Here is a 72,089-nt window from a genome sequence, read left to right on the forward strand (position 1 = left end):
TACTATTCATCCTCAAATCCTATTTACCAATCATGCTCCCCCATTGATATACCTCAATTTGATTTATACCAAACTATTATTACCAATTCATGCAAAACATCTCCCCTATTGACATCAATGTCAAAGGTAAACAACTCTTCTACATCAAACTCTATAACAATTTACTAGCTCAATTGTCAAAAGACACTATTCAAAGCAATATCAAAAAGATTCTTGGATGACTCTATCCATTACAGATAATCCCCCATTTAGGAAGAATTAGCATTCAGTCTAGACAAACAATGGTGCTCAGTTATCTTGGACTAATGCACTCTTGAATCTTCTACTCTAGTGTAGGAAGGGGCATAACCCCAAATATACCTCACAAATACTCAAAATTCTCTTTGGGAAGAGGCTTAGTGAATATATATGCAATCTTCTCTTTAGTCCTCTTATACTCCAATCTGATTTTGTTTTCTACAACTTTTTATCTCAACATATGATACTTAATAGAAATGTGCTTAGTCCTCAAATGCAACACTAGATTCTTAGACATGTTTTCTGTGCTTGTGTTGTCACAATGTATAACAATAGGTTCACTATTTTCTATTCTTATATCCTTTAGCAATAGCTTCTTCCAAATGACTTGATTGCAATTATCTATTGCTATAATATAGTGTACTTCTATTGTACTTTGAGATGTACAATCCTACTTCTTTCTTAACCAAGAAACTAATCTTCCTCCAAGAAAGAAAGCTCCTCCACTAGTGCTCTTTTTGTCATCCATATTGCCTACCCAATTTACATTAGTATAGGCACTCAGAGTAAAATCATTAGATCTATCATACCATAATCCAAACTCAGATGTTCCCTTTAGATATCTAAGTATCCTTTTCATTGCTACATAATGAGCTTCTCTTAGATCATCCTAGAATCTTGCAGCAATTCTAACTGCATTTTCTATATCCATCCTTGTGTGAGTTAGATATTGCAAACCTCTGATCATAGATCTATACTTCTTCTACTCAATAATAGGTGTTTAATCCTTTGTAGATAACTTGTGTTCAGTTACCAGAGGTATTCCAGTGGGTTTACATATTTCCAAACCAAACTTTCTAAATAAATCCTTCAAGTACTTAGTTTGAGAAATAAAGATTCCTTCTTTATTCTTTACAATCTGCAATCCTAGGAAATATTTCATCTCTCCTATTCATACTCATTTCAAATTCTTTCTTCATCTCTTTTGAAAACTTCTCACTTTCTTCATCATTTCCTTGAAATATAATGTCATCAATAAATATTACCAAAATCATCAAACCACCATTAGTTTCTTTCCAATACAGATTACTATCTGCCATACTTTTGCTATATCCAAGCTTTGTTAAATGCTTGTCCAACCTCACACACTAGGTTGTAGGGGCTTGCTTCAATCCATACAATGCTTTCCTTAATCTATATACCATGTCCTTATCATTTGTCAAAGAACATCCTTCAAGCTATTCGATATATACCTCTTCTTCAAGTTCTTGATTCATAAATGTTGACTTGAAATCCATTTGATATACTTTGAATTTCTTCTGTGTTGCATAGGCTAAGAATAATCTTACTACTTCTATTCTAGCTAGTAGAACATAAGTGTCCTAATAATCTATTCCTTCTTGTTGTGAGTAAGCTTTACATACCAATATTTCTTTGTTTCTTACAACTTCTCCTTTCTTATTCATCTTGTTCCTGAATACCCAGTTAGTTCCTATCACATTCTTGTCTATTGGTCTAGAGACCAATTCCCGTGTGTCATTCTCTTCTATCTAATCCAACTCCTCTTCCATAGATTATTTCCAATAGTCATCTTTACATGCTTCATCTGCATTCTTAGGCTCAACTTGAGATATCAAACATAGTTCTTCATTTACTTTTCTTCTTATCATCACACCTTTGTCTTTACTTCTGATGATCTATTTGGATGGGTGATTCTTTTTCATGTTCTTTCCTAAAGTAGGAGTTGCTATCTCAACTCTTGGCTCTACTAAAGGTTTCAAGCATTGTTCCTACCTTGTCTCTCCTTCATTCTACAAATCATTGTTAGCCTCAAGAAATGCCTCATCATTCCTTGGTTTAATAACAACATCATCTAAATTGTAATAAGCTATTCTCTCTTGTATTCTAAATTACTCATCAATTCTCACATTTTCACTTTCCATAATAGTCTTAGTTCTTTGATTACAACATCTATAAGACTTCCTTTGTAATGAATAACAAAGAAAGATACCTTCATCACTTCTAGTATCAAACTTACCAATTCCATTATCTCTCTTTATGTAACACTTCTAAATATTCTAAAATACTTAACTATAGGTGAGTGACCAAACCATAGTTCATAAGGTGTCTTGTTTGTGTCTTTCATTACTTGCACTCTATTCATAGTGTAGACTATTGTATTCATGTCTTCTCTGCAAAAATGTCTTGGATACATCATTTTTTTCTAACATAGCTCTTGCAACTTCTGTAATAGGATTATTCCTTCTCTTTGCAACAACATTCTATTTAGGGGTTCTCAAAGCTAATAATTGTCTTTTAATTCAATTTTCTTCACAACACATGTTAAACTCATTTGAAGTAAATTATCCTCCTTTATCTAATCTTAAACATTTAATATTTATACTAGATTAAATCTCAATTCTATTCTTCAATATCTTTAACTTGTCGAATGCCCCAAATTTCTCTTTAAGAAATGCAACTCACATCATTCTAGAAAAATCATCAACTAGAATTATAAAATACCTTTCACCATAGAATCATTTAGTCTTTGTAGTGACCGCTGAGATCTATGTGTATAATCTCCAACTTTATTGTAGAAGTAAACTTCTTGCTAGGAAAAGAAGTTTTGTTGTGCTTTGACAAAACACATTCCTTATAGATTGTATTAGCAGGTTTTACAATCTTTGGCAAATCTCTAAATGCAAACATTCTACTAGTCCTCACAATACTGTCAAAGTTTATATGACAAAAAATCTTATGTAATAACCAACTGTCATCTGCCTTTGCAACCAAACACATCATTTTGGTAGCATTCAACTAAAATACATTACCTCTAGATTTGGTTCCTATTCCAATTACCTTTCCATCTTTGTCTTTGATCAAATGTGTCCTTTATGTGAATTGCAACTAATAACCTTTATCTACTAGTTGTTTGACACTCAAAATATTTTGGTTTAACCCATCAACAAAGTATACATCCTTTGTATTAGTTTTACTATCAAAAGTTATAGATCCAATACCTTTAACTTGGCATCTTGCATTATTTCCAATTGTAACAATTTCTCCATCCTTGCTTTTGAGGTCAAAAAATTTGTTCATGTCACCAGTCATATGATGTGAACAACCACTTTCAATTATCCAATTAGATTTCTTCTCAACCTGTGATACCAAAGCTATTTTCTCTAGATATTCTTCTTTAGTTGCCACAAATCAGATTTCATCATCACTAGAAATTAATATTTGTTCATCAAAATCATTATCTTCATTTGCATACAAACACTATCTATCTTTTCTAGGCTTATGATTTCCCTTATACTTTTTCTCCCTTTTAGAAAACTTAGATGCGCAATGACCATATTCATCACAACTCCAACATTTAAAGATTTTCTTACCTACTTTTTCTCTTCTTACTAGAAGGGCTACTCCTTCAATCTTTCTATCTTCTTCAAATCTATTGTTTCTAGCAAAATCTCCTCTAGCACTTGAGCTCCTTGATAATTTAGGTTGAATATTTAAGGAATTGAAAGTTGTGTCTATTCTGGTTAATTTTTTGGACTATTTAAGTTCATTCTCAATTGCTTCAAGTCTTCCAAGCAGTGTCTCCTTTATGAAATCTTTGGTACAAGATATCAATAGCTGTATCATCTAAACTATTGACTTAAATGGTAGTGTTAGAGTCTTCAATACCTTCCATGTAGCCTAAGCATCTTCTTTGGTTCCTCCTTGAGCTTTAATACCTACAATAACTTTAGATATCTTTCCTATATATGTTCTTATTAATTCATCTTCCACAATTTTGGCATCTTGAAATGTACAAATCCAATTTTGTAGCCTCAACTTCTTAGAATGTGCATCACCTTCAAAACTATTTTCCAAATCTTTCCAAATTAAATTTGAAGTAGCAAGTGATTTTACCTGATTTTACTTAATTTCAAGAAGTGTAGTCAATAGTGCTTCTCTAGCTCTCATGTCACATGTGAAAATATCTCTTTTTGTCTTGGTGAAAATTTCCAAATCCTTTTCTTTAATGATTGTCTTCTCTGATTTTATCAGGATCCAATATCCAAGACCCATAGACAATAAATGTGTCCTCATCTTTTCCTTCCATCTTTCATAATTTGTTCCATCAAACTTTAGACTATCTTTCCTAAACATGTTTGCCATGGATATCCGAAAGCTATTAAACTTTTTCTTCAAGGACCTGATGCTCTGATACGAAAGTCCACCAAGATAACTAAGAGGGGGTAGGGGGTGAATCAATTATCCAAGAATTAAAACATTAATCTCCTTTAAACAAACTTAAAAATTCAACCAAAGTAAACATCAACCATAATAAGATACAAAAACACAATTACACAAGATATGTTGACTCAGGGAAATCCTTGATCAGAGGCAAAACCCTGATGGGAATGATGCCCACAAGATGATGTACTAATATAAATATTCCTTTATAGAGGATGAATCTTATTAGGAGTCTATTAAAACATTTAGTACAATGAGTCCCTATTAGGAGACTTTAAATCCATATTAGGAGACTCCAACCCTATTAAGAGTTGTGCCAACCTATTAGGAGTTGTGGTATAATGTATACAAGAAGAGCCCATTGCCCAAACATGGAATTTCAACTACAAGAAGAACTCACTGCTCAAATAAGTAATTTATTGTTATCTTTTTCTTTCCTTTTCTCTTTCCTCTATCCTATCAACCAGACCAATCACTGTTAGACCTTGTGGACTAGGTCATGAACCTTAGATTCAAATACCAAACCTTAGATCACTCAACAAAACCTTGGCAATGAAGTTTCCTTCACTTCCACACCACTCTGCTCAACTTTGCATTCTACACTCTCTACTACTTATCATCAATCATAAAGTCATATCATCATCTTCATTCTTCTCATCATGATAAAGGAAAATGTCCTTCCTTTATACCAAGTCCATAATTTTTTTTTTGAGTTGGTTGTCAGTTCTTCTCAATTAATTATTATGAAACCACATTAAGAACATGTTACACTTAGTGATAACCTTAATTTTTTACCTTGACTTGAATAAATTTTAGTACATGCAATATTATAATGAGAGAGCTTAGCCATGTCATCACCAACATGTCTTCTCCATGTTCTCAACCTTGATCCTCAAGATATCAACTCTATTAAGAGATATAACAAGTTTATAGGAACATGCCTCTATAAACTCTATCTTAGAATAGATATCACCAAAACTAACATAACTTCTTATAGGCTTATCCTTTCTTCTTATGATGTTAATTACATATACCAGATACTCAAAAGTATCTCCCATAAACTCTAGTGGATATAATGCTCAACATGCCATCCTTACCAATTTGATCTTTCCATTATTTTTCTATCAGATACCACAGAAAACATGCTATGTTGACATCAATGACAAAATCAGTCATGAATGTGACATATCATCATATTAGTACTCCCCCATAGAAATATCATCAACATTCATGCTTCCAACCAATCTTTCAACAAATTGATCCTAGTAGACTACCCAGATCACCCCAAGATTTTACACTCACCATATGATTTCCCTTTTTTGTATTTATGGTACTTCCATGAAAAAGGCATTATCTATTATGGGAAACCACTTGGTCTAAGGAAAAGGAGCATTAAGAATGGGCCAAGTTGTTGAGTAATGAACCATGACTCTAAGGTAGTTTGCTTGGCTACTATATTCAAATGTGTTGACAAGTGTTAATGTTCTTGCAAATCAAAAATCTCGATAAAATTGGTAGGAAGGTTGTTCTGATATCACAAATGTGTATTGGCAAGGTTGTTGTTACTCTTGTTAAATTGTTTGAGACATATTAAAAACCCCTATTATTTGTAAACCTTGTTTCTAGTCAACACAAACTAAAAGATGAAAATGTCTGGTCCTAAAACTATCTGACTATTAAACCAAAACACAACAAAATTGGAGTAAATAACTTGTCTTTTTGTGCAAAATTGGCACTTTATTACCCATTCTCTAGAGAAATATTGCACGACAATTTTTTTTACAAATTTTGTCACCCTACTATTATAAAGTCTATCACCCTTCTATATAGAAGTCTGTCATCCTACCTTGTGTGAACTATCACCAAGGAGAAAAGTGTTGTATAGTTACTGAAAACTATGTCATATGATATATTGTGATGTCTTACTATCACTTGTGATCTAGAAAAATATCTCCCAAGACTTTTTGCTACCAAAATAGGGTCTACGTTCTACTTTATTTGAGCTAGAGTCTTGTTGCTTAAGTCCTTCTTGGTCTTGGTCACACATTTGCATGTTACATGCCATCCAAAGTTGAAAAGATGGGTTTAGTCCCTCAGATGCAAGTCTTGATATGCCATTAATGATCACTTGTGAAAAATCCATTTACCATTCTAGCTATTTTCTTTTGAGGTTCTTCCTCATTTTCTCAGCTCAAGTTACTAAGTGTTGTAAATTCTTGAGGGCCTTTGACAAGCCATCTATTCTACCTTGACAAGTGATTATTCTTAATTGTAAGAGCTTCAAATATAAAACACTTCCCTTGTCCTATTAAGAAAAGACACATCCTTACATGTTGTTCACAACTAGGTTCCAAGTTTGTAAGGGTAGTCATTCCCCTTTCATTTTCACATAGTTAGAGACTCCACCTAGACATCCTTGTGGATAACCTCATGTGGAAGACTCTAATTCTAGTGAAACATAGTCAACCAATGTTTGGCACAATTTACTTTATAGTTTTGAGAACCCATTTGGAACACCCTTTGACACACCCATGGGTAAAAATAATTTGACCAAAATGCATCCTATTGAAATCTAATGCCATAGATAAGAGCAAGCACATGAGAATGAAAGACTTTTGGAAATTATCCATTCTAGGGAAAGAATGAATCAACAAGCTAAAGCAAACTATCATACAAACAATGAGGAAACTAGAAGAGTTTATTACCATAATCCTTTTGAATACATTCTTGTCAGTGGTAATCATGGTAGTTACTCAATTCCAAGGACTCCTAGAGTCAATATACAGGGATGCCCTTCACCATCTAGACAATCACATCATGAAAGTGATGAGAAGATCACTAGTGAGCATGTTGTAAAATTTCAACAAGATGAGTTCATTCAAAAATTGATGCTAAATGCTTTAGAGAAAAATGGTGATCAGTACTTCCAATATATGGTGACAAAATAATGGAGGCTCCCCAAAGATTTCTATGTGCAACAAATAATCCAAAAATGAGAGACTACTAAAGCTGAAATCTTGAGAGAAGAAATGTGTGAACTAAGGAAACAACTTGAACAATTGTGAACTACCAAAGAGCCACCTAAAATGCCATTTATTGAATCAATATACACTCTTCCATTTGATAGGAGTTTATAAATGACTCCATTTCCATTTTTTTCAACACACTTGTACTGGAGCTTTATTTTGACCTAAGAAAATAGTTGTTCACATCCTTTAATACAATGGTTGAAAGAGCATATCACATTGCGGATGCTGCTATCAAGAAGGGTGACATTGTTGTGAACAAAAACAAAATAACAATGGAAATGTGTTAGTTGTCCAATGAGTTGCCATGTTTAAAACTCTTTCCTTAAAATTTTGCTCATCTAGCTCTTAAAGTCTTTCCTTTTTTGGCCCACATATTTGCCATCTCTCGAAGTGTTGCACAAGTCCCAAACACTGCATGTCACTATTTTTTCTTTTGAACCACTTTGAACTCCGATTCAAAGTAGTTCAAAGTGGTTCAACCAAATGTTTTTGTACTAAATTTTTTTCTATAGGAAACACATGCCAAAGTAGTGAGGTGTTGTTTTGAATTACTTTGAATCACTTTGAACCTCAGCTCAAAGTAGTTCAAAGTAGTTTAATGATAGAGGTTTCTTGGTGAAGGTAGATTATGATATATGACATGCTATCATTTTGCAAGGCATTGATTGTTGTGTTAGAGAGTAATAATTAAAAAGATGTTTTTATTCCCAATGTGAAAGATCATCATTATAAGGAAAAGTGGAAAATATTTAGCCAAAAAGGAGATTGGATGTCATAATAAGATGAATCATTATTGATAGAGATGCAAAGGAGGTTATTAAATGAGAAGATTATGTCATAAGGTTTTCGAACATGTAAACCTTAACAAAGAGTGACTTTTCATAAATGCATCATAATGAGGTTGTACATTTGTAGGTAAGTACTTTTCCTTCTTAAAATAAACTTAGCTTTCCCTTTTTGTTTATCGTGTGAAGAATTGAAAGTTTGAAGAAGAAGTTGTTAAAGAGGGAAGAAAGGGAAAATCATTGTTTTTTTGGCAAATCACAGGTGAGAAACATAGAAATTTTTGTTTTTGTTCTACAATCTCTATGTTTTGCAAGAAAATCAGTTTCAAGCCTTACTATCTTGATTAAGGATGAATTTTTTTTTACATTTCTTTGGCAATGTTTCAAGTTTGGAATGTAAAAGGCCTGTCATAAATGATACAAATTTAGAGGGTGTTAAGTTGGAGAATTTGCAAGAAAATTTCATTGAGTATGCTGATGAATTGAATGGGTGCATAGAAGCTCTAAGCAGTGGACTAATTGAAGCCATGACTTTTCCCACATCCCTTCTAAGTCTTGAGTTGCTCCAAATGTGTATTGACCATTATGATGTTAGGAGAAAAAGTATTGTAAGAAAAGATGGCGAAATAGTGCTCTCAATTTCAAGAGAAACTATTGCCTTCATATTGCGTCTTCTAGAAAGCACTTTTGCCGCATTCTCCCCCTTTCAATCCCTAACTGAATATAGAGAAACTCCTAGCACATTCAATAATACTCTGGCTAGAAAATGGACTGAAACAAATTATGGTGGGGGCTCTAGGTTACCTAAAGTTGGCACCAAAGATCACCTTAAACCTCATATTCATGACCTTGTGGTGTTGCTGCATAGAGTCAAAGGTTAAACTAATGTTTTTCTCTTTGAAGAATGGATGTACAGATACATATAAATCATTTTGAAGGGAGAATAATGTATGGACTAGGTAGAGATTATTGCTAGTTCACTAAGGATGTAACTCAAGAATGCCGAAGAATCTAGGGAAAATTTCTATATGGCTTCCTACTTGATTTATTGCATTTCCTATGTTTGTGACCTTACCCCTCTTCCTCATAGAGTCTAAAATGGAGAAATAATGGTGTACCAATATTTCCCTCTACTACAAAAAGATAAAGTGTTGGATAATTTTAGGAAGGTTCATGATGTGTTAATTGAAAATGTGCATGCAACCTTGAAGAAAGAATCAATCCCTAGGTTGTCTTCCGAAGCTCAAAGGTTGATTCAACAATATGGAAGTTGTTTCATATAGTTTCCCAAGTTCACTTACTTGAGAATAGGTGGATTCGAAGAGGAAACTATAAAAATTCTATGATATTCTTTATATTGCTTTGTTTTGGCTAAGATTTGCAGGCAACTATTCTTTGTCATTAAGGATAATTTACCACTGACTTGGGTATCTTGCCTTAGTGGGTCTCATTATTATATTGCATTTATTGATGATGTAACTAGAAAAGTATGGTTTTATTTCCTTAGAAAAAAACCTAATGTATTTCAAACTTTTAAGAAATGGAAATGCTTGGTTGAAAATGAGATTGGTAAGAAATTAAAATGTCTTAGATTTGATAATGGTGATGAGTATTTCAGTCATGAATTTGAAGACTATTGTTCCATTAATGGTATTGATAGGAAAAAAATTATTCCAAGGACTCCATAGGAAAATAAAGTGGTTGAATGTATGAATAGGACTATAATAGAGTGTGCAAGGAGCATGAGGTTGCATGCTGGGTTGCACTTACACATATGGGTAGAGGCTACCAATACCTCTATATATTTTCTTAATAGAGGTCCCTCTACTCCTTTAGATTGTGGTATTCTAGAGGAAGCATGGACTAGTATAAAGATGAGTTATTCTTTTCTTAAGACCTTTTGTGAAGCATTTTCTCATATAGATTCTAAAAATAAAACCAAGCTAGAAGCTAAGTCAAAGAAATTTGTATTTGTTAGATATGGAATTAATGACTTTAGTTATAGGCTTTGGCATATTGAAAATCATAAAATTGTAAGAAGCATGGATGTCATATTCAATGAGAAAGTATTGTACAAAGATCTACTATAGCAATGTTCATGAGAAGAAAGAAGATGATTAAGTACTGCTGGATGACAATTCAAAAGATGGCATTCCAACAATTCCTCATGACATGCAACAACTACAACAAGAAATACCACACAATCCCATGAATGTTAGATGGTCAACAAGGCTATTTAGACCTCCAAAAAGATTCTCTCTCTCTCTCTCTCTCTCTCTCTCTCTCTCTCTCTCTCTCTTTGTATTTTATTTTACTAATAGATTTTGGTGAGCCTAAATACTATGATGAAGCTATGTAGGTGGAAACTAAGATTTAGTGGGAGTCTACAATGAAAGATGAAATTGACTCTTTGCTGAAAAATAAGACATGGGATTTATTAAAGTTGCCTATATTTTAAAGGGCTTTATAGAATAAATGGGTTTACAGGTTAAAAGAAGAGGATGGAGGTAAGAAAATATTTAAGTCCAGGTTAGTTGTAAAAGGATTTGGATAGAAAAAGGGCATTGATTTTGATGAGATATTCTCTCCTATTTTTCAAATGACTTCTATTTGTATTGTTTTAAGGATTGTGGCTACCAAAGATTTACATTTAGACCATCTAGATATTAAAACAAAATTTATTCATGGTGATTTGGATGAAAAGATATATATGGCTCAACCATAGGGTTTTGAGGTCAAAGGTAAGGAAAACTTAGTGTGCAGATTGAAGAAAAGTTTATATGGCTTGAAGCAAGCACCTCGACAATGGTATCTAAAATTTGATAATTTTATGCATTAGCATGGATATAGTAGGTGTCATTTAGATCATTGTGTTTATTTTAAGAGGTTGGATGATGGAAACTACATTATTTTATGTTTATATGTTGATAATATGCTTGTAGCTAGGTCTAACATGGATCACATTAAGGGGCTAAAATACCAATTAGCACATGCATTTCCTATGAAAGATTTAGGGGTAGTAAAAAAAAATCCTTGGTAGGAAGATTTGAAAAGATAGGAAAAAAAAGAAATTGATGCTATCTTAGGTTGATTATGTTGACAAATTGTTGCAACATTTCTCTATGGAGAATGCTAAACCTATCAGCACACCTTTACCTAGTCATTTGAAGTTTACTAAGGAGATGTGTCCCACAAAAAAAGAACAGGAGGATAAGGTTTCTAAGGTACCCTATACTTTTTTTATAAGAAGCTTGATGTATGCTATGGTATGTACAAGGCTAGATATTGCACATGCAGTAGGAGTCATCCAAGAATTAAGCATTAGAATATAGTCAAATGTATTCTCATATATTTGAGAGGAACATCCTATAAGAGTTTAAACTTTGGGGGCTTTAATTTTGACTTACATGACTATGTTGACTTAGATTTGGTAGGGTCCATTAATAACAAGCATAGTACTATAGGTTATGTATTTATTAATCATGGGGCAGTGAGTTGGGTTTCTAGGTTATAGCAGGTTAATGCTTTATAAACTACAAAGGAAGAGTATCTTGCTACTATAGAAAGGAAGAGTATCTTGCTACTATAGAGGAAACCAAGGAGATGTTATGACTTCACTTTTTCTTGGAAGAATTGGGATGCCCTTAGAGGGATGGTTATTTGTTTATAGATAACCAAAGTGTCATTCATCTTGCAAAGAATTCAACTCTACATTCAAAGATAAAACACATTTAGTTGTGGTACCATTTCATTCAGTCAATTTTGGATGATGGATAGTTAAAGCTGGATAAGGTACATACAAATGAAAATCCAATGGATATTTTTACAAAGGTAGTGACAAGGGAGAAGCTTACTTCCTCTTTAGGTTCTATTAGTCTTCTAGACTAAACATGAATAAAAGAACAATAGAGTCAAAGGTGGTTTGATCTAGTGGGAGCTCCATGTAGTAGTGGTATTACTATAGGATCGATCTCTAAGTGGGAGATTGTTTCTTAGTGTGGAGTTTGATCAGTCCCCAAGTAGGAGATTATTAGTTTGTTGTGACTGATAAGGGAAGTACTGTACATACTTCAAAACATTTTGGACTATGGCCAACATTGTGGCTGATATATGGCCAACCTATGGCCAAGATGTTGTAACCCTAAAGCAGCATAAAGTTACTTGTATAAAAGGGCTTAGGGTTAGGCATTTTCATAAGGTGTGATGTGAAAATTTGTTTTTGTGGTGATATTGAGCTACAAGGGATTACAAATTATAATCAGGTTGTAATCACTAGATCATAATAATATTGGACTTCTTATTTGGTGGACATAGCCTAGGGATTGTGTGAACCACATTAAATCTTGATGTCCTGTGTTCTTTTTGTGAGACCTATTATTTTCTAATATTGTTTATATTTTCATATAATTGTTATTTCTATTTGTGGTTTAATCCTAACACTACTTATGATAAGACTGGTCTTGGTTATCTAGTTAACATGTCTGAAAAGAAACCTAAGATTACATTAGATCCAAAAGAAAAAGACAAAATTGATGATAAGATTGAACCCAATCAATCTTCTAACAAACCTAAATAAGTTGAGCAAAACAAGGAAGTTGAAATCTTGGATGAACCAAAGCATGTGGAGACGTCTCAAGAAAATAGGTATGAATTTAGAGGTAAGTGTTTCTTATGTAATGAAATAGGTCATATGTAAAGAAATTATAGAAATAGTTCATTTAATCATATAAAGGACTTTTATTGTAATAATTGTCATGGTATGGGTCATAATGCAATTGATTGTAGGAAACCTAAGTATGATAATGATAGAATAAATAGTAGAATGTCTAAAAATACTAACCCTAGAGATAGAAGAAGATCTTATGAAGATAGAAGATAGATCATGTGTTATAAGTGTAACAACTTAGGACACATTGCTTCAAATTGCCATGCACTTGATGATCAAAGCAATCCTAGAAGTAGAGCAGCTATATGTCAGTTATGCAACAACCTTGGATACATAGAGAAGTACTACATAATGGACAAAAACTTCAAAGATAGAACAAATATTGGAAGGAACTTTAGGAAGAGAAGGAATGACAAAAAGAATGTTAGAAATGATAAAAGGAACGATGAAAGGAACTCAAAAACTAATAGAGACAATGAGGACAATGAAAATGAAGCATTTGTGAAAGAAATACATATCTCAAAAGAAAAGTTAGATGATGATGAAACAGGAAGATCAAGGTCACTTGTTGAATTTTATTCAATTAATTTGAATTAAGCTTGTTCACAACATGAAAATTTAAGAACTTTAGTTAGAAGCTAAATTAGAGGTAGAAAAGTTGGGACAAGGTATATCTAGTTATGTTTAGATTGTATTAAGCTTTCTTGTAACAAGGAGCTTATCTAAACAAGTTATGAAGGAATTCAGAGTTATTGGTATTATAGTAAAAGTTGTTTCTTTAAGAAAATATGAAAAGTATGTTTTTGTAGAGGATTTTGTGCTGCAAAGTTTTGAGGATTTTTGTCATGAAGAAAGTAGGCTATAGTAAACCTTGGGTGACATCCTAAGATCAAATAGATGATCTTAAGTAGTTAATTGATTATAGAATCTAAGTGACAACTTTTTCATATTTTCAAAGTACATAATTAATGCAAGTTCAAGTTGATGAGATAAATGGAGTATAGAATTAACTTTCACTTCATTGCGAACACATTTGAAGCAAAGAGTATTTAGAAGTTACTTTTCAAAGAAATTTTGAAGAAAACCCTATTTTTGGAAAGATGTATTTTATCTCTTTTTCTATAAATTTGTTCGATAAAAGATATTGTTTGATAAGATCATGGACATGTCAGTAGTGTACAGTGTTGAGAACAAGGATAGACCTATATTAAAGATAGTTTCTATAAAACCTACTAAAGGAAACCCTAACTCAACATTGTTTATCTCTAAAAAAATTGTCATTTATCTTGAAGATGTAGGAAGTTATTTGAGTAGCAAGTTTGAGTTGATAGGTAGTGAATTCATGAATAAAGATATGGAATTGGTTTTCAACCATGACATGATAGTGAAGCCCATATTTAAACATCCAAGGGAATTAGAGTTGTTTAAATATCACTTCTACCATGAACTAAATATAGATGAATGGAAATAGATTATAATGAGCATGATACGTGGTGGAAAATTGTGGATGCAAGACAATTTAGTTCATATTTTTGCTGACCTTATTCATGAGGTAACTAGTCTTAGTAAACAAGGCAGTGCACCTATAGGTGAGAAATTGGTCAAGAAGAAAGTTGAAAGATATACTAAAGAAGTGTATAATGGTAAGGCTATGGTGATTAAAACCATCAAGCAAGATGATGTGAGATTTCTAATTAGAATTATTTCCTATTCTATTTGTGCAAGTTCTAAGATTGATGAACTCTCAGTAGGATTCATTTATGTAGCATATAAGATATGCATAGTGAAAGAACAAGAAAATCTTAATGAAATACTAAGAATGCAACTACTAGAAAATCTTGGAAAGATCAAGAGGACAAAGAATGGTGTGTTTATATTCTAGTCTTTGATAAATTGCATATTCTTTCATGTACTTAAAATATTTCCTTACTTATCAGTCACAAACATAATGAACAATTATATATGCATAATGGTGAAGATTATAGAAGTATGCAGAAGGCATCCTATAGACAAGATATTAGACAGTGACAACCTAATAATAAGGACATTTTAGAATGAAATGAAATAGATATTTAGAATTGCACCTAAAATTGTGGATAGATTCAAGGAAGATATTTGTATTTTGGTTGATATAGATCACACTTATATTCAATTAGTGGAGCCTTGGGAGACATTTCTAGATCCCTTGAGTTATGAATTGAATGATGATGTAGTAGTTGGCTATATTGATTTATTGTTGAATTCAAATAGAGATAAAGTAGAGTATAGATTTGGCACATATGATGAGATCACATAGTAATCTCATCAAGCAACCTTAGAGAATGCATCACACAAGAAAGTTAAGTATGATGAGGCCAAATATTGCCTTTATTTCATGATAGTTTTAAAACACTTTGTTCTTTGTTTTTTTTTGTCAAAACATTTTTAGACCTATGTTTATTGAGCCCTATGATAAACCTATGGGTAGATATTATGCCATCTTTTGCTAGTATTATATATATTATGTAGTATTTCATATAATTAGCAGAATGTGTGTTCTTATATTTGAACTTAATTTGAAAATGCTTATTTGCAATTATCTCTCTATTATAACTAAGTTATTAGCAATGAAGCTGAAAGGTGATTGGAAGAATTGAAAAATGAGCACCAATAGTGTCTAGGGAGAAAAGAACACTAAGGTGTAGCCATGGTGGAGGAAAGTTGTAACAGTTCCAAAGGACACCGTAGCAAGTATGGAGGAGCTATAAATATTTATTGCAGTCTCTACATTTATTCCTATGGCGAGCAGATGCTTAGACTTTATTATTCTTGCCTTAAGTCATTATCTCTTCTTCCCACCTTGGGTTGTTATTTTCCTTCTTTCTCTCCTACATATTTATAGCTAGGTTATTTACTTTTCTGTTATGGGAATAAGTGTTGATCTCCTATATATAGGAATCGGCTCAAGTGTGTTAGTTTAGCCAGTTAGAAGAAAGAGTTTATGAGAATAGACTATTAACTTTTATAGTTGTGTTTTTATAGTTCTATGTGTTATGTAATGAATTTCTAAAATGTAATGAAATAGTTTTTAGCTTCTATCCTGTGTTAGTAGTTTAGCTAAAGCTGACCAAGGCGGCCCACTTGGAAGGTGGATTAGATTAGGTTAGTCTAGATTTATTTTGAAGCATTTTTAGTATTATAAGTAGAAGTTGTAAGTTCCGTCCTATAGCATCACACTTTGTGAATGTTCCTATAGCATATGTGAGAATAGTTATAGTGGATGAACTAAGTTGGAATATTTGTTAGCCTTTCATTATATTTCTAGTATTCATAGAGTTAAGTGTGTTAGTTTACTGTAGCAATAGTGTAAGTTATTTTCCTTGCATTTTACTTTCCTATAGCTTAAGCTTAGTGACTCATTAAGAGATCTAGTGCACATATTGTGCCAACCATTTCAAGTATACATCCCTAGGTTGACAAGATAAAATGCACCTCATAGTGAGAAAATAGTCCTTAGTTTGAATATATTATTCCTAAGCATGGCTAAGAGCATGATTATGATACACCTATTATGAGCCAGAGCATTTTTGGTGCCATTTTTGTCGAAAGTGTCAAGCTAGGAGCATTTTTGAGTCATAGTTCTTAGATGAAGTTTGTTTAGAAATTTCTAGTTTTGAAGCTTCTTTCACCAGTGTGAAAATTTTAATTGCATGCATCGAAGAGGAAGACAATGAGATGAATATGGAAAATTTCTTCCACGAGAGTATGTTAATTGGAATGAAGAAATTGAAGAAGAAGAAGTTGAGTTGTCTTTTGAAGATGCAAGCCCTATTTTTCCCACAACATCATTGTCAAGAGTTGAACCAATAGATTCAAGTGGTCTTCAACCTTTTACTGAAGTTTTGGCTAGTTTTCTTGATAGCACTACTCTAAATCCACCATTTGTTAATCATCTAGTACCCAATGTCCTTTTTTAGTAGCAATCTCATAATCTAATACCTCTAGTAATGGCACAACCTACTTTTCCATTTCCTCTCCCAAGCCTTGTAAACACTGATAATCTCAAGAATATACCTATAGCTGCCCTTCCAAAGTTATATGGCCTTGCTACTAAAGACATTGATACTTTCTTGTTTGAGTTTGACATACTTTTTCATAGTTTTGACTACAACACTAATTCCTATAAGCTTAAATTGTTTCTAGCAACATTGAAAGAATCATCTCTATGATGGTTCATGGGTTTAGGAGCTAATACAATAGGAAGTTGGGATGAAATGCAAAGTCTATTTTTGGATAAGTACAAAGAGTATTGCAATGCATTTGGCTCAATAGTAGATGATGTCTTTAGGATATCTTAGAAGGAGGAAGAAACATTGAAAGACTATGTTTCATGTTTCTTATATACACTCCAAAAGAACCCTTAGCATGTGTTGTCCAAGGATTCAAAAAAGCTAGTCTTTCTAAGAGGTGTGAATGATGACTTTCTAGAAGCACTAGAACTAATGGCTAGTGGTGATGTATATCAAGCTTCCTGGGAAGACCTAAAGGAGATCTATCAAAACTATTCAAGGTCAACCATGAAGAAAGGTTGAGGACCTCATTCCACAGTCACAAAAGGAATCAGTAAAGGCATTTCAAAGTTTGAGATATCTAACCTATTGTTAGATTTCAAACAAGACATCATCAACAATGTTGCTACACATCTTGACACAATGATTGTAAAGAAGAAGCATGCAGAAGCTGAATTACAATAGCTGAATATTGTCCTCATTACCATAAGAAAAATATGGATTGCCAATGTAAACTAATTGCAAGCATGGAGAACCAACATCTTCCAACTAAGTACATCAAGATAGATGGAGATGATGAGCAAGTATTTTTTATTGCTCAACATCAACCATGGGCCCAATGTTAAGGTATGCCTTAGGACCCTTTGCAAAATTCAAATTCATATGGTAATCAATGAAAAAACCATAATCCCCAAGGTCCTCCACAATATCAACCTAATTGGAATAATGATGGGCAAAACAACCTGAAACAGTTCTAATGGCCTCAGAATTTCCAATAGAGTAACCAATGGAAAAACCAACAGAACTATTGGCAAAACTAGTAGAACAAATGGCAACCACCCCAAGGGAATTGGTAATCTATGAACCAATGGAGGGGATCTCAACAATGACCTAACAAAAATACTAGTACTCCACAATTACCACCTCTAGTTCAACAACCTGCTCTAATGCGACCACCTACAAATCTTGGACCTCAAAAGTAGACATAATTACCTGGACAACCTCATCCAAACCCAAATAGCCAATAGCCATAGTAGCCCATGTATAGTGTTGATGCTCAATAGTATCATGCTTATGCTTTGGGTATTGTAGATATACATAAGAGATCTAGTACAACTTTACCAGTCCCTAAACCACCTCTTATAATTAAAGTACTAGATCCTCCTATAGCATTAGAACCCTAAGTTGCTAAAATAGTTGACCCCACCAATGTTACCATGTCAACGCAAGCTCAACCAGTAGTGGAACCTCCTTTTCCAAAAAAGTTTATACAAAGAAAACCTATGTAAGGAGAAGAACAACCTTTCGATATTGTTGATCCATTAGAAAATATACATGTCCAAATACCCCTATTTCAAGCCATTAAGGATGTTTCAATTTATGGAAAAGCCATTAGAGATGCTTGCCAAAAGAAGTCTAGAAGGAAGAAAAAGGACCCCATCATAGTCCATGTTGTGGGACAATTGGCTAACATCATGTTAGGGAAATTGATCACACCAAAATATTTTGACCCAAGAAGTCTAGTAGTGAATGTTAGTATAAATTGGTAGTTTGTCAAAAATGCTTTAATATATCTTGGTGCTGCTATAAATGTCATGACCAAGAATACTATGATGAAGTTAAAAATAGAAGGACTAAGGGCTATCCCAATAATACTACAACTTGCAGACAATTCTACTATCACCCTTGATGGGATGATATAAAACATAGTTGTAACCTTAGATTCTCTAGAGTATCTTATAGACTTCATGATTTTATCCCCCAAAGTTAATCTATCTGGTTACCCTGTCATCCTAGGTTGACCATGGTTAGCCACAGCTGATGCAAATATAAGTTGCAGATCAGGGAATATGACCATATCAAATGGCCAAGCAATAATGAAATTTTATTTGTATCCTCCAGGACACATTACTTGATTTGAGCACATATGTTTGGCCAGATTTAGGGGATGATGAAGAAGAGTTAAATTCTTAAGTACAGCTCATGATGTTGCATAGACAATCTTTTCTAAAACTATAACAAGAAGATTAAGTACATCAAAGTATCCTTACTAATAATTGTGTTGTAGAAAAAGTTGTATCTGGAAGTTCTATGTTGTAATTAATCGCATATGAAGAATGTGATAAGAATAGTACTTTGCTCAAAGAACCTGATATTCTTTGTCCACTCTTACCATGTGAATTAGAAGGAAGTCCAATCTCTAAAGCTACAATGATAGAGTCCACCAAAACTGTTGAACTGACTAAAGCTCATAATCTCCATGTTAATCCTAAATTAACACCCACACAGATGGAATAGTTAAAAGAGTTGCTTCAAAGGCATGAAAAAGCCTTTGTATGGGACTATAGTGATATGAAAGGGTTGAGTCCTACACTATGCACCCATAGGATATACATCAATGAAGGTTGTCTAGCACTCTGTCAACCCCAGAGAAGGATAAATCCAAGCCTTAGAGAGATAGTTAAAACTAAATTGCAAAAATTACTTGATGCTAGTTTTATTTATCCTATATTTGAGAGTAGATGGGTGTCACCCCTAGGCATAGGTCCTAAAAAGAGAGGAAAATGGAGAATTTGTGTAGATTACAAAGAATTGAATAAAACCACCAAAAAAGATCACTTTCCTTTACCATTTATAGACCAAGTTCTGGACACTCCAACTAGAAAGAAGTATTTTTCTTTTCTAGATGGTTATAGTGGTTATAACCAAATTAGTACTGCTCTTGAAGATAAAGACAAAAACACATTTACATGCCCATGGGGCACTTTTGCATACTCTACTTTACCATTTGGTCTATGTAATGCTCTTGCAACATTCCAATGAGTATTTATTAGCATCTTTGTTGATATATCACATGATTGTATGAAAATATACATGGATGACTTCACAACATTTGGAGTCACTTTTGAGGAAGCAATGGTGAATCTTGAAAAGGTTTTGGTAAGATGTCATGAACATAATTTGGTACTTAATAGTGAAAAATGTTTCATGCTCATGCAAGAACTCATGGTACTTGTTTATTTCATATCAGCAGGAATACAAGTGGATCCAGCTAAGATAGAGGTAATTGAAACATTGTTCATACCTAGAAAATCAAAATATGGAAGATCATTCCTAGGTCATGCTAGATATTATAGACATTTTATAAGTGATTTCAAAAAAATGGCTAGTCCCTTGTATAAGTTACTCACAAAAGAAGCTAAATTTAATTGGACATCTAAATGTGATGAAGCCTTCCTATAGCTTAAGAAACTTCTGACTACAGCCCTAGTTTTACAAGACCCTGATTGGAATTTACCTTTTCATATATATACTGATGCCTTTGATTATGCCATAGGTGTAGTTCTAGCACAACAATCCCAAAATCTTGAAAATACAATCTATTATATTAGTAAAAGCCTTCATGGACCATAATTAAACTACACAGTGATAAAAAAAGAACTGCTAGTAGCAGTTTATGCCCTGAACAAATTTTGGCATTACATAACTGACTATTTCATATTTGCTCATATTGATCATGCAAAAATTAAATATCTCATGAATAAACCTACTATAACTGGTAGATTAGCAAGATGGTTACTATTATTGCAAGAATTTGAGATAACTATTGCTGATAAGCCTAGAAAAGCTAATGTTGTAGTTGATTATTTATGAAGAATTCATCATGATGATACTAAAACCACTTTGGTAGATGATGCATTTCCATATGAACATTTATTTCACATTACTATTCAAACTCCATGGTATGAAGACATTGCTAATTACCTTGCAATTAATAAAATATCACAACATTTTTCTTACAAAGAAAAGAAGCAACTTGTAGAGAAAAGTTTTCCTTTCTGCTCGATAGATAATCTCTTGTTTTATATTAGACCTAATCAAGTTATGAGAAGATGTGTGAGAGAGGATGAGATATATGACATTCTCCATGCATGTCATAATGAACCATGTAGAGGACACTTTTCTACAAAAAGAGTAGCCTTGAAAATCTTGATAATTGGTTACTATTTCCCTACACTTCACAAAGATGCAACCAACTATACATGAAAGTGTGATAAGTGTCAAAGAATGGGTAGACCAACAAGAATAGATGAAATGCCTCTTAACCCTTAGATGGCATTAACACCATTTGACAAATGAGGCATGGACCTCATTGGTCCAATTGATCCTCCATCTAATGGGAAATCCTATATTCTTGTGGGCACTAATTACCTAAAAAATGGGTTGAAGTCAAGACAATGAAGCATTCTCATGATGAAAAATTTGTTGAATGTCTGTATGAAGAAAATTTTAATCACTATGGTGTACCCAAAGAGCTTGTCACTGAACAAGGTGCACAATTTACCTCTAATCTAATCTTAGAGTTGATGAAATAGTACAACATTAGGCACCAAAAATATTGTCCTTATCACCCTCAAGATAATGGACAAATAGAGGTCACAAACCATGAACTAGAGAACATCCTAACAAAAATGGTTCATGTACATTGTAGGGATTGGACTAGTAGATTACAAGAAGATGTTTGGGCTTATAGAACAACTTGGAAGAATACTATAGGATTCACACCATTTGAACTCTTGTATGAAAAGGTAGCAATGATTCCAATTGAATTTCAACATAAAACTTTGAGAACTACATTGAGAACTACAATTGAGCTAGAAATTGAACTTCTTGTAGCACAAAGAGAACATCTTCTACATCTTAACTATCTGGATGAAATGTGCAAAGCTACTTTGGAATGCACTAAACTTATACAGAAATAAAGAAAACAATGGCATGACTCTCATATTATCAATAAACAATTTCAATTTGGTGATTGGGCTCTACCATATGATTCTAGATTTAAAGACATGCTAGGAAAGCTGCAGACAAGATGGTTGGGACCATATGAAATTAGTCATGCCTTTGATAATGGAGCTATTCAATTAACAACCATTGATCCAATAACTTAGAAATTATTAGTCAATGATCATAGACTCAAATTATATAAATGGTTCCAAAAAAAGGATAAATTCCAGTAGCAGTTCCAGTAGCTAAATTCAAATACAACCAAGGTAACTCTTCCTATAGCCAAAGTTGTCAACCTTCAGCCTGCTGCTCTTCAACATTAGTTTATTTATGCATGCTCATAATAAAAATTTTATGTCCACATAAAGTTCACTTTCTCATTCACTTTCTAATTCCATCTCATCTCTTTACCTTCCACACATCCACCTCATCTCATTTCTTTACCTTCCATCCACCCATTTCCCACATCATCAATTTCTCTTGTTTTCAATAGACCCTGCGAGGTGCTAAAAGATGCTGTCGTTGTTATCACTTCTACCACCTTTTTTGTATGTGCGATGATCACTTAATAGGTATAAGGTTTTCAAATTATAATTCATTTATAGTCCACAAATTTTGTTAATTATATTTAATACTGCATTCTTTATATGATGGCGATGTTATGGAAATCCCTTATCCATACTAGGTCTGCCAAGTGTGGACACTTGTCCATATTTAGTAGGGGGCAGGGAAGGTCTCTAATATCAAATGGAATTTCTATTTATCCATAAAGATTTTTCCAAATCTTCATATTTCCTTCATAGATGTAATTTAATTTCCATAAGTACACAAGTGAGGGGTCGTATCCCTTATTTTTGAATGATTTTATCATCAAGCTATGATGTAACTTGTGTTTAAATTTTATGTGATCTAAACCCCATTTTTGGGTGATTCTCACACATATTCATGATTTACCTTCATTAAAGCCATATTATTGTGTATAAATTTTTTTTATGACATTAATTACCTATTAAAACAATGAAATGTGAGTTGAGTCTCTAAAACAATAAAGCAACCTAAATTCAAAAGGGGAAAAATAGAATAGATAGAGAAAGTGTTATGAAAATGGGTGGACAATTGTAAAGGAGAGAACTCGTAGAACATATTATGTTTCTCTTAGATGTAGAGGTCATAAGAAGGTTTAATACATGTAGATGGTTAGGGTATTTCCTAAGTTTGACTACATTTGATGAGGAGGTAGCTACAGAATTCACAAGGACATTTGATGAAGGTGAAGCTTCCTTTTGGGGCTTAACGGTGATTGCAACACAGGAATGCATTGCTGAAGTAACTGAGTTGCCTACAATTGGAGAACATTACCTAGCACACATGATGTGAGGTCAGTAAGAGCTCAATTTACTAGACTGACTGATCCTCAAATGGACACTACAAAGCAAGGTTACAAGAGAATGTCACTACCACTACCATACAATGAATTAGCCATGCATATTATTAGGTACCTTACATGCGAAGGGTGATTCTCATACTTACATGCACATCATTTCAAATTAATTAGTCGTATAAGGCATAATCTTTTAGTAAACATTCCAAATTTCTTGTACAATATGCTCTATATTAGTGTGGAAGAAACTCAAAAAGGAAAAGATAATTCCTTTACCCATCATGCCTTAATTAAGTTACTGATAGAAACATCACTTAGGGATGTGACTCCCATGACATTGGATAAATTTGTACAAGCCAAAATATTGCAACCCCAAGCTGCCCCTACTGAACGACCCAGTGAGGAAAATGTAGTCCCCACTAACGAACATACTGAACAAAATACCCAAGAGGCTGAAGCCAAAAATATCGAAGAAAATGTGCAAGAAACTATCCTTGTTCAAGAGATTGTACCTTTACCTATTCAAGAAACCTAGAAACCTACTTCTAACAAAGTAAACAAGAAATAAAAATTGCAAGAAGAAATCTCTGCTCAGGAAAAGGAAGAGCCAAACCCTATAGTTGTGAGACAAAAGAGAACTATGAAAAGTCCTACAACAACTACTCTTGTAGTAGAGACACCCAAAGGGAATGGTAGACAAAAGGTTGTGATACAAGAAGAAACCCCCATAAGGAGAAGCCCTAGAATTAGAGGGAAAGTTTCTAAAGATTCTATTTTGTCCAAAATATCTACTAAGGAATCCCCTATGCAAATTGTCTTTGATCACTCTCCTCCCCATCCTAAAATTACAAGCATTCTCAAAAATCCTAATGAGGAATGTAGGGATGAAATCAAAGAAAATCCAATGGATACCCTTGCAAGTCAATCGGATATTTCAGGTAGTAAAGATGAAATAGTTCCTAAGAAAATTGATCTAAACACTACCCTAGTTCCCCATAAATCAACATGGATTACTAGTTTTGTAGTACATTTATGGAAGGAACATAGGAAGAGGAAAAGAAATCATGAAGAAGATAGTGGTTCTATTGCACTGTAGAAACTTCTTTCTTCGTTGTTTGGACAACATATGTTTTCTGAGGCCTTATGGGAAGAAGAGAGGAAAAAGATGAATAAAGTCATAGCATCTCAAAGTGAAGAAATTGTAGATTTAAGGAAAAATTAGCAAATCAAAAGCAATGGATGGATCATGCCCTCAACTTGGTTGATCAAGCACCTACTTGTAGACCACCGCCAAGAGTTTATGATCTTGGTTTAAAAGAACAATTTCTTTTGTTTCAACTAATGTTAACTCTTAAGGATATTAATGTAGAGTTTAAATCAACACAAGAATTTTATGGATTATATCAGACTCTATCACCTTGGCAATAGAATTTTCTTTGTGAATTATATGTTCATAATTTTGTTATCCCTTTAGAGACTCAATGGAATCCCTTTCTCTATATAGGGGATATACATTTAAGATCCTTTAAGAGCTAAGAGTAGCAAGCTAGACAATGTTCTCAAGGATTGGTTCACATTAACTTATGGAAAGAAGAATTAGGAAGTAAGAGATATGATCTTTGCTGCAAGAACCAAAGCCTATGCTGATTATGAGAACTTACCCTATTTTTCCTTCTAGATGTTAGAATTTGATAAGATTAATAACCCAGAAAACTAGTGCAAAGAATAAATATCTAAACTATGAATGCAAATGATACAAAATCAAAATAGCATCATAGAGTTAGTCTCCAAAAGAGTAATGCAAATGCTAGAAGCAAAATAGCATTAGGAGGATGCAAAAACAAGAGATGCAAATACAAGCCAGGTAGCATGCTTATATAGGCTAGGAAGAGGGAGGAGGTGGCAACACCAACCAATGAGGAGCAACCATCTATCAGACTAAAGATAGAACAGTATCTTCCCAAGATAGCTAATGGATGCTCACATGTAGGAAGGTGACACCTCACAACCATTCACCTAATAAGACATTCTTTATTAACCTAAGCGAGATTATTAAAAGTGTAGGAAAAACAAAAAAGTACACTAACACTAGAGAGCTATGACTGGTGTCGGAAGTAGATTGGCCAGATTTCCTGAGTCACTTAAAAATTTAGAAACACATATTCCCATCAACTTTGAGGCGACACTTCACATGGTTCCAAAGTATCTAGAGTTAGGGAAGCAAGTCAGAATAGAACTATAGTGTCCCCTAAGCATGTAGCCTCCAATGCTCATGTAGCCTTTATATAACATCAATGTTGATAGAATAAAAAAGCTACAGGAAGATCATAGAAGGAAGTGTGGGAAAGAAAAAGAGGATTTTACTATACTTTTAAGAGTATCAAGAAAGCAAGGATTGATATTGGAGAGTTCAGGTCGTTAACAAGAAAGGGCAATGCTTGAGGACAAGCATTAGTTTAGTAGGGGGCAGATGATCAGGACAAATATTGCCTTTATTTCATGATAGTTTTAAAACACTTTGTTGATACTCTATTTTATTTTTGTCAAAACATTTGTGGACCTATGATAAATCTATGGGTAGATACTATGCCATCTTTTGCTAGTATTATATATATTATGCAGTATTTTATATAATTAGCAGAATATGTGTTCTTATATTTAAATTTAATTTGAAAATGCTTATTTGCAATTATCTTTGTATTATAACTAACTTGTTAGAAATGAAGCTAAAAGATGATTGGAAGAATTCAAAGATGAGTGCCAATAGCATTCAAGGAGAAAAGAATGCTAAGGTGTAGCCATAGTGAAGGAAACTTGTAATGATTCCAAAGGAAATGATAGTGAGTATGGAGTAGCTATCAAGACTTATTTCATTCTTTACATTTATTCCTATGGTGAGCAGATGCTTAGACTTTATTATTCCCGCCTTAAGCCGTTATCTCTTCTTCCCTTCTTGGGTTGTTATTTTCCTTTTTTCTCTCCTATAGATTTATAGCAAGGCTATTTACTTTTATATTATGGGAATAAGTGTCGATCTCCTATATATAGGAATTGGTCCAAGTGTGTTAGTTTAGCCAATTAGAAGAAAATTTTATGAGAACAGACTGTTAACTTTTATAGTTGTGTTTTTATAGTTCTATGTGTTATGTAATGAACTTTTGAGATGTAATGAAATAGTTTTTGGCTTATATCCTATGTTAGTAGTTTAGCTGAAGCTGACCAAGGGGGTGCACTTGGAAGGTGTATTAGATTAGGTTAGTATAGATTTAATCCCAAGCATTTTTAATAGTGTAAGTAGAAGTTGTAAGTTCCTTCCTATAGCATTGGACTTTGTGAATGTTCTTACAACATATGTGAGAACAATTATAGTGGATGAACTGAGTTGGAATATTTTTTAGCCTTTCATTATATTTCTAGTATTCATAGAGTTAATTTTGTTTCTTTCCTATAGCAATAGTGTAAGTTCTTTTCCTTGCATTTTACTTTCCTACAACATAAGATTAATGACTCATTAAGAGACCTAGTGCACATACTGTACTGACCATTTCAAGTATACATCCCTAGGTTGAAAAAATTTAATGCATCTCATAGTGGGATAAATAGTCCTTAGTTTGAATATATTATTCCTAAGCATAGCCCAGAGCATGACTATGATACACCTATTGTGAGGTGGACCAAAGTCTATAATGAAGAAGGCACATTCAGTGGCAAGAATGATAGAAAGTGAATATTAGGTTGTAAGAAAAATGATGAAGCAAGGTGTACTAAAAATTTGACCTTTTTCAATATTAGTTGCTAAGACATCTTTGGATTAGAGCATTCTATATGTAGTAGTGTCTAATGTTCAACCTAGTGAATAGAAGAGAAAATGAAAAAGATTGGTGGAAGGAATATCTATTCAGATAAAGAGAATCAAAAAATAGGCCACTGTACTAGGTAAAAGATAGAAAACATTGTTGACAACTAACTCCAATGATGAAGAAGATGAAGAAAAAGAAACCAAGTAAGCAGTGAAAGTAACTCCATCTAAGCAAGCAACATGAAACACTCATCAACCTTGGAAGCTAAAAATAGAGAAGATCAATATAACTATTGAAAATGAAGGTAATTTTTTTTTAGATGAACAAGTTTTATGATTTATACAAAAATATTGAGAAGGACTGGATTGATATATCTACTATGAGATATATTGTGGCTAAAAATTTGAAACTAGAGGATCTTGAGAGCATTATTAACTAGAAAGTCTATGAGAGAGTCATCTAGAAGAAGGCTCTTGCAAGGGAAGAAAACCTTGAACTTTAGAAGTCTATGCTCAAAACCATTTGCAAGACTGATGATGAACAAGAAGTTAAAATATTGTTGAATAACCTCATATTGTATTTGAATAATAAATAATTTTATTTATTTATTCATGGTTGGTGAAAAGGAGAAGCTAAGAAGTGAGACTACAACAATAGTCAATCAAATCTTGATAGATTTAAAGGCAACATCTCCTCTAGCTCCTAGAACCTTGGAAGTGTCAGTAAGTGGTGACACTCTGAAAATTCATCAAACCAATGTTACCATTAACATTGATGATACCAATCCATTTAGTGGTTTTGAACCAAATGTACTAGACACCAAGGACATTGAGGATAAATTGAGACAAATTCAAAAATAGAAAAGGCCACTAGAAGAAGAGAAGAAGAAAATAGAGGAAGCCAAATAGAAATTTCTTAAGGATGATAAGAAGGGAAATGAAGAGGAAGAAAAGAGAAGGATTGCAAAAGAAGAGATAAGAAAGAAAGAAAAGGAAAATGAAAAGAAGAAATTGAAAGAGAAGAGAGAAAGAGAGGAAAAGGAAAAGAAAGAAGAAGAAGAGAGAAGAACAAAAGAAGCAGTGAAGAAATAGAGGGAAGATGATAATAAACCATCTACTTCATCTACTTCACTCTGTCTTGTCAGTTTATCTACTGATGATGATGATAAAAAAGATATGATCTCATCCCTAACCAAGTTGATTTAAAAAAAAATAGGAAGGTGAAAAGATTATAAAGAACTTTGATGGAAATTATAGATAGACTGCATAGTACCTTGGCAGTGGAGCACACATAATCAAATTCTAAACAAAGAGCACAAGTAGTACAAAAATCATTCAGTGATGAGTTTACTAATTTTTTGAATGTTGCAAAGGCAAAGGCACAAATTTCCCATGATGCTAACTTGTTTAGCACCATCTGTTAGAGTATCAAGAATGACCTAGTCAATCTTGATACTTGTATAAAAGAACTTTGGAAATGCCAACAAGATGGAAAAAACTTTGTATGTTAAGTGAATCTTATCATACAAACTAACTAAAGACATTAATAGTCATATATAGATAAAGATGAGTGAACTAGAGGCCTTATCTAGCTAGATCTGACATCCATCTTGTAAAGTAAATGATTTTGAAGGTCAAGTATCTAGTATTCACAACAACATCAAGAAATTGGAACTTTAGAAATAATAGATTTTGAAAAGGATATCTAATTCCAAAGAATGTGTCAAGGCAAAAGATATTCCAACATTTTGTATTCAGATCTAAATGCAGTTGACATTGCATCATATGTTTTATGTGCAATTCTCACATCAACCGAGTCTACCAAGGAAACATGGACCAAGGGTATGGATGGTTTGAAGGAAAATTTTGATGATTACATGAAGATCATATCAGCATAAGGAAGGACATCATTTTTGGACATATCTTGACATTTTGACCTTTGTCATGGATGTCAAAGGGGGAGTAGTAGTTGCAGAAAATTGCAAAGAATTAAAGAGGAGAGAGACAATGTGAAGTAAAAGTGTAATGTATATTGTAAGGGGGAGTGTACATAAAGATGAACAACTTGTAATAGATGTTATGTAAGCTATTATTTATTTTCATGTAGTTTGTTTTTGTCATTCAGCCAATTTTCCCTATTTTGTTGCCATCAAAGCCAAAAGGGGGGATTGTTGACAATTTGCTAATAGTGATATGTAATTGTTGTCATTTATGGAAGCACATGATGTACATGTTCATAGGAAACCTCAAAAATAAAGATACCTGGTGTTTGATAATTAGAAAATTATCTAAGTATAGAATTTAGTTTACAACAGTGTATTGTTTTGTTTATAACTTGTTGTTGACATAATATTATGACTAGAGAAGTTACATGGAGATAGTATACATGTTGGAGATGATGTGTATAGCCATAGAAGCTTGTACATAGTGTATGGAATAGATATAATCATGTTTGAAACAAAATAGAATGGTGGAATTGAAGGAAATAATTGTTTTGCTTACAAAACAATTACTTGTCCAATTAGGATAGACATCCTAGATGTTTAATCTAACATGGAAAAGTGGTTTGTGGTCTTAGCTAATCTAGTAGTAATTTGTGTAAAGGAATGGTATTTATGCAAAGGACATCTTGTGATATGATGTGAAAAATTTTAAAAGTGAAAGTACAATTGTGAAGTGCAAATTGTGACTATATGTGAACTTTTATGAAAGTGATATATGCAAAGTTTCACATGAGCTATTTGATGATCTGAGATCAAGTTGAAGATTAGAGATCAATCAACAAAGAAAGATAACAATAAATTAATTGTTTGAGAAGTGAGCTATTCTTATAGTTGAAATTGCATTCTTAGGCAGTGGGCTCTTCTTGCATACATTATACCACAACTCCTAGTAGGATTGCAATCTCCTAATAGAGACTAATTCTTCCGCCCCTCCTAGTAATCCCTATTTTTAACACCTCCAATTGGCATACTAAGGAATAAGTCTTAAGGTGGTTAAGGATTGAAGGGTGAACAAGCTATCAGAGACAAAGGGGATGAATTCCAAGAAGAATAAAGGATTGAATGAGAGATCTATAATCTGTAAATTAGGTTTTTTGTTATCAAATCAAGTCCTATTGCTACTTTCAAACAATTGTATCACTCTAGATAAATCCTTTGCATAAACTTGACCTAAAAATCACGAGTAACCTTTAACATGATAAAATTCTAATGGAATGTTCTAAAGTCCTCTAACAAGGCTCACTCCTACTAGGGTGACTAAAATCCTTTAATGAAGGTCATATTTAATAGTGTCCATTGTAATCTCTAATAGGGTTAGCTCTACATAGAGCTCACTTTAGAAGAGTGAAAATCAGTAGCATGTTACTAGTGGTTTTTACCAAATTGGGTTTCCACTTAAAATCCTTATGTCAAATTGTCTGATTGAATTTGTGGTATTTAATGTTTACATTTTTGCAAAGTTCACTTGACCTAGGACACTGATATACCATGGTTTGAGATATTGGATGATTAATGCATGCATATGTATTTGTTAAGTACTGAAGATTTTTATCTATATATTTGGATCTTAAATAATTGATATTAAAGGCTTGTTTCTTATGAAAGAAAAAGTTTGAAGGTACTTGAAGCTAAAGATCAAGATGTACAAAAAGGAGGTGGCCAAGTTAAAAAAGGAAAACTTTCCTGCATGAAAAAGTTTGATTAACTTGCATCTAGGAGAACTTGGAGATTATGCATAGACAACTATCACCATTAAACATGTATAAGTAGTTGGATCCCTAACAACTAAACAACTTAAATAGAAGAAAGAACACAATCAAAAACTATTGGAGATTGCATCTCCCTTAAGCTATTTAGAGTTTGAAGACATCAAAACTTGTACCACTTCTAGAGGAATATGGGGTGCCCTCTAGAAGATCTAAGAATGTGTGGAGAGCCAAATAATAAAGTCTAAGAGGAAAATTTGATGAAATGAGAATGCAAGAAGGTAAGACTATAGTCAAGTATTATGAAAGAATAAAAGATGTGGTAAATGCAATTAGAGGAGTAAACAAAATTATTGAAGATAAGACTATGATCAAAAAAGTGTTAAGAACCCTATTGCCTATCTATTCTATTAAAGTATATACTATACAAGAACCAATGTGTACTCCTAGTAGTGATCTAACCCTTGAAGGAATAGTTTGTAGACTCACTTCTTCTAAACTTTCATATTTTGATAATTTTCAATATGAGAATATTGATTTTTATTTTAGAGCTAAACTGACACTCAAATAACTTAAAGGAAAGAAAAAGGTCAAGCATGTTGCTAGTGATAGTGGCATAGATGATTAAGATCTAGAAGAACTGGAAGCACCATTAGCTAGGAGATTTCATAGAGAAAAAGGAAAATTCAAAGGTAAGTTACCCATCATATGTTTTAATTATAATGAAGTTGGTCATATTGAAACAAGATGTCTTAAGATGAAAATGAATAGAAATGAAGAAAAATCCAGAAGTAGAAAGGATGAGAGTAATAAAGGCTATAAAGACAAGGGAAAGAAAGCTTTTTACATTGCTGAAGAAGAATCTAATGATGAGTGAGATGATCATGATGAAGAAGTTGTGTATGTTTCTATTGTAGATGATTCAGATGAAGATCAGGCAACTACTTTAGTATCTTATGTAAGAAAATGTGAAAGATGGATCATTGATAGAGGATGTTCTCATCACATGATTGGTGATAAAAGTAAGTTAATTACCCTTGAGCATTGCAATGAAAATAGTGTTATATTTGGTAATGATCCAGCCTATCTAGTGAAAGGTAAAGGATCAATAAGATTGACAAAAGAGATCATGCATGATAATGCTTACTATGTAGAAAGACTTAATTATAATCTATTGAATGTTTCACAATTGAATAGTTTAGGATTCAAATTTGAATTTGAACACAAGAGAGCTAAGATCTATGATGTTGATGGAGAAATCATTGGAAGTGGAGATTAGACAAGAGGTAATATGTCTTATCTTGGCATGAATGAAGCTACTTGTCTTTTTGTACAATTTGATGATGTGTAGCTATGGCACAAAATATTATGTCATGTAAATTTTGACAACTTGGATAGTATTGGTAAGATGAAAAATATTAGAGGTTTGCCAAAACTAGAGAAACCTAATAATATGATGCTTTTCAAATGTTTAAGTGGTATCTAGGAAACGTTGAAAAAGAAATTGGTAAAAAATTAAAATGTCTGAGATCTGACAGAGGTAGAGATTTTACATTGAATGATTAGATAACTTCTAAAATGATAGAGGAATCAAGAGAAAAACCTCAACACCTTAGACCCCTCCACAAAATGAGATAGCTAAAAGGAGGAATAGATCTATGATGAATTGTTCTAGAACACTGATGACAGAGAAGAATGTTTCTTCGAGATACTAGAGAGAAGCTATCAATACAAGTATCTATACATTAAATTGAGTAAAAATCAAGAAAGGTACAAATTTCACACCTCATGAATTATGGTATTTATACTCACCCAATGTGACATATTTTAAGGTATTTGGAAGCAAGTGTTACATTCTAAAGGACAACATAAATAGTAAACTTGATGCTAAAAGTGAAGAAGGTACATTCATAGTATATTCCAAAAGAAGTACAAAGATTATAAGTATTTAAATACTAACACTAACAAAGTTGTGGAAAGAGAAAATTTAAAATTAGATGAATATACATAAATACATAAAGATGATCAAAAGAAGGAACCTGAGAATTAAAAAAAGTTATGTACTACTACAAAGGTATGTCTACTAATGCTGATGATACTATGAACCAAGTTGCTAATAAAAATGAATCAATGACTATCAAGTCACATATAATGGATGTTGAGTTGCATTCAAGAGTCAAGTTATAGTCAAAAGCTAAGGTACATTATAATGATGAGATCAATTTATAGGAAAGGAATGTCAAGTTAGCTGAAAAGGAAATTCATAAACAAGCTATTATTGAAGAGAGAAGAATAGAGCCAAGATTATCCAAATATGTTAGAAGACATCATCCTACTAAATAAATAATTAGAGAAAAAGAGGATGAACCAATGACAAGGAATAGATTGAGGAATGAAATATGTTTTTTAAGCATACAAGAACCAAAATTAGTGAAGGATGCATTAGAGAATAAAGACTAGAGTGAAGCCATGAAAGAAGAAATTGATCCGATTGAGAAGAACAAAACCTGGACACTAGTACCAAGACCAGAGGACAAGAATGTTATTGGAACAAAGTGGGTGTACAAAAAAAAAAGGAATGAGAATGGTGAAGTAACAAGTAATAAGGAAATGTTAGTTTGCAGAGGTTATGCACAAGAAGAAGTAATTGACTTTGGAGAGATCTTTTCCGTAGTTGCTAGATTGGAAGGAGTAAGAACTCTACTTTCTTATTCTTCCTATAAAAAATTCAAAGTTTATAAAATGGCTGTTAAGTCAACATTTCTAAATGGTATAGTAGAAGAGGAGGTTTACATTGAACAACCTAAAGGATTTGTTCATCCAAACAATAAGAACATGGTGTGTAGAATGCACAAAGCTTTATATGGTTTAAAGTAAGCTCCCAGAGCATGGCATGAAAGACTATACAACTATATTGCAAAGATTGGTTTTGAGAAGACTAATGACAATAATAAGCTATATATAAAGACAAAAGGAGGTAAAGGAATTTTACTAGCTGAAATATATGTTGACGATATCATATTTGGAGGACAAAATGCATTGGATAAATGAAAGAATTTGAAATGTCGACGTTTGGAGAAATAAAGTTCTTTGTTGGCTTAGAAGTTTATTAGATGAAATATGGTATTTATATTACTCACTGCAAATATGTCAAGGAAATCTTGAAGATCACAGTATCGAGGATTCAATACTAGTTAGTAGTCCCATGGTGATAGGACATAAACTATCCAAAACTAATGATTCCCATATAAGTAAATCAAACATTGTACAAGTACATGATTGGAAAATTTCAATATATAGTTCATGAAAACTTAATATTACACTAGCTATTGGGATTGTTGCAATATTTTCTACAAATCCTAAGGAGAATCACTTAATGGTTGTTAAAAGGATTATAAGATGCATAAAAGGTACACATAAGCCTATGGTCTATACTACAAGAAGAATGATAAGTTTGAATTGAGAGCCTATAAAGATGATGATTGGGATGGAAACATTAATGACAAAAAAAGTACAAGTGGTGGAGCATTTTTCTTAGGAAAAAGATTTGTTACTTGAACTAGCAAGAAATAAAACTCTATTTCACAATCTAATGCTGAAGTTGAACATCTGGCTACTCTAGTGGATTGTAAAAATGTGGTATGGATTAAATAGTTACTCAAAGCTATGAAGGAAGAAGTCATTGAACTCATGGTAATCTACTATGACAATAAAAGTGCTATAAACATATCTAAGAACACTATGATGCATACAAAGGAAAATCGCATTTCAATAAAGTATTATTACATGAGAGAGTTGGTTCAAGATAAAGAAGTGAGAATGGAATATGTGAATACAAAGGAACATATAGCTAATATATTCACAATGGTTTTACTTAAGGATGCACATGAATATCCTAGAAGTAAGCTAGGGGTGATACCCCTATCTAAATCTACTTAAGAAGTGCTATATCAACTAAGTTGGATGACATATTTTACAACTTCATGCAATGGATCTTACTTTAAGAACTGCCTAAAGTAGGGAATGAGCTAAAAAAATACTTATAGTCATATACAAGGTCACAAAGGGAGAATCTAAATTGTTGATATCTACATCTAAAGATGACAATTTTTGGGCATTGTTATCAAAGAGGGAGAGTTTACTACAAGTATGAGGGAGAGTTTTGTCAGAAAAGGGGAAGAGTTTACACTAAATATCTGAAGAAGAAGAGAGACTATAACCTATATAGAAGAAGGAAAGATATTGATCAAGGGAGAGATTTTAATATGAGGTATTAAGTTACTTTTTGGTATTGTTCTTGGTATTGGTTTTCCATCAATACCAAAGAGGGAGATTGTTGAAGAAGATTGTTGAAGTGTAGAAATAAAGGAGATTGTAGAAACCTATCATGGAAAAATCATTATTTTTTCACTAATGTCAAACCTACTACTTGCTGGTAGGAGAATTACTAATTTTCTCTGAATGCTATCATTGGATTGATTGATGAAGAGGATTTGAAAATAAAGGATAACAAGAGTACCTAGTTTAAGGTTGTGTTATATGGTGTATAAAAAAAGCACTAAGACCAAGTAACACTTTGATGATATATTGTATTGTTTATCTATTTAAGGTTACAATGAAAGGATACTTGAGAAAAGACAAGAGCAAGACTAAGAAAAGAAATGTATCTACCAAGCCTGACTAAGTAAATTGTGGAATTTGAGTAATTTAGTTCAGGTCAAGCAAAAAGTTAGTTGAAGTTGAGAAAAGAAAAACTAACTATGAGTCAAGTGAAGGAAATTCAATATGTGCCAAGCGAAGGAATTTTAGTAAGGGCCAAGAACTAGTAAGACTTATTGTATAATGAGTAACCTAGTGTTGATCGAGTATCAGAAGATAGTTATTGTCAAGGAAAAACCATGTTATTATGGAGTACTAGTAAGATAACTTTAATCAAAGATTTGATGAATCTAACCCAAAAAAGTTGATTTATTGAATTGGGTGAAGTGTGTTGAAGATAAGTATGATGAGCTACTGGCACAAAATTCAAGATAAACCATTTTGAGACAAAGTTGAGGAGGCTTGTAAGAGAAGTTTCTAGAGGGAACAAAATGGAAAGGAGGGTAGATTAAATGAATTTGACCTAACCCTAAGATGGAAGATTATGATGAAATGGAAATAGATTGAAATTCACTATATAAGGAGATAGAAGGCCAAAATAAAAGTATGAGAGTTTGAACTAGAGATAGAAAAATGGTCTTGAGATGTTTCTTTATATGGTGGCTAAAGGAATGAACCTATAGATGACATACTAAGAAAGAAGGCTTAATAAGGTGAAGGATTGAAGCATGAAAAAGTGATCAGAGACAAAGGGGATACATGCCAACAATAATGGAGGACTAAATGAGAGATCTATAATCTACAAGTGAGTTTTTTTTTATTAGATCAAGTTATACTATTACTTTCTAACAACTATATTAGTCTAGATAAATCCTTTGGATGATTAAACTCTTTAATGGGTAACATTATAATAGAATGTTCTAAAGTCCTCTAACAAGGCTCACTCCTAATAGGGTGATTGCAATTATTTAATCAAGGTCACATTTAATAGTGTGCATTGTAACCTTTAATAGGGTTGGCTTATCATAGAGATCACTTCAAAAGAGTCAAAATTGGTAGTATGTTATTGGAGTTTTTTCCCAAATTGTGTTTCCACATAAAATCCTAGTGTCAAACTATGTGATTAAATTTATGGTATTTCATGTTTAAATTTTTGCAAAGTTCATTTGACCTAGGATAGTAATATACTATGGATTAAGATATTGGATGATCAATTCATGCACCTATATTTGTTAGGTACTAAAAAGTTTTATCTATACATTTGGACCTTCGATAAATGATTCTCCCCCCCCCCCTCCCCAATTATTCTAAAGTATTCCAACAATTTTTAATTAATTGACAACATATCTTTCCATAGGGTCAATTATCTCCCCCTTTGGCATTAGTGACAATAAAACTTATCTTGAGTAGTTCTATCAATAATCCAAAAAATCTTAATAAATTTTTTTCTATTAAATTCACCCTTTGCATATGCTTGGTTGTACAACTTTTTTTGAACTGAAAACTATAGCTTGATCACAACTGATTTGAATTTGGATTTTTCAAACTTATTTTTTTTATGTGTACATATAACCATCTACTTCATATAAATATTCCTCTATACATTTCCTCTACACTATACAATTCCCCTTTGTATATATTTTCCCTTTGTTTACATAATATATTTTCCCCCTTATTTTTGTTACAAATGTCTTAAAATTTTCTTTACAAGGTAATACCAAAATGAGCAAGGAAAGAAGTATGAACTTTCAAAATTAAAGACACAAATTTATCCTAATTTTTTTGCAATACCTCCTCGATGTGTAGTTTAATATGAAGTTCAACTAATAACTCCATCATGAAATTTGTAACTAAAAAGTTTATGTCATGAACTAATGTCTTTGCATGTGCAAGATGTTTCTACATCACCCATGTGATGAAGTATTATACTCTAAATGTTTGATACTATTTCTATTATTCTTGCTTCCTCCCTCAATAATTTGACCTTTAAATTTGTAAAAAAATTGACTTTTACAAAATGATTGGAGCTAGAACTCAGGTCAAGTGCTAACTACCCAACACTATTTTTCAAGTCTTCATCAATATTTATCAATTTATCCTATATTTCCTTGGTGAAAATTGAAGTATCACATTATTTTTTAAACAAGGAAACAACAGTATTTACAACTCCTTTTAGAATACCAATAAGAGTGGACAATTCCTCTTGATGAATATAAATCTTCTTTGCTACATTCTCCAAAAAAATATTTTCAAATTTTATTTTTGCCCTTTAAAAAAGTTTAACCTAGCCATCTATATACTTATTGAAATTATGTACAATATCAAATAATTTCTCAATAATAGGGACCTTACAATTTACCTCAATTTGCATTTTATCCAAAAATATTCCCTTGATGTCTTCAAGAACCTTTCCTTTGTCTCTTTATGCCTTCATTTTTCTCTATTATGCTCTTTTTATCCATATATCACTCATAATTTCCATCTGATTAGTAGTGAGATTGGATTGATCCTAATTTGGAATCACAATCTTAGTTTCAAGGTCTATTTCATTAGAGATATTTTCCTTTTGCACTAGGATAAAATGTGATTTCTTTTCCTATATCTTCATCCCTATTTTCTACTACACTTAGTTGACTCTTGGGTTCTTCTTTATTTTCTTTGTGAACCTTGTCCTCACCCTTACCTAATTTTAGCTTGCTTAAGCCTATCCCAGAGGTAGTCAAAGATTACTGCTCAGTTGCTACTTGGGTGGATTTGGGACATTGTTTCGTTTTCTCTGATTTCTTTATACTTGATGTAGCAATGGCTTGTCTTGGAGTGGAGGGTAGAGAGGAAATAATAGTAGCTACAATAATTTCTATGTCTGATTCTTCTATAGTCTAGACATCTTGTTCTTCATCTTGCTCTATCTTACCTTTTCCCTCAAGAATAGTTTTCCACAACTTTTTTGTGGATTGAATAACCTCTTTAATCTTATTAGACAAAATTTTAAAGGCCTTGAACCTAGGAGACTTCCTATTTTCATGTTTTTCCATGGCCTTCTTAATTTCTTTTTATGAGTAATTAGGCATGATTCTCTTCAAGGGTTTACTCTTAGATGTCTCTCTCTATCTTGATAACAATGTTCCATCTTTGTGTAACTGTGTTGACTAAGACATTAGGTGATTGTCTCTTTTTCTCATTTGGATCATACTTCCATTTGGCCATCTTTTCCACCAACACATCTTTTATTTGGTGCTACTCCTCTTTGTCTTTGGATCCATATTTGATGTACTTGAATCATAACAAACCACATCATTCCCTCAATCTCTTAAATTGTTGCTCAAAGGTTAGTAGGGACTTCTTCTATTGAATGATAGAAGTTTTTTCCTCTTCATCATCATCATCTTGAACTTTCAATTTACCTATTTTCTTTCTTTCTATAGTCATCATAGGGGTAGCTACTATGTTAGGTATGTCTTTCTTTGGTGTTTTTATGATTACTTTTCCCTTTTTCTTTGGCAATTCTTCTTCCTCTTCTTCTTCTTCATTTCCTTTATTCCCACTTCTTCCTTATATTCTCATTTTCCAATTTCTTCTTTATGGTTTCAATTCTTTTCTTCCCTCTTTTTATAACCTAATGAATCTCTATCTCAAGAGATATCTTCATTTTAGCTTCATCATAAGTTCAAAAATATGTGGCTTTGCAGTAAATAGTCTCATTCAAAAAAGCCTCTATGATATCCTTGGTATCATCTATGTTTACCTCATACCCGAAGGGTTTTACACATGTAGTCCTAGGAATAACTACTTGAATGTGAGTATTGTCACAATCAAGTAGGAAACAAATGTCTTGACCATAGTGCTCAACAAATTATTGAGGTATTCTATACCTATTCTACATCTTTTCCTTGAAATTCTCCAAATATGCATCCATGATACCATCAAAATGTTGAACCTATAATAAGGTATATTTTCAATTAGTGACAAACTCAACCTATCTAGGAAGATCAATTAATATTGCAACTGTGCTTTCAATCAGTAAGTAGATTTTAGTGTAGCCAAAGTAGATGAAGTATATTGCATTAACTAAGCTCATAGTATAAACTAAGCCATTTAATATTATTAGTAGAAATGAAATTCCATGAATGATCCAAGTTCAAAGTGTTACCCAAGTGCCATAGTGTTATCCAAGCATCTAGTGCTAACCAAGTAATAGTATCATCGAGCTCACTATATTGCCTGAGCTTCAAGAGAACATCAAATGCATACTATTACCTTAACATCAATATTTGGGCTGACCTAAAGGTATAATTTTATTATTATGAATATATCTATTCTAGGATCCAACTTGATATAAAGTTATTGTTTGAAGGGTATATAAGACACATTTTTTGTCTAAGTGTTATAAAAATATAAGTAATGTAATATGTGACATATATGAAGACAAGAAATCTTTATGGATCACATTAATTGAGCAAGCTATAAGGTAGTATAAAGAGAAGGGAAGAGCCTCATCCATCATGGTTAGGTGATCATATTATTCAAAGGTTCTATTTTAGTAAATCAAGTTGCAAAGCAAAGATCATGTTGCTGATTCATTCTAATAGGTGCAATAGTCAAATCATTTAACCAAGTTGACCAAATAGTCCTTTTTTTAATCTCTTAACATAGTACATACTTCATTATATTGTAAAAATCCTTTCACAATGTTGACCTAAATTATTTTCTTACTTGTGATAGAGTAGATCACCAGAACTGGTCAATTCTAAGCTCTAATAGGCCAACTTTATTACTATATTAGTGAAGCATAGTGGGTGTCATCCTGACCCAAGTTTTACCTTCTACTTGGAGGGTTTTTGGATTACCATATCTTGTGTGAAAATGTTATGGTATTGATTTCTTTATTTCTTTAAGTTCATAAAAGTAGATTAGATAATCTTTAAAGCTGTAAAGAAAAAGTAATCTTTTTGGGAAAAGTTTAAGTGGTTCCTCATTCGCCCCACCCCAAAGTGATTTTCTTGTCATTACATTTCGAACAATTTTTTTTCCTCCCAACTCATCAATTTGATAAATTATTGGTCTATCATTACTCTAGACCACACTTCCTTTGGATAGGAAAAAAATTTGCACATAAAAAAAAAACATACAAGGAGAGAGCTAAACTTACACTTATTTTCCTTTGATGGTCGAATGCTCTCCATGGTTTTTCCTAGTTTCATCAGCTGCAACTTGATAAGGTCAAAAGACAAATTTTTCTTCACCACTTTGAATGCTAATTTAATTTCTTCAAAGGGAACATTTTTTAACTTGCTTGAACTGTAGATCTTGTGGGCTATCACATGAATCCCAAATTTGATCTCCATGTTAGTGATGTTGTTTAATTTCATTCCCCTATCATCCCATTCTGCTAGGGTCTTCTTAGCAATCTCACCATGAGCTATGGTTTCAGTTGTCATGGGTTTTTCCAACATTAGGTAGCATCTAACTTAGTGAATCATCTTCTTGGTGATTTTCACAAGTTTCTTTAGCTAGAATGACATGTCATGAACCCTATTGAGGATGTATGTTATCCATTTCACTTGGAAATTCATGGCATGTACAAGACATGCATCAAACCCTTGGCTTTGAAATGTTTATGCTTAGGGTTCAATATTCCATTCTTACATAATGCATTATACACTTTGTTCATCTTAAATACTCCTCTCTCTTTAATTTTATAGTGATAGAATGACTTGATATCATTGATTAACAATACCTTATGAGGAATAGATGAGTGGAATCCCAATGAATATTTATATTCAAAAATCACTAGGTTGATGGAGGGCCACACCAGCCTACCAACTCATAACCAAGAGTGCAACAATGTGGAGATGAAGAGATAAAAAAAATGCTTCACAAGCAATTTTATTGTACTTGAAAATTCTTACAACACCCACAAGATGATATCATAGATATGACTTCTTCAAAAAGAAGTTTACAAATTCTTCAACATAAGAGAAATCCCAAATAAGAGTCTTCACACCAAGCTTCACCAAGAATTTCTACTTGAAGAGTTACACCTTTAAAGCTTTCACACCTTGAAGTCTTCATGCCTTCTAGCTTCTACTTCTCAAACTTGATTAGAAATGCTCATATCCCTTGCTGAAATAGGCACTTACCACCTAATGCATGACTTATCCACAACCTTCTAGAATTCCACCTACACAATATCCACAACCTTCTACAACTTCCATAACCTTCTACAATATCCACAACTTTCTACAACATTCATAACTTTCTAGAATTCTACCCACACACCTCGATAAATGGAATGACAACCATTTATTTTTTTATTTTTTCTATTATGCCACCTATGCACCTCAAAAATAGAAATCACCTTTTCCTTTCTTTTTTCCTTTTCCCCCTTTTTATTTTTTTATTATTATTTCTCCTCTAGATATTTTTTTTTTTTTAAATTTTAAATGTTACATTCAACATGTCTCCACTTTATTTTGGATGCAAGATGCTCCTGCATTAGACTCCCCAGGTCTGAAAAGATGTTCTAATAACTGGAAGAACATCTTTCAGGATTCAACACATAAATCCCAAATTGGTTCTTCACATATATGTCCTCCAAATCTTCAACTTGCACACTCTTTCCCTTGTTTTTCTTCTTCTCCTTTACATCCACCATAGGTGTTCTATAGGTCTGCTTCCCATGTTGATTTTCAATCTTCTCAAAATTTGCTAACTCAACTCGACTGCCAATACTCAGGTTTCTCCGATCGAGCACTTCATTCTGCAAACGAATCAAGAAAAAATTCCTACCACCTTTCTCAATAGTAAACACATTCCTAACACAATCATGCATAGCCCTGCAATCATACTACTAAGGTCTACCAAGTAACACATGACAACTGTTCATATCCACAATATCACACAATACTTGATCCTTATACTGCCCAATCTGAAAATTACCAAGACATTGCTCTCTCACTTCTAAAGCATGCTCACCTTGCAACTAGCCAATCCTATAAGGACAAGGATGTCTCAAGCTATTCAAACCAAGTTTTTGAACCATCTCCTCAGCAACAAGGTTATCAATACTACCACTATCTATAATCACCTTGCAAACTTTCCCACCATACTTACAGCAAGATTTGAACAAACTAGTCCTCTGACAAGAATCCAATGTCTTCTTACCCATTAGCATTCGCTGAGCCAACAAACTTTCTCCTTCCTCAGGCTGATTTTCCTGGACTTCAACCTCATTCACAGTAGTATTTGTCCTACCAATAGAACATTCAAAAGATCTATGCCCTTCTTGACCACACTTGAAACAATTACCTCTGAATACACCTCCACTTGTCCTTCTTCTTTGTTCAATAGGTTTTGGTTCACCTTCTACTTTTGGTTTAGCTTGTACCGAACTATCTTGCTTCTCCTTCTCTCGAGAACTACCTTGATTCTTCCTCTTTAGCTTCTCCTCTACTCTCAAAGCATACTGATAAGCATCCTCCACTATGGAAATATTCAGCATACCAACCTCATCCTGAATATTGAATCTCAAATCATTAATGTACCGTGCTACCTTCTCCTTTGACAATTCTCTATGCCCAGACTGAATAGTCAACTTGTAGAACTCCTCGGTGTAATCCTTCATAGTCATATCCTTTTTTTTCAGATTCTGCAACCTCTTAAACAATTCAAGTTCATAATTAGCAGGAATGAACTTTTCCTTTAACTTAGTCACCATCAATTTCCATCTAGTGATCTTCATTTCACCTTCCTCTTCTCTGTCTCTTTGCAATTCCTTCAACCAAAGAGCAGCATGTCCCTTCAACTTAGTTTGTGCCAACCTTACTCTCAGTGGATCTTCAATACCCTCAAGCTTAAAGTAGTCCTCTAATTCACCAATCCAATCAATTAGGTCTTTAGGATTCAAAGTACCTAAAAAATTAGAAACTTCCATCTTATGCTTCATCTTCAACTGAGATCTAGGTCGAGCAAACTGACTAGCCCTAATTCCAATAGGTCTCTCCTCATGATCACTTCTATCCTCACTAGTAGCTTCAAAGTCTTCGGCAACTTCTTCATATCTATCTTCAGTATCCACATGCCTAGGTACACCACCCAAAGCACTCACAACTTCAGCAATCATGTCACTCTTCATCAATGCAATCTCTGATTTGACTTCTGCTCTTATCTTCTCTAAGATTCTTTCTTCTATCGCTTCATTAAGGTCATCATTTTCCTTAGGGTCCAATATTCTTGGAGGCATCTTCCAAAAATTTAGCAAACCCTAAACAAATCCACCAATCTAAAAGATCAATCAGCCACAAGATCAACGTTCTTTGCAAATCCTGGTGTAAACTGCGTCATGTTCAGCAATCTGTCCACACACTCAAGAACTCTTGCTTTGATACCACTTGATGGAGGGCCACACCACCCTACCAACTCATAACCAAGAGTGCAACAATATGGAGATGAGGAGAAAAAAAAATGCTTCACAAGCAATTTTATTGTACTTGAAAATTCTTACAACACCCACAAGATGATATCATAGATATGACTTCTTCAAAAAGAAGTTTATAAATTCTTCAACATAAGAGAAATCTCAAATAAGAGTCTTCGCACCAAGGTTCACCAAGAATTTCTACTTGAAGAGTTACACCTTTAAAGCTTTCACACCTTGAAGTCTTCACGCCTTCTAGCTTCTACTTCTCAAACTTGATTAGAAATGCTCATATCCCTTGCTTAAATAGGCACTTAATACCTAATGCATGACTTATCCACAACCTTCTAGAATTCCACCTATACAATATCCACAACCTTCTACAACTTCCATAACCTTCTACAATATCCACAACTTTCTACAATATTCATAACTTTCTAGAATTCTACCCACACACCTCGATAAATGGAATGACAACCATTTATTTTTTTATTTTTTCTATTATGCCACCTATGCACCTCAAAAATAGAAATCACCTTTTCCTTTCTTTTCTCCTTTTCCCCCTTTTTATTTTTTTATTATTATTTATCCTCTAATTTTCGTCACTTTCTCTCTCCTCTAGAATTTTTTTTTTTTTAAAAATTTATTTTAAATTTTAAATGTTACATCAACATGTCTCCCCTTTATTTTGGATGCATGATATCATTGATTAACAATACCTTATGAGGAATAGATGAGTGGAATCCTAATGAATATTTCTTTTCAAAAATCACTAGGTAGAGCTTGAATGTACGTTCTTTGGAAACAATATTCTTCAACATCATCTTGGAACCCTTCTTTGCCTTTGAACTAGAGCTAGATGTCATAACACTTGGTGAAAGAAGAATTCACAACAACTGATAATCTTTCTTACAACTTCACTCTCAACACGTTGTTGGAAATATTCAAGACTATGTTAGGTTACTAAAAGGGGAGGGGTGAATTAGTAACCTCTACAACTTTATCAAATTCAGAATTTAATAGAAATATATGAATTATCATTTATTGATCTAATTGCATGCATGAGAAACTAAAAATGTAAAACATTCATAACACTTGAACATAATTATTTGGTGACCCATAAATCTTCCAAATAGAAAGTAATACTAGGGTGAGGATGATAGCCACAAAACTTGAATACTATAGCATAAAGTTATCCTATTAAGGATTACAATGATCACTTCTAATGATCTACCCTATTAGGAGCAATTAGGATTGCTAGGTCCACCTTGTTGAAGGATTTACAAACACATAATAAAGTATGCACTCGGTTAAGAGATTTTGAGAAAGACTGTTATGTCTACCTTGTTAAAGGATCTAGACTGATTCACCTATTAGAATGAAATAGTAGATCTCTATCATATAACTGATTTGCTAATAGATATTCCTTAATTGCACTGATCACCTTTCATTATGGATATATCTTGTCTACTCCTTTTCTGATATGGCCTTCAATATATACTTTATTTGTTTCTTGATCTTGTTTGCATTCTTACAAACTTATGTTTTAAAATTACATTCTCACACTCATTGGATATGATACAATACATTACATATATATACCTATCCAATTTACAAAACTAAAAAGTTAGCCAGTATACAAGTTAACACCAATATTACAAAGTTGGCCCATATGAAGACACTCTGGTTCTAAAGGCTGACTTGGTGAAGTTTTGATACTCAGTGTCCACTATTATTACTTGGAATCATCATGCATTCGATAAAAGTAGAAGCTCTGTCCATACTAATTACCTGAAAGTAGTCTCAAACTTTGGTCTACACTAGTGACTTAGTAAATACTATGTCACTTGTCATAAACTAAATCACTTGGTAAACACTAATCATCATACAACTCATTTAACACTAGCTTTACATTCCATGAACTATAAACTTGGTAGAAAGTATAAAGCTTGGTAACCACTAAACTACTCTGCTTGAAATACTAGACTTCACATTGCTTTGAACTATTGCACCTCACACTAACTGAATTCCCTTGGTAACCACTACAATGCTCAGTAGAAATTGGAATTAGTCCACAAGACTTTTGGCTTCTAAATTACATGGTAAATGCTATAGAATGTTCAACGAGCTCGATAGGAATAAAAAATTTGAATAAGTGTTTCCACTAATAACAAACTTGACTAATATGTCAACAATCTCCTCCTTTGGCATTAGTGACAAAAACACTTATTAGCCAAAACTTATATACATCACCATGTTATATTGGCTTGGTAGAGTATACAATTTTGAGTTTTTTCAAAATTTATCTTTGTAAGTATATACAATATACTATACAACATATCTACAAAATTCTCCTCTAATATATACATTTCTTCCTTTGCATGATTCTCCCCCATACAATATACATAGTGTCTCACTATACATAGTCTCTGCCCCTTTTGACAATAATGCCAATGATTTATACAAAAGTTATTTACATGGAGACACAAAAATGAGATATAAATTTAGAATGTACCTTAAGAATAAGTTCTAGAGTTTTATCCCAATTCTCTTGTAAAATCTTGCATGTATGGAGAGCAATTTGCACTTCTGTAGAGAGTTCTATCATGTAATCTGCAATAGAGAAGTTATTGTCATGGATCAATGTTTTTGAATAAACAATGTGTTTCTACATTGTATCCATGATAGGAAGGATCATATTTTGAATATCTATCAATGTAGATTGGATCCTTGCTTCTTCTCTTAGCAACTCTACCTGCATGTCTAATAAAAATCTCATCTTCATGTGATGTGCAGAGCTTGAACTAGAGTCAAGTTGCAATTGTTGTGCACTAGCTTTTAGATTCTCATCAATATTTTTCACTTTTCTCTTTATCTCCTTTATGAACTCAATAAAATCACATAACTTTCCAAAAATTGATGTCACATTAGTGCAAGGGGTTTCAAGATTGGTCAAAATTAATGAAAGCTCAACTTGTTGAATGGCAATTTTCTAAGCAATGTACTCAAGCACTTTATTATCAAATTTCTTTTCTACTTTCTCAATTAACTTATCTTGACCACTAGAGTCCTCATTAAACTTTTGGACTACCTCTTCTAATTACAAAAAATTAGGTTGAGAAGAATCTATCTCAATATCTCTAGCCTTAGACAAAATATTCTTAGCATCATCAATAATTTTATATTCATTGTCTCTTTCTTCTCTCAATTTCTTCTTCTTTTCCTTTTTTTGGAGGAGTTGACCAGCTATATGATTTGATTTGTAGTGAGATTATCAAAGTCCCATTTGGGAATTTCTATTTTCTCATCTAGGGCTATATCCTCTTTTATCTTCTTTCCTCTACTCAAAAGTCTTGTATTCAGTTGAACCTTGGGTTCAACTATCCTTGTACTTAATGCCTTTGAATCTGAGATTGAAACAATCGTAGTATCCATGGCTGAAGCAAACAAAATTGTAGAATCTAAAATTGAAGTCCTTACTACTAAAGAGCTCAAAATTGTAGAAGCCACTATACTCATGCCTAATGATTGCAACTCAAGAGCTAGATAAGAGGGAGGTTGTAGCTTGATAGATGAAGTGGTAGACACTTCTATCAATGATGTGCTAACCTATATGGGGGTGAAGAGTGATTGGACATTTGAAGCATCTATAGTTGTTATAATCAAACTTGTTGAAGTTGTTTCTGAGCTTGATATAGCACTTGGTTTTCTTGGGGAATGAGGAAGTGAGGCAATGACTATAGTTTCTATTTTCATTCGGTCAATCTCCTCATTCTTTTCTTTATCTTCTTCATCTTCCTCATTTTCATATTGTGTAGGCTTAGTATAAGTTTCTACTACATCATCATCACTATTTTCATCCTTAACTTCTACTGGGAAGTCACTTTGTTTATGTAGATGATAAACATTCTTCCACATGCTTGTGGCATTCTTAATCACATACTCTATATTTTTTATCAAAATTAAATAAGTATTAAATCTAAAAGTCATCTTATCTTTATATTTCTTTAAGGACTCTTTTACCTTAGCATATGTCATGCTAGATAGCAACTGCCTTAGGGTTTGTAATATCTTTTGTTATTTGCATAGCAAAGTCCCATCTTGGCTTTATTTTCTCTAATAATTCATTAGAGATTTGAGAGGCTATTTGATCTCGCAAATACTTCCATTTTCCCATTTTGGTTAGCACTAGTTCTTTTCTACCTCTGAACTTGTTTCATACTTCAAGGATTTGAAGTTTTTTATACTTACACCTTCTTGCAATTGTTTCATTTTTCCTTGGAAGGTGAGAGGAGGTTTGCTAAAGACAATTTCACTACCTTTCTTCCTAGACCTCCTTGTAAAAACTATAGTTGATTGCTTGGTGATGATCGTCTTTCCTTTCTTCTTCAAGGGTTCTTCTTCCTTTTCACACTCATCTTCTACCTCATCATCTATATATTCTCCTCTACCCTCAATTAACATAAGAGGTGTGCTTGGTTTTAGTTTTGCTATCTTCCTCTTGACTTGGTTAACCACTTGTGGGAGCTCTATCTCTAGCTCTATCCTTTCCTTTGACTCATCATATGTTCAAAAGTGAGGTGCATTTGGATCAAAAAGTTCATTAATCAAAGTTTCAATTATTTCCTTTGCTTCATCTATATTCACCTTGCAGGGAAGAGGTTTTACCCATACAATTCTGGGTTTCATTGCCTAAATGTAGACTCTATCACAATCTTCCATGAAACAAACATCATCTTTGTAATATTCTACTAGCTTCTTGTGTATTCTTAATCTATTATTCATTTTCTCCTTGAAAAAAAAGTAGTTGTCCATAATGCTAACAAATTTCTCTCATATTTTTGCAATGTATTCATTAATCTGAAACAATACAGGCACATCTTTTCTCCTTACTACCATGCCTTTGGAAGGGAAAAACTTTTGAATATATAAAAACATACAAGTTAATAGAAAGCAAAATATGTAGGGGTTGTTCTTAGAAGTCTGGATACTTTCCACGTTCTTGTTGAATTTTTTCAACAATAGATCTACCAAGTCATGAGACAAATTGTTCTTCACAACTTTGTAGGCTAAGTCCACAGCTTCACATGATACACTATTGAGGCAACTCCAACTATATACTTGTGAGCTATCACATGTATCCTAAATTTTAGTTCTAAATCAACTACACTTATGATTTTTTTGCATCTATCATCCCACTAAGCTAGGGTTTTCTTTTCTAGCTCAGCCCAACCTAGGGTTTTGGTGGTTTTAGCTTTTGTGAGCATGGGGAGATCAATGATGCAATGAATCATTTTCTTTGTGATTAGAATTGGTTGCTCAACTCATAGATAACCATTCTACACCCAACTTAGAATGCATCTAATCCATTTGATTAGAAAACTTTGGGGCATGTGAGGAATGTAGGTCAAACTTTTGTCTACCAAATGTTTATGCTCAAGTTTGAGAACTCCATTAACACACAATTCACCTAGGCTATCATCCATTTCTAGGGTTCCAATTTCTTGAATAGAACACTTGAAATGAGTTCAAATATCACTAATAAGAAGTAACTTAGGTGGGATTTGTGATTGAGGTCCACTTGGGGTGAGGGTTTCTACAATCACAGGCACAAGTTCACTTGATGCAAATTCACATGAAGTCGCTTGATCGCACTGGAATTCACTTCTTTGCAACAACACTTAGATTTTATGTTAAAAAATGAATTTGATTTCTTGCCTTTTATTACAATTTTTCCATTAATGCTCATTACAAAGGTAGCTTGGTTGACATCATGCTTGACATTATGCTCAATAGTATGCATGACAACCTATCATCCACTATTCAATTGATTACTCAATGAAGGCTCCATGACTTGGTAATCATGTGTGACTTGTTATTCCCGACCTTGCTCGATAGAGTCTATGACCTAACCTTACTTAGTAGAGAAGGTAACTCGATGATAACTAATACCAATCTTTCTTAGTAATCCTTTTGTATCTTGAATATTGATTTTGATCTTTGACAGCTTTTAATTTGGAACTGTTTGGATGTGATCTTGATAACATAATTCTAGTTCTCCTTTCAAAACCTAGTTGAAAATGGTGGAGTCACCCTCCTCTTGAGTGACATGGCCATCATTACTTGAAGTAGCTTCCTTGGTAGATTTACAAACCCATTTCTACCTCATCTACTTTCAAATGTTATCTACTTTAGCTTTCTTTTCATCTTCAACTCTACTTGTATTCATACAATTCTTGGCTAGATGACCAAGTTTGATACAAGTGAAGCATCTTATGGTGGTATCTATTTTCCTTGTGTGATGTTTAACATAATTCATTCCAATGTGTCCCTATTATCCATAGTAATGACATCTACACCAAGTGTTGTAGTCCCAACCAAATATTTCTTTCACAATTTGTTCTACTAGATTGAATGACTTAGTTCAGCAATCTGATACCTTGTGACCTTGTTTCTTGCATTTGTGACACTTTCCCTTAAATTTTGATTTCTCTTTCCATTCATTATCCCTATGACCACGTTGACTACAATTGTAGCATTTTCCATTAAATTTTTCTTTACCATTACTCCAACATTTGTTTGATGTATGATCTATCTTACCATAGTGATTGCAAGTAGGTCTTTGATTCCTTTGAGCATCTTGTTTAGAGGATTCACCTTCTTCTTTGCATCAAATTCTTGCATTACCTTTTTTTCTATAGAAAATTTTCTCATTTAGTTGATTTCATTATTTCATGTTTGCTTGGGATTTCATCATTCTTTCATTGATTTTCTTTTCAGTGTTTAGGTCATTTTTCAATCTTTCACTGATTTTGTTTTTAGATCTTTGCTCATTTCTTATTCTTTCATTGATTTGTCTTTCCAGATTAAGATAATTTCTTAATATTTCATTGATCTATATTTGGCTCATGATTTCCTCATTTACATTGGAGATTTGATCCATAAGATCTGCATGCTAAAGGGATTGGTTCTAGATTTCATCTTTTCTTCCATCCATTTCTTCTTTCATCTTGTTCCTCTATTCCAACATTTCACATAGCCTTACTAATTGAATCTCTTGTTCTCTTTTGAGCTTTCTCACTTCTTCTTGTAGGGAACTATTCTTCTCTAAGAGTTCTTTGATTGCATCATTTGATTCATTTGAACTACTTGAAGGGAAAAAGTTTTCAATTCTTTCTTCAATTTACTAATGATCATTCATCTCATTTGCAGGTTCCTTCTTTCTTTTTAGGTATTGGGAAATTTTCTCCTTAGCTTTCTTGGGTTCTATAATGACCATTTCCAAATCCAAATTTTCATTGTCAATTACCTTTATCAAGTCTGTATATCTCCATATTCTTGATCTTTGCTCAAGTTGTCAAACTTTTTCTTGAGAAAAACAAAGCTTTGATACCAATTGTTGGAAATATTCAAGACTATGCTAGGTTAATAAGAGGGGAGGGGTAAATCAATAAACTCTAAAACTTTATCAAATTCATAACTTTATAGAAATATAACAATTATCATTTATTGATCTAATTGCGTACATGAGAAACTAAAAAATATAAAACATTCATAACACTCGAACACAATTATTTGGTAACCCAAAAACCTTCCAAATAGAAAGTAAAACTTGGGTGGGGATGATACCCAGAAAAATTCAATACTACAACATAAATTTAGCCTATCAAGGCTTACAATGATCACTTCTAACTATTTTTCATGTTAGGAGTGTTGGGACTACTAGGTCTACCTTGTTGAAAGATTTACAAACACATAATAAAGTATGCAATCGGTTAAGAGATTTTGAGAAAAACTGTTAAGTCTACCTTGTTAAAGGATTTAGACTAATTCATGTGTTAGAATGAAACAATAGATCTCTGACTCATAATTGATTTGCTGATAGAGATTCCTTAATTGCGCTGATCATCTTTCATGATGGATATGTCTCTATTACTCCTTTTCTGATATGGCCTTCAATATATAATTTATCTGCTGCTTGATATCATTCACATTCTTACACACTTATGTTTTTGAATTATATTCTCACACTCATTGGATATGTTACAATACATTAAATATATATACCAATCCAATTTACAAAACTACAAAGTCGGCCAATATACAAGTTAACACCAATATTACAAATTTGGCCCATATAAAGACACTTAGGTTCTGAAGACTAAATTGGTGAACTTGTAATACTCAATGTCCATTGTCATTACTCAACATCATCATGCATTTGGTATAAGTAGAAGCTTGGTCCATACTAATTACCTCAAAGTAGTCTCAAACTTTGGTCTACATTTGTGACTTAGTAGATACTGTGTCACTTGTCATAAACTAAATCACTTAGTTAACACTAGCTATTCATTCTATGAACTATAAACTCGGTAGAAATTGCAAAACTTGGTAACCATTGAACAACTTGGGTTGAACTGCTAGACTTCCAACTACCTGATTCTACTCAGTTTGAATTGTTGCACTTCACACTAACTGAATTCACTTGGTAACCATTCGAATGCTCAGTAGAATTTGGAATTAGTCCAGAAGACTCATGGCTACTAAATTACATGGTAAACACTATAGAATCTTCAATAAGCTTGATAGCCATCCAAAATCTAAATAAGTGTTGTCACTAATAACAAACTTGACTCATATGTCAACAAACTTCTCTCTTAATTGCCTAGGGCTGAAAATCATTCTAAAGGTAAGGAATGAAATCTCCATTTCATCTTTTATGAAAATTTTCCCAAATCTATGGACTCATAAATGCATCATATAGTGGTAGGCGAAACAACTTGATAATGTCTTTGAATCATAAGCTCAATATGAACTAGTCATCACACAAATGAGTTAAAATGAAATTCTAACTTATCTTTTCTCAAAGATAATAGAAAACTCAGTTCCTACTAATTTGTAACTTGGTTAGAATGTATTTCCCTTTTTTAACATAGTGCATCTAAATATGCATATCTAGAACTAATTTAGAATCTCCTTGAGTTCTTAGTTCTAGTCATCTCCTAGATTGCTTAGTTGGATGTCGATGTTTCAAACAACTCATTAGATTGGATGATGGTAACTTCATTGTCTTTCCTTGCATTTTTCTCTAATTTCCTTACCCATTTCTGATTCATCTATATCTTGATCTATTCAACCTTGGATTTTCCTTCATTTTCTTAACTAGAATTTGTTATCGTTCTATTCATACCATTCCTTGCTAAATGGCCCATCATTTTGCATACATCAAATCTCACATTAGTATTTCTTTTCTTGAAGTGAGTTCTTACAAAATTTACTCAAATGTGGCCATATTCTCCATAGTGATGACATCTTCCCCATGTGTTGTAGTCCCAAACAATAAATTCTCTTTGTCTAGTTCCATTGTGCTAATTATTTGGATTCCATTTATTTGACCTATCATCTAAATATTTGTGACCATTCTTGTGAAATATGAAGCAATTCCGTTCAAACCTTGACCTAGATCTGCATTCATTAGCCTTGTGTCCATATTTGTTGTAGTTATTGAAATGACCTTTGAAATTGGGTTGCAAAGTATTTCTCCAAAAAAAAATTGATGTATGACCTATTTTTCAACAATTGTTGCATGTATGCATCTTATGCTTTTGTGCTCCTTGCTATGATGATTCACCTTGATTAGTATACACTAATCTAGTAGTTCCTTTAGGTCTATTAGGAGTTTTCTCATACAATTGATTCACACTTTCTTATGATGTCAATCATATTTCTTTTAGTTCCTTTTAAGAGCTCTTAGCTCATTCTAGATTCTATCACATTCTTCTCTCAAATTGGTGATTCCTTCATTTGCATCATCTAAATGATTTTCCATGTCTTCCTAATGTTGTGATAGCTACTTGACTTCATTGTTCTTTTCTTCTAATCTTTTAGCAAGTAATTATTAGGATTAACCTCAAATAGAAATAGCAATTACATGCAAATATAAACAATATCAGGAAATAATAAATCAAATAGAGAAGAATACAAAATACAAAGATTTAACATGGTTCATGCAATCCCTGGTCTACGTCCCTAATTACGATCTATAATCCATTACAACTCAATACCACTACAAAAATCAATTTTCACATCACACCTTATGGAGAAAACCCTAACCATAAGCACTTTTATATAAGTATTTTTATAGCTTTATGGTTATAGTTAATTAGAATATGTTGGTCCAAAATTATCAATAAAATATTAGTGATAAAATAGGCCTTAATAAAATATGGCCCAATTTTTTTATAGTATGTACAATACTTTCCTAGTTAGTCACCATAAACTAATAGTCTTATGTCTTCATCTACAATTTCTTTATCATTTACTTCTTTGTTCTTTTGTTCCATGACTTCACACAGCCTAACTGAGTGAATTCCTTATTCTCTTTCAATTTTATCACTTCTTGTAGAGTAGCATTCCTTACTAGTAGATCTTCTATGGATGCATCTACTGATTTTGAACTTCTTTCTCTGCATAGATCCTCTATTCATTCTTCAATGTATAGATTGTCATTCATATGTATAATGAGTTATTTTCATCTTTTCAAAGATTGAGTGTGTTGCTCTTTATTTTCTTAATTTTCTCCATAGCCACATGTAGATCAAGTTTGTCATTATCAATAGCTTTCTTAACTTGTACTATTCCATTCCCTCATATATTTACTCTCAATTTGTTAAGAATCTAATAGGAGAATCTTTATTTGATACCAATTGTTGGAAATGGATCGACAAATGAGTAACTAATGGGGTGGGGAGGATGAATCAATATTCACATAAGCTTCGCACACTTAGAATAATTATTCTTTTACTTTATTAGATTATCTAATCTACTTTCGTGCATGAAATCAAATACATAAATAAATCAAGACCATCAACACTTTCACACAATATTTTGTAACACAAATTCCCTCTAAGGAGAAGGTCAAATTGGGGTGGAGATGACACCCACAATGCTTCACTTTTGTAATGATAAAGTTGGCTTATTAGGGCTTACAACTAATCACTTTTGGTGTTCTACTCTATTATGAGTGTGAAGGACTTATAGGTCCATATTGTGAAACGCTTTTACAAAAAAATGAAGTATGTACTATGTTAAGAGATTAAGCAAAGGGCGATTAAGTCCACCTCATTAGAGGATTTGAGTAATGCACCTATTATTACAAATCAATAGGTTGATCTTTTCTTTGTTTATGTAGATCCTTTCAATAATATAATCACCTCATTGTGATAGATAAGATTATACCTTTGCCTTTATACTACTTTGTAGCCTATTTACTCAATCTTCTACATATTCTCTTCTTGTCTTAAAATATTCATGTATGTCACATACTACATCTTAGAAAAATGGATTTTCCTTCCTTATATATATCTTAAACAATAACTTCAGACCAAGTTTACTAACACAATAGATAACTTAACAATAAAAAAATTATGCCTTCATGTAGGCCAAATGTTGTTGCTCAAGAAACATTGTGCATGTTAATTTTCTACTGATAGACAGACAATATAGTGAGCTGAAGTGATAATCTAACACTCGAGTATCACTACATGATTTGGTAACACTTTAGGACTTGGGTGATACTAGAGCATACAAACATGGAATTAGTAGCTCGATTCATATAGAGATCTCAACTAAAACTCTAAACTCAGTGCACCCTTAGAACTTAGTTTCCATTGATAATATTGAATAACTCATGTTATACTCTCAAGCTCAATATATATTGGATATCCATGATCTTCTCAAGCTACACTCAAATCTATTGTATGATGGAAATATTAGTTGTAATATTAACCAACCTTTCTAGATAACTTAAGTGGTTTCTCACTAATTGGCAATATGTCTTGCCATAGGGTCAATAATTTGATGTAATCTAGATTGCTTATTGGTCCTTTCCTTCTCTAAGGACTCAACTAGGCTATCTTTTATCTTATTAGGGCTTCCCTTTGTCACCCTAACCTCAAGAGGATATTTATCCTACCTTCCACACTTCACCATCCAGTTATACCAATCATTTTACAACATACACTCATCATAAGGACATTCCCACCTACTCCTCAAGATCACAAATTTACCAAAAAAATAGACATTATACCTTTGAAATGGAGTGATAGATGAAACTTTATGGTCTTTAGTCTTCTACTAACTTCCTGGACAAAAAATCCATAGGTCTTCTTATCGATTTTCTCAAACTTGACAAAACTGTCCTAATTAGGCCTACTAGAATAAGGCCTCTAAAGTTATTTTTTGGGCTAGAAATCCAAATTTATCTTGACAAGGTGATAAAATTACCTCCATTATGAATACCCTTTTGGGAAATCTTCAAGATTATTTGAGTTTTAGGTCCTCAACTTGTTTGTACACCCCTTTGCTATTTATATGCCTAAAACCAAGGGTTTCAAGTATTTCCAATCAACATTCACTAGGGTCTGATGAAATTCACAATAAAATTCATCTTTCAACCTTATCCTTAGTATATGGCTTCCTCAAACTTTCCTCCTCCTTTTGAAAATCTCATATTGAAGTATCTAACACATTCAATCCACTAACTCCCACTTGCGAGCACTGTGATCACCTAGTCATGCAATGAAAGCTTGCCTAGGGTATTACTTGAGAAATAGAAAAATACTTTGTCTAGGACTCTCCTTTTATACATACATTTTACATAGACACCACTTCCATGTCCCTCAAATCTATGATGCTTCCATAGTGAGGATTCATGGAGGAGCCATTTTACACAAGAATTGCAAAAACAAAACAATGAACTGGCTAATTACAAATGATTTTCAAACTACAACCAAACTACTTCCTATCAAATTACACTCTAAATCAAAAAAATTGTATGGAAATGAGCTAAAAGGACAAAATGAGAAGAATTTTTTCTCAATCCATCATAGTACTTGAGCAATAAAAAACATAAAAATTGCCAAAACTACATACAAGTTTGTCCCTTTAGTTTTTCAAATTCACTTATTACAAAAATGCAACCCTTGGAATGGGTATCCTTCATGATTTTAATACGTTCCTTAAGAGATTTTAGATAATTATCTTAACTATCAACCTCTTTCTTGTACTATGCGACTTTCTTGTCAACAAGTTGTCAAGCAACATTTCAAAGATGCTGACAACTTTTTGCATTTCTTAGCAACTTTGACTTCCATCATTTTAGAACTTCCAAATTGGTCCACTCTAATCCATTTATGATTTCTAGGCATTATTTAACCTTAAGAGTATCAATTCACATGATTTTAAGTATTTTTACCTATTTGGAAACTTTTACAACAATTGACATCTTTTGACATCTTTCCCAACATTTCTCCAAATGACAAGTATGGCCTCCAACCTATGCAAAATGATGTAAAAAAAACAAAAATGACTAAATAAGTTAAAAACCATACCTTCCTTAGGCTTTTGGTGTATAAGACCCATAACCCCTAACAACCTAAATACAAGGTAAACTAAAACAACTAGAATGGATTGAGCCTAGTCAAATCCACCAAGGATCAATTACACATGACCTTCTAAAGTCCACACACAACCAAATGACCTATTAAGGTAAGTGCAAGAAAAAAAACCAAAAAGTAGACCTAGGACTAGGAGTTATCATAGGAGCTCCTGCACCATACTCCCCTCAAAAAAAAAATTTCAATTTACACTTAGATTGAGAATGTCGAAGTCTATGTCCAACTTCTAGAAGTATGCTTCTTTGATCCAAGTAGCCTCTACATCTTCTTGGCCATGCCACTTGACAAGATGTTCCCAATAAGTTGTTCTCCTAGTATTCTTGTAAACCTTGTAATCAATTACATGTCATCTTCCTTAGGTGGAGTAGGAGTTAAGTTCATGTCTTCTACATCTTGAATGAACTCCTTAAGTATCTATTCAACATCTATAGTATGGCCTTTGTACATAACTAGATCATAAAAATTGAAAATTGGTGACAACCCAATATTTTTAGGAAGCTCCACCTTGCATGAATTGTTTCCATACTTAGCTATCATTTGGCAAGGTTCCAACCTTCTCATCTAAAGTTTATGAGGAACTCCCTTCTATGGTCTTGTTTCTTTTAATGTGGACCATCATAAGATCCCCAACTTGGATTTGCACATCCCTTTTACTACCATCCACCTTATGCTTGAGTTTCTCATCATTTTTAGTTAACATTTTCCATACTAATTCATGGACTTCTCTCATGGAGTGGGAAAATTCATTAGTATATCTAGTTCCTTTGGCACCATCCTTCAACTCTCTTAATTCAAAAACCTGTCTAGGATGCAACCCATAAAAAATTTCTAAAGGGCTCTTACCAATTTATCTATTGACTGTATCATCATATGCATATTCAGCCTTCCCAGTGAGTTGATCCCAAACCTATCCATATTCCTTACTAAGACACCTTAGTAAGTTGCCAAGACTCCTACTTATGACCTCAGTTTGACCATCTATTTGAGGATGATAGGTAGATCCAAAAGATAGATTTGTACCTAGTTTTTTCCCACAAGGTTTTTCAAAAATGGCTCATAAAATTTGGGTCCTTGTTTGAAACAATATTTAAGGATAAACCGTTGATCCTTACCATCTTGTCAAAAAATAAGTGAGCAATTTAAAAATCATAATAGAATGTCTTACAATAGATAAAATGTGTCATTTTAGTCAATTTGTCCACTTAAATATCAATACTATCAAATTCTTTCTTAGTCCTTGGAAATCCTACCACAAAGTTCACGCATAAGCACTCCCATGGCCTAGTAAAATTGGAAGGGGCTGATAAAGACCTACATTCAACACATTTTCTGATATCTTTATTCATTTTAGGAAAAAAGTAGAACCTAGTACTAGCTCTTGAGTCTTGTTGACTCCAAAATGACCACTAAGTGCCCATTATGTTTTTCTTAACTCAAATTTTTCCTCATTGATCCCCTAGGAACACCTAGTTGATTTCTCTTAAACCGAAAATTATTTTGTAAAATGTATTAATTAAACTCACCATGGAAATTGTTCTTATACTCCTTGCATACCCTATAAATGTCTACAAAGTCTTCGTCATAAACATATAGGTCCTTGAAGCTATATATTCCAATGTTATACAACTAAAGCTCTTGTATTATTAGGAGCCTCTTGGTTAGGGAATTAGATACTTTATTCAACATTCCTTTCTTTTTCTTGACATTAAATGTGTAGGCTTGTAGGTATTAAAACCCTTTCATGTGTTTTTTTTTGAGTTCATCTTGGGAGTTTAGGAAACTGAGGGCTTGGTTATCTGAATATACCACAAACTCCTTTGGAACAAAGTAATGCCTCCACTTTCTAAAATCTTAGACTAGAGCATTTAACTCCAAGTCATAGGAAGACTACTTCCTCTTTGCATCATTTAGCTTCTAACTATGAAAAGCCATTGTCCTCCCTTCTTGGCTTAGGACTGCTCCAATTGCCACATTGCTAGCATCACACTCCACTATGAAGATCTTGTCAAAAATGCATAGAAAAAGAATGGCTTGGGTTGATATCTTCTTCTTGAGTGTCTCAAACACATTACTTTCTTGACGAATCCAATGGAATTCTATAATCATTCGACCTTTGATAGGATCTAACATAGGAACACATATAGCACTAAATTTTTTGGTGAACTTCCTATAATAATGGGCCAAACCATGAAAAATTCTCACCTCTATTGCAACTTAGGGAATATGCCAGTTTAGGATGGCATCCACTTTACTATGATCCATCTTGAGATTACCTTGAAATAAAACAAACCCATGGTGCACTAGATCTTGCTTCATGTAGTCACACTTTTCCAAATTGATCATACCTTTTCTTCATGCAATTTATTAGAAACAATTTCTAAATGTGTGATATGCTCCTCCTTAGTTTTACTAAAATTAAAATTTCATCTAAATAGACAACAAAAAACTTACCAATTTAGTCTTTCAACACCTCATTAATAAGTCTCATGAGAATAGAAGGAGCATTTGATAATCCAAATGACATTACAAGCCATTCATACAAACCATTTGTGATCTTGCAGATTCTTTCCCATTAATCCTTTCCTTATCCTAATTTGGTGATAGGCACTTTTTAGACCTATCTTGGTAGAGTACCTTGCTTTTCCTAAATAATCCATTAGGTCTTCAATCCTATATATTTGGAACCTATACATAACAATGATCTTGTAAATGGCTATTGCATTAGTACAATACAAAGTCTCCAAGTTTCTCCCTTTTTAGGTGCTAAAACAATAGGCACAACACAAGGGCATATACTTTTCTTAATTAAGCTTTGGTCTAGGAGTTTTTGGATTTCCTTCGCAATTTCCTCATTTTATTGAGGGGTAATCTTATAGTAAGCTTTATTAGAAAGGGTTGCTCCTTGAATAAAGACAATTTGATGGCTAATAGGTCTTTTAAGAGGTACAATACCATGTTCTACATCACTAACAATATCCTTGTATCCTTCAAGAATTTCTTACACTTCCTTAGGTAATTCTATTTCCTTTCCTACCTTGTGAGAAAATTATTGTTTAGGTTTCAACACTAGTGCAAACCCTACTCCTTTTCCTTCCTCCAAGGTCTCTAAGAAACCATTTTCACTGACCATGAGGACATTAGGATTTTTAGATTTTACCTTTCCTTATTTTATTAAATATTAGATCTTCAATGTCATACCATCTTCCTTGAAGGCATTTTTGGCTCCACCATGCATTTCTTGTCTATCAAACTATCATGGCCTTTCTAGTAGAAGGTGACATAAATCCATAGGTAGAATGTCACATACCACCTTGTCCTTATACCTTCCTATTGAGAATTCAATCCACGCTTGTTCACTTAGAATAACATCTTGTCCTTTATTAAGCCATGAAACCTTTTAGGAATTGCTGTGTGGATTTCTTTTCATGTTCATTTTGCTAGCTACTTCCTCTAATATGATATTATCTATGGAACATGAGTCTATGATGACCTTACCCACTTTTCCCATTATCTTTTACTCAACCCTAATTAGTGCTATTCATTGGCTTGGTTCCTCCTTTATGGGTTCCTTAATGAATGTGCTTCTTATCATTAGGTTTTCCCCATCTTCTAGTTATTAGGGTACTTTAGATGGTTTTCTATTGTTACTAGACTCTTCTTGTACATAATTGACTTTTTTCACACTCCCTTGGGAAGTAGAGCCTTTCTTAGGGCACTTATATATAGGGTGTCCCATTTGGTTGCAATTATAGCACTTCATGGTTGCAAAGCAGGATCCTCTACCTTGGTTATTGCTTATTCCTTTTCAATCATTATTAGAGATTCTTCCCCTAGTGAAAAATCATCTATTGGAATTCCCTTCTTGTTGTTTAGTCCACATAGTTTCCCCTTTTGTTTTTGAGTCCGAACCTCTACCACCATAACCTCTTTGATTCCTACCATCTCTTCCTCTACCTCTACCACTAAAGTTGGTATCATGTTTCTTCTTATTCTTTTCTTCCAGTTTCAATACTAGTTAGAAACATTGATGGACTATTGTAGGTATCCATAGGTTGATTTTTTCTTCTATATTCAACTTTAGCCCTCATAGATACCTAGACACCTTAACAATTTCTTCTTCTTGTGTCCCTAATCTCAAAGATAACTTTTGAAATTATTCAAAATATGTTGGCACATCCATATCCTTTTGTTTTAGGTTTTTCCTCTTCTTATGCATTTGAATCTAATAATATTCAAGTAGGTATTTTTCCTTTTCCTTAGTCACCATCACTTTCCAAAATGTAATTGGTTTCTTCTCCATCTTCTCCCTTTCTTTTTGGAGATACGTCCATTGGGCCATTATTGATCCTCTTAACCAAGATTTGGCTACCTTCACCTGTTGTGCTTCAGTGAACCCCACACACTCAAAGTAGTTTTCCATCCTTCCAACGCATTTTGTCACAAGTTCAGGGTCCATCTTCCCACTAAGAAAATGGACTTTCTCCAGGGCCTTTCCAACCAATGCCTTTATGGATTTTAGGAAAGGTTCTTCAAATATTGGAGGGTTTGGCTTAGGTATAATTTGTTGCTCATCAAACTTTTGCTTACCATTATTACCATTTTCTCCTTCTTGGTTTGTTTTCTTGGTTGCCTCAACAACCTCCTCCAATTTGGTTTTCATCTCCTCTAATGCTTCCTCTCGGAGCATATTCCTTTCCTTTTTCTCCTTTATCTCCTTGGAAACTTTTGCATTATTCACAATGTCTTCCTTCACTACTAACTCCCCAGGGTGATCCCATAATAGTGGGTGCCACTTTTGTGGAATCAACAAAATTGCAAATGGAGATAAATTTTTATTTTTCAATTATTTGCGTGAATTGCTATCTTTGTGCAAACATTTCAGTAATGTTTGTGCAAACATATGAAATAAACAATTTTTTACTCTTATTTACCATTTTCTATCTTTGCTTTCACTTTTATAATGGTTGAAAAATGCTCTATAGGTTGTGGCAAATGTATCATGGGTGCTAAGTGAGGTACATCCTTTTCCTTGAGTTTTTCATCATTGCACTATTTTTGGTATGTGTATATGTGACTATTTGATATTTTTTATTTCTTTTAAGTTTTCAAAAAATATATTAGTGGTAATTTAATATTTTTATTGCTTATTAATGTTAGTTAATTATATTAAGTTTTAGTTTACAATTTTTTATTGGTTAATTATATATTAGTGTTATTAGAAAAATATTAGAAAATATTAGAAAAACATTAGAAATTTTTTTAAAAATAGTTTAGAATAATAGAAAAATATTAGTATAACATTAGGGAACAAATTTAGAAAAATATTAATGCTATTAGAAAAAAAAATTAGAATCAATAAGAAAAAACATTAGAAAATATTTGAAAAAAGATTAGAAATTGTTGAAAGAACATTAGTCTACAATATTAGAAAATATTAAAAAAGCATTAGTCTAGAACATTAGAAAAATATTAGTATAACATTAGGAATTATATTTAGAAAAATATTATTGTTATTAGAAATATATTAAAATTTTTTTTATAAAATATTAGAAAAAGCATTAGTTTAGGACATTAGAAAAATACTAGTTTAACATTAGGGAATTTTTAAAGAAAAATACTAGTATAACATTAGAAAATATAAAATATTAAAAAAATTCTAACCCTAACCCTAGCCCTATATATAACCTTAGTTTTGTAACCCTAATTCTAATCTTAATCCTAACCATAAGCCAAACCCTAAATCTAACTCTAATCCTAACTCTAACTCTAACTTTAACTCTAACACTAGCTCTAAGTCTGTCTCGAACGCTAACTATAAATCTAATTTTAACCCTAACCCTAACGCTAATCCTATTGGAAATATAGGAGTAGCTAAGAGGGGGGTGAATTAGTTACCACTAAAATATTTCTTATATCCCTTGGATGTTAATAATAAAATTAATTGCTGGTGTTATTCGGTAAACACATAGAGAATGTTGTAACTTGGTAAATGCAGAGTGTGATTTACTTTTAACTGATCTTAAAACATTAACAATGATTAATTTGCAAACATAAGAGAAATAACATGAACACATGAGACACTAGGATTTAACATGGAAACCCAATATGGGAAAAACCACCAATGTAACTAGTTATTGTTTTCACTCTTCTAAAGTGAGCCTTGTTAGGAGCCAACCTGATTAAAGGTTACAAAACACACTATTAGGTGTGACCTTGTTAGAGGATTTAATCACCCTATAAGGAGTGACCTTGCAAGAGGTCTTAAAATAATTTTATCAAACTGTCACCTTGTTAGAGGATTTACAACTGGCTATTAAACCAACTCTTTTAAGATATTTTAGATCACTGCTACAATGTTAAGAAAGTAATAATGAAATAACTTGATTGTGATGCAATTGAATTGCTGATTATAGATCTCTATTCTACTACATACTAAATCCTTCTTGATCAAATAAAGCTTTTTTTCTTGACAAGGATACCTACTTATCCTTCAAGTTTTCTCACTCTTTCTTCATCAATTCAATCAACATACTTGCACACACTAAAATCTCTACTTGACCTTTCATTTATACCATCCAGATTGTCAAGTCAGCTCAATTAAAAATTACAATGACCAATAATCATCACCATAGTTGGCTAGAAATAATACTTAAAATAATTAAGTTTCTTATGCCAAAACAACAAAATCCTTTATTGGTTGACCCTGATCGGTAAACACTTGTTCTGAGATGATTTCTTGTGTTAACCAATAGAAGCTTGATTAACACTATGAATTTGCAAAATCGTTGACAATCGAGTGAACTCGGTGAACAATGACTCTATCCAACTTTCTTTCACTAACCATGAGAACTTGATTAACACTATTTCCTACCAAAATTCATTTGATGCCCAAGTAAGCTCGGTAGACACTATCTTCATAGAGTAATCTTTAGGAATGCTGAGTAGACAAGGGAAACTATCTTGCTAACCAAGTGACATTTGTAAGCACTAACTAACAACTGATATGATATTTTTGTAACATCAAAGACAACACACAATTAGGCAATTATATCTAGCAAACCCAAACTTTAACTATACCCCTATTGTTAACCTTAGAATTCTAATTATAATTCTAACTTGACCCCTAACTCTAATTTTAATAATAATTCTAGCTCTAATTCTAATTCTAACTCTAACTCAAACCCTAACTCAAACCCTAATTCAAATCCTAACCTTAACCATAACTCTAACCCTAGCCCTAACCCTATATAACCCTAGTTTTGTAACCCTAATTTTAATCTTAACCTTAATCCTAATCTAAACCCTAACTCTAACTCTAATCCTAATTCTAATTCTAACTCTAACTCTAACTCTAACACTAATGTAAACCCTAACTTTAACTCTAATTGTAATGCTAACCCTAATGCTAACACAAACTTTAACTATAGCCCTATTATTAACCCTAAAACTCTAACCCTAACTCTAGTTTTAACTCTAACTCTAGCTCTAATTCTAATTCTAACTCAAACTAAAACCCTAACTCAAACCCTACTTCTAACCCTAATCCTAACTCTATTTGTAACTCTAAAACTAGCTCTAACTCTCACTCAAACCCTAACTATAACTCTAATTATAACTGTAACCCTAATGCTATCGTAAAATTTAACTATAGCCCTATTGTTAACCCTAAAAATCTAACCCTAACTCTAATTTTAACCCTAACTCTATCTCTAATTCTAATTCTAACTCAAACTCAAACCCTAACTTAAACCCTAATTCTAACCCTAATTTTAACTCTAACTCTAACACTAGCACTAACTCTAAGTCAAACCCTAACTTTAACTCCAATTGTAACCCTAATCCTAATGCTAACCCAAACTTTAACTATAGCCCTATTGTTAACCCTAGAACTCTAATTCTAATTCTAGCTCTAACCCTATTGTGAACCCTAACACTAATTCTAACCCTAATCCTAACTCTATCTCTAATTCTGGCCCTAACCCTTACCCTGACTCTAACTCAGACCCTAATCATGTCTTAGAGCATAGTCACAATTTATCTCAAGCCCCATAGTCTCTTTCCTCACAAAACAATCTCTCTTTCTACTATATGATATAGATGTGTACATTAGATGATGTATGATTTATATCTTTTAAATATAAATTTATGTACTAGACTACTATAAATTTAACTATTTCTCTAGCTCAACCATATTTAAACATGTATGTATATGTGTATTTAAAATATATATTTTCTCAATCATTATAAATATGACTTGACATAATCAGCCTAGTCATCAGCCTGAGGATGATGAGGTTCCTACTGTGACTTCTACTAGTGTGGTTCGTGGTGCGGCTCATGGTTCAGTTCATGGTGTAACTTATGATGCAACTCATTGTGGGGCTCATGGTGTCACTCATGATGGATCTCATGCTACAGCTCACGGTGGGGCTCATGTTGTCCCTCATGGCGTAGGTCTAGTTGTGGTTCCTAGTGCATGTCCTAGTGTGACTCCTATTGCACCACCTCCATGCATTGATATTGATGCACTATTCTCATTTATATAGTAGGAGGTTACTAGATTAGAGAAATCTATACTCTCCTTGGATGATGCTATATATAGATACATTTGTACAACCATATGTCGTTTCTTATAGGATTTGATTGCTAAATTTAGAGTATATCATTCTTTTACCCCTGATATATTGGTTGCCATATCTATAAAGCTTAGAGCAGAAATTTTGGGACATGCATCTTTTGAGCACATCAAGAGCATGGCTCCAAAAGATGTCATCAAACAAGATTTGTTTCCATCATATGAGGGTAGCCAAAGTAGGGTGAGGGGCTATTGAGTGACACATTGCATAGATCCTATTATTTCTAGTATAATCTACATCCTTGTTTCTTATTCATCCATGGCAATTATACTAATAACAATTAGAGTCCTCATTATTTTTCATATCATTTGTACATTGAGTTTTGAGTGGGAGTCAACATCAACTACTTGGATATTCCAGATTATTGTAGAGAAGGGTGTGGTCAGATTACAGATCATGACTAGTGCCATAGTGTAGAGAATTTTCCACCTCTAGATGTTAGACATTTTGTTGGGCAAAGACTTCCTCCAGTGGCTCCAACACTAGCTCCTATTGTTGATAAAGTTGTGACTAATTCTCAAAGGGGAGCAATTGATAGTATTGGACATATCACATCTATGGCTTCCAGTATCACATTTGACTCTATTGTTTGATATATTAACACTTGATAGAGTTTTCTCGGTTGAGAATCTTCAAATTCATCGAGTAGAACCTTAGGAACCTCCTTTGATGAGGCATATAGAGTTGCTAGAATACCACTACTCTACGGTATTTGTGCTCTTTCTAGACAACACACACATATGAATCTAGCATCATATTTGATGGAGGAACTATTGTTGGGTATTAGGTATATTTTTTATACACATGGGATACTATTTCATTAACTAATGGACACTATTAGACTCAATTAGCGCCCCATAGTTCCACAAGTATAGATGACACCACTAACAATCACCACACAATATAGCTCACAACATTCTATACCAGGCTCATGCCACTCTATAGATGGCTTGAGCATACAAGTTGGATATGTCAAGATCACAAATGAGGGCCTTGATGATATCGGTGAGCAATTATGAGGCTATCTCAGATTGACAAAAGTTAGAACATGGGATTATCATCATTCATGGATATGTTATTCCAAGGCATTGATTCTACACCATTACCTAGGCAATTACACATGACATTTCACTCATCATTACTAGCAATTAGAGTTGCAAACTTTGGGGTTGACTTGGGTGCTTTAGGAGATTATGACATTGAAGGTGCTTTAGTAGGTGTTGGAGATTTAGGAGATGTTGCTGGTTTATTAGGATGGGATATTGTCACTAGCACTAGAGGTGCATTGATAGATGATACAATGGAGTGTGTGATGATTATCCTCTAGCTCATGAGAACCAAGTGTGTGTATATATATATATATATATATATATATATATAGTATTTTATAATTTAAAAATAGTTCAAATAGATATTAAAAAATTATAATGTATAATATAGATTAAATACATTTTGTAGGCACAAGTCATCAAGAACATTATTACATTTAGTGTTTGACTAGGGCATGTACACCAGAGATAGGATTCTAGTTAGACACCTTGTAGTACTCAGGCACAAGTTTTAAATAATTTGTAAAGTTATTTATGTTTCAAAATATATGCACTCATATTCATGTACACATGTATATATATGTTTAGATAGATCTCATATACATATATATTTGCAGGGCTCAGTTGTTGTGCCTCAACCACATGATGTACATGAGACTCTAATAGAGGGTCATTCTATTCATATGCAGCTTGAGGGGTCCCTCTAGTAGTACGAGATACATGTATAATTCTATGTATTTATATATTTGAAACATTGCAGATATGTTTACCTATTCTAGAGACTTATATACATGTATTTGAGTACTTAGATGACATGTATTTCACTATTTATTTTACTTCTTAGTACTTGATTACCTAGATTACATGTATTTCACTATTTACATTTTATGTATACATGTTTATTTGAGACTTACATGTATTTGTTGTTCACATAGTTTGTATACATACATTCTAGTATATATAATAGATCTAGATGTTCACTCTTGAGACGTACATGTATATTTTCGTATTTTAGTAGATTAGAAAGATTTTTGTGAGCTTGCATTTTAATATTTGTAACATGGATGTTAATTTTGTAAATTATGCATGTTTAAAAGAAATTTATATAATAATTAATTAAATTGATGTAATTTGGATACAAACTAAATTATGAGAGAGAGAGGGGTAAGGGGAAGAGAAAAGAGAATGGGAAGGGGAAGATAGAGATAGGGAATAGAGAGAAAGAAAAGAGAAATAAATATTAAACTAAATATTTTTAGTAGATTATGAAGATTTATGTGAGCTTACATTTTAATCTTTATAAAATGTATGTTAATTTTGTAAATGCAATTTTAAAATAAACATATATAATAATTAATTAAATTTACGTTAATTATTTTTACCAAATTATTGCATGTAATAAATAAATTTGTACACTTGATGAACATATAAATCAATTTGTACATACATTTTATCAATTTGAAAATTATTTTGAATTTCAAATATAATTTTAAAAATCCTTGATACCATGGTGCTCATGTATATCCAAAGCAATAATAAAATAAAATAAATTTTCTACATTTAAAGGTCCTAAAATTTTGTTTAAATTAAATTATACCATGCCAAGTTCAAGATCAACAATTATGTTCACTTATAACATGTAATATCTTCTCATGATCTTCACTATCTAGTCTCCACATGCGATGTCCATGCTTAAATTTGAGTGGATGTAGACAAATCCTAGTGGCAACAACCATGTGGTTGTATTATAAAACCTTGTTGTCAAGTTGATAATCAACAAAGCATATTCCATGCTGGAATATTTTGATTTGCTTCAAATATGTTCCCTATATCACAATAGAACCTGCACCACAAATTTAAATATTTTAAAATTTGATCAATATAAAGTTACCTAGATATATATGTACTTCAATAAATTGGGAATGTATACCTATGTGGAACAACATTTCATCACTTTTATTGGGATCATATAACTTTTTCCTCTCTACAATATGTTGCAATAACTAATATTTGATGCTTTCATGATTTCTAGGCTCAACAATCACTACAAAGACATCTCCTATAGAACAAGTATGTAAATGTACATTTTATAATAAAATTAATTGATAATTAAATAACAAGTTGAGATAAATTATAAAGTTGAGATAAATTTTTATTATAGTTAACCACTTTTACCAATCCAAAGATATGATTATAATCGATAGAAATCAATGGAATATCATCAAAATTTTCATCTTCATCTTTATCAAATGTATCGGTAACATCAAGTTGTATCAAAATCCATGCACCTATATATCCACGTGTTTTATTAATGCATTGGTGATAGTCTTCATCAATGTAACTATCACAAAAAACATGAGTATTGTCTTGTCTCCTATGTCCATTTGTGATTATCTATACGCATGAATTAATAACAAATGTGTATTTTCTATCCTCTTGCAACCATGCATGTTTCTTCTATTAACACCTAAAATTTCATTACAAAATATGAACAAATTAAATTGTAACTTCAATGAATCAATATAAAATTGAAAAATTAAATTTTAAAACTTAATTATTTAAAATTCAAATAAATGTACACATCCAAGCCTATTATCTCTCAAAATAATCTATATGGTACTTGTCAACTTGTTCTTGATGATGTCCCAACCTCATCTAATGCAAAATGTCTCTTACACCATTTACCAACATCATGTGCAATATTTATACAAACTCCCTTATAATTCATTTGATAATTTTTAAGAGCATGTTTGATTCAAGCTCCAACACCATCATGTTCACCTTTTCCATGTCCACTCTCAAAGAAATACCATATGTGTTTTATATTTTCATTACAATGATATCTACGTAACGCATAAAATGGTCAAGAGAATTTGAATTGTGTGGAACATCTAGTAGGCCAAACATAATGTTTATCAATATTTATGTCTCTTTCTTTCAAATAAGAAAAAAACATGCTGAAGAAATCTTCTACATAGTGAATGTCATGTTCTTTATCATCACTTATATAAAATTGATATTCCTTTTTAATGACTCGTGCATCAAGTATACTCTAAACACTATCCAAATCTAAGGGTGCATGTCTATAATAAACATGCACCATAATAGTGGCCTGTTTAGAAAAGAAATAATCTGATTGAATTTCTTTCTGATGAACAAATAAAAAGTTTTATGAAAAATGAATGATTGATAGAATTGTTTCAAGTGGAAAATTATCTCTCAAAGTTTGAAATTCTTGTGCTTGTCATTTTGCAAAAATTGTGTGATGAATATAAGGTTGAATCATATTCTTAAATCTATCCATAAATTGTTACAATAGGTAACTCCTCTTCAACATATTCCAACATTTTTGTCTCTTTCCCCAACTTTGTTCCATTCTATACATACTTGTAACTTTTGCAATTTACCTTTTGTATTACATTGATATTTTTAATTTCAAAGGAAAAAGTGTCAATTCACCACATGTTTACATATTCCTTTTTATATAATATATTTGACCAACTAGATCATTTATTTTGTTACATAAAATAGATTATATAAACTCACTTCACCTAGTAGGACTAGAAGTAGTGTGAAAACCATATGTGTCTTCTACAAACTTTTGAAATACCTAATAGTGGAGATCAAATTCAATATGATAACAAAAAAAACAAGTTTCAAACACTTTGTTTGACCTCACAAAGTATGGCTTCAATCTTTCAAAAAATGTTTGCCCAAATTTTATATTGGGATGTTCACTACAAAATGACACATATAACTTGTGTTATGTCCAACCAATGTTTTGTATGATGTTCATATTGACCAAATGCAATCCTATGCTTGATAACATCTCTACTATTTGATGAGGGATGAGTTTTATCAATAAAAAGTGATATGACTAAATGTTTGAATCCCTCACAATCCGTACATGATTTTCCAATTGTCTTTCATACTACTACCATCCAAAATTAATGTTCTTTTAACATATTCTCTCATTATTTTCCTAATAAAACTCATTTCAAATGAAATTGAAGATATTTGTCTAATTTGGGTCATATTCTTATTTACAATAGACATCAACATCACTTTTCTTGCCATGGACCTATCTTTAGTTTGAGACTACTTTCAACCTATGTTTCTCAAACCTTGTTAAAAATATTCAATCACATAGTTTGCATGTTAGAAAATTTTCTCTTCTTTTATGTCGTCCACACCTAAAAATTTCAATGCCTCTTGCAACTTCTTTTTGTCTAAGAAAAAGTGAAAGAAATTGAGCTTTTTAAAGTATTTCATTGTTATCAAATTTAGTCATTATTTCTCTTATTGACTTATTCATTGATTGATGAATGCACAAAGTTGGGTCACAAATTTGTGGAACTCAATTCCATAGAATGAAACCTTTCCAGAAACGGGTCCCCATTTTTAAAAAATGGGCACCCAAATTAGGCTCAAGTACCAGATCCTAAATTTTAAAAATGAGCACCCATTTTAAAAAAAATCGGGTGCCTATTTTTTATTTCAAAAAATGGGTACCCATTTTTGACAAATAAAAAAAAATTGAATTTTTTAGAAATGGGTACCCATTTTTTAAAAGTAAACAATTGGCACCTATTTTTCAAAAATTGGGTACACATTTTTTAATGTTAAAAAATGGATATCCTTTTCCAAAACATTCAATTATTTTATTTTGGGGGGATTTTAAATGCCACTTTTAATATTTCAAATTTTGAAAAAATAAAAAATTTGAATTTTTATGAAACGGCTACCCATTTTTTAAAAGTAAAAAATGGGTACGCATTTTTCGAAATTTGGGTACCCGAATTTTACTTTTAAACAATGGGTACCCATTTCTAAAAAAAATTCAATTTTTTTAATTTTTTTTTTGGTGGTAGGGGTGGGTGTGGATTTTATATGTCACTCTTAATTTTTCAAAATGGACACCTATCTTTTGAATTTCAAATAACAAGTACCCTCTTCTTAAAGCATGGGGCAAGATTTTTTTTCTTGCCTCAGATTTTGGTTTGGGATAGGCCTGGTGAGACCAGGCCT

This window comes from Cupressus sempervirens, chromosome 4 (assembly GCF_028749045.1).
Source record: "Cupressus sempervirens isolate cs-2001-9-10 chromosome 4, ASM2874904v1, whole genome shotgun sequence".
Classification (NCBI taxonomy): domain Eukaryota; kingdom Viridiplantae; phylum Streptophyta; class Pinopsida; order Cupressales; family Cupressaceae; genus Cupressus; species Cupressus sempervirens.